The 62,114-nt window shown below is 46.7% G+C and overlaps 2 protein-coding genes across 5 annotated transcripts; both read left to right on the top strand.

The window, feature by feature from the left end:
• The first annotated feature begins 5,424 nt into the window (after positions 1-5,424).
• CADM3 (cell adhesion molecule 3) lies at positions 5,425-38,342 on the top strand. Of its 4 annotated transcripts, XM_022559436.2 has the most exons (10): positions 5,425-5,728; positions 23,250-23,351; positions 25,400-25,540; positions 25,996-26,148; positions 26,833-26,970; positions 27,335-27,505; positions 29,985-30,075; positions 30,512-30,681; positions 33,318-33,443; positions 34,316-38,342. In XM_022559436.2, the coding sequence occupies exons 1-10, from the start codon at positions 5,647-5,649 to the stop codon at positions 34,432-34,434; spliced, it is 1,293 nt and encodes a 430-aa protein (XP_022415144.1). In that variant the 5' UTR covers positions 5,425-5,646; the 3' UTR covers positions 34,435-38,342. The 4 variants fall into 4 exon arrangements, with proteins under 4 accessions (XP_022415144.1, XP_022415145.1, XP_089769257.1 ...); XM_022559437.3 differs by lacking the exon at positions 23,250-23,351 and having other exon boundaries at positions 5,430-5,728; XM_089913131.1 differs by lacking the exons at positions 5,425-5,728; positions 33,318-33,443; positions 34,316-38,342 and adding an exon at positions 32,182-32,466 and having other exon boundaries at positions 23,212-23,351.
• On the top strand, positions 38,299-40,848 carry ACKR1 (atypical chemokine receptor 1 (Duffy blood group)). The gene is made up of 2 exons (XM_022559433.3): positions 38,299-38,396; positions 39,004-40,848. Exons 1-2 carry the CDS (start codon positions 38,376-38,378, stop codon positions 39,985-39,987), a joined length of 1,005 nt encoding a protein of 334 aa, XP_022415141.2. The 5' UTR covers positions 38,299-38,375; the 3' UTR covers positions 39,988-40,848.
• The last annotated feature ends 21,266 nt before the right edge of the window (positions 40,849-62,114 follow it).

The following is a 62,114-nucleotide window of genomic DNA, read 5'->3' as shown; positions in this document are numbered from 1 at the left end:
TACTATTTTTCTGTTTCTACACTAAGCACCGGGAATAACAACATTCATAAAATATTATTCCTGCCCTCAACGAGCTCACAGTTAGAAGAGAAAAACATGTAGACACACTATCGTAACACAGTGAAAAAAGTGTAACAGTGGAAGGATATATACAATATCATGGTAGCACCTAGCAAGGAGTGATTAACTGTGCCGAAGGCTTCACAGAGGCAACGACCCCTAATCAAAGTTTGGATGAATGAACACAAACACAAGTTTCATCAGGCTTAATGAGATGGGCAATCCAGGTATAGACAATAGTATGTGCAAAGACACTGAGGCATGAAACGACATACTGTGTTTGGGAAATTACAAGCCATTTGATGTCGGTGGAACACGGAATGTAAGGGGAGGGACGCGGAGATATTTTGTTGGAGAGGCTACAGATACCCATGTAACTGAAATGTGTATTTTTGTTTGCAGATAATTATGTGTGTCTGCTGTCTTTCCAAAATACATCAATCAGCCTGTAGCTGAAACAACAGTGGCACACATATTTATTACATGATTTTATTTTTGCCTGAATGCGTCACAAAAAATCCCCCAGGTCTCTGCTCATATTCGTTCTATTTCCCTGTTATGCTCTCACCTTTTACTCACTTCCCTCCATTTGCTATCTTGCTCCTTTCCCCCTTGTATTGTCTCCTCCCATATCGATCTGAGTCTATCTACAGTCTCATAGGTCATCCTCCTTTCTAATGTCAAGCAACTTCCCTTCTCTCCTTTAGAACAAAGCTCAAATGGCCTCTTCTCTAACATGCCTCCCTGGCTAAGTCTAGTGGTTAAACATTGAGGCTGTGTAGGAAGACAAATCTGCCTTTGAAACCTGTGTCTCTCATTCACCATCTTTGTGAATTTGTGCCAGTCATTTGGCTTCTCCAGGCCTTGCTGTCCTCACCTGTAAAATAGGGATGAGGCATACTCTGCACCAGGAGCTAGTGAATATTAAAAGGGATAATAAATGTAAAGAGCTTAGCATAGAACCTGGCACACCCTTAGCCTTTAACAGTCATTGTTAATCGTAAATTCAAATTGTCTAGAGGGCCTCAAGCCTAAGTCATGCATATATACGGCGATTTCATTGGTAGGTATTTATTTTGACTCTAAGTGTGTTCCTGATACACAGTGGGAGGCAGGGCAGCTGTGCTGCAAAACTCCAATGGGAACAATGCCCCCAGGGGTAGCGCAAGCCTGGGGAGGAGAAGGAGGCTTTTCCTTTTGGTCTGTTTCTTTCCGAGGTTTGATTAGTTTAACTCTATAAATACATTACTTTAATGTTTTAAAGTGGCAGTGGGGTTTCTGGGCAGGGAGAATTTGGGCCTTTTTGTTGGTCTGTTTGGTTTCTATCTTGTACCACTATATTTTTTTTAAACATAACTAATAATATACTTTCAAGAAACTCAGTATTTTAGAAGTTATTCTAGTCAGAATTCGGATTTTAGGAAAAGATGGATCAGAAAGTATTTGTTAGCAGAAAGAGAGAGGAGCATCAACAGTGGATTTGGATCCACTATTTACAAATCACATAATCTCATCAAACCTTTATTTCCTCATATCTGTAAGGCAGCTGGTAATTCCAGCCACATTAGAGTACTTTCTGGTACCTGAATGACATACTGTGCATGTAAAGCACCCAGTGCAAAGTCTGGCATACAACGGATTCCCAAAAAATGGTACCCGTGATCATTTTTATTATGTGCAAGTTGCTGTCCTAAATTGGTGGCTTATAACAGGTTAGAATTAAGATGTGGCTTAAAATTAACAAATTGGGGTTGGTATTAGGATTAGTAGTTAGAGTCTGTAACAGATTAGGGCTAGGGTTGAAATTAGAATTCAATTAAGGTTAGAATTAAAACACGTACAAAGGTTATTATTAAGGATAGGGTTAATTAAAACTATATAATAGAAACAAGAAGCAGTATGAGGGATCCTGGTTTAGTTGGGTGGAAAATTAAAGGGGAAAGCAAATACGGAAACCTGTGTAGAATTTACTGATAAAGAAGAAGTCATACAGAGGCGAAGGGTTAGAGGGCAAAGCAGAACCGAGGCAGGCTTCTGAGATTTTTCCTTCAGGTGCTGTCATCCCCCTCCTAGATGAATATGTAGTATTCACCCTACTCAGGCCGAGTTCCTGCCCTCTCCGCTCCCTGAGAGGAGGCCCGTGGGGAAAGGAATGCCCAGGGCCCACACAGCTGCATCCAGCCCAGCACGGGTGCCAGCGCCACATTCCTCAACCCTAGCCACCCAGGCTGCTGCTGAGTGGATAGGGGCACCCAGGAGCCAGAACTCGCCTTCTCTCCACTCCCCTTCACTGTTCCCCCCAGTTTTCACTGTGGTGACCAGTTCTTTAATCCCACAGACAGCCTACTCCAGACTTTGTGCAAGTCTCTGGGAAACACAGACTGTATGTCATAGCATTTTAGAGTGCAAAGTAACCATAGAGATCACAATGCAACATGGATACTTTTATTTTACCTGTTTTCAGGATGAGGATAATCCTTGCAGGTCAGGCTTTCTTTGTAAAATTCTATTCCTAGTGAAAAGCGTGCCTGTCAGATGCTGGGTGCACAGGGACAAAGGGCATTAGAGTGATTATAGGTAATGAGTTATTCCAAATGGAGACATCTGCCTCTGTAGGAGACACTACCCTTTCACTCTGAGATACGCAGAAGTGGAAATTCCTCAAAGAGGACAATGCTGGAGAGTAATGATTCTCCTTATTCCTCCTGCCCCCAAGAGTATATCTGCCTCCTTTATCCAATACCTTAACCCCTCTACCACATACCGGTGTGAACACAGAAAGTCACCTAACTTCTCTGAGTTTCATTTTCCTCATCTGTTCAACAAGGGGTATTAATTAGGTAATCCTGAAGGTCCCTTACAATTCTAATACTCTTTTATCCTATAATTCCAAAAGCCAATGACTGCTTCCTATTCCCAGGGCCTAAAGTGCTGCCAAACTGATGCTAATGGTGCAGAAAAGAGAAGGAGCCAGTAGGAAAAGAGCATTCCAGAGTCTCATTTGCTTGCTCTTAATAATCTCTCTCCACAAAAGCTCTCGCCCTCTCCTCCCACCCTTGGTTCTCATCCCAGTGCAGTTACAGTAGAGGGTGGGGACAGACCAGCAGAGTCGTTAGAGAATTAAAGGACAGGCAGAAGGGGATCACGGCAGAGTAGCAGATGGAAAAGGTGATTAGTTACAGGAGCTTGGGACCTAATCCCACATCCTGCCATCCCAATCCCACCCATCCCCACTCTCATTCCCCCCAACACTAACCTGTCCTCTCTTAATCCCACTTAGATGATCTCTAAAACTTCTTCTAGCTCCAAAGATAATACTCTTTATCCATCAAGACTCTTTAACTAGGATAGCCTGATCCTTCTTCTCCAAAGCCGTATTCTCTCTTTGAAAACACACCCATTCGTTCCTTTTCTCTGAAGGACTAAACTCATGCCAGCCTAATCCCACCTCTGTCAGAAGGTCCAGTTTTCCCCTTATCTCCCCTCCTGCCCCACCCCATAGTCCAGTCTCACCTCTCTCTTACATCCAGGTGTCTGTATCCCTCAACCACACTCCTCCCGCTAGCTTTGCCTCACAGATTTCAAGGTGTCAGAGAACCCCCAGGGAGGCAGAGAACCCCAGGGCAGTAGAACGGTTTGGAGTCACTAAGATGTGTCAAGGTAGGCAAGTCAGTCAACCCAAGGTGGTCAAAAACTCTTACAAATAATTCTTAATAAACACCCAGACATTCAGTAAGTGTTCAAGAGGTAGGCAGAGCTCTTCTCCCAGAAACCATAGATAAACTCCACAAACAGCGAGAAGAAAAACAGAGGGGCAGCTTTCTGGCTATCCTCAAGGGTCTTCCTGGAGAATATTCTCTCTCATCCTCGCCACCAGTGACTAACATTCATACAGAGCTTTACTGATTACTAAGTGCTTTCCACATCCTTGTCATTGAGTTACTAGGTGACAGAGACATTAAGTCCATCACAAACAGCTGTGAAGCCTATCTGAGAGGAGGAAAGATTACCCAAACGTTGAAGCTTAGCAGTGAGGTACAGGCAGTTCAGAGAGGGGACTGGTCCAGGGCTTAGAAGACAGGCACCCAAATCCCTCATCTAGGGACAAAATTGGCCTCCCAAGATTGGATGGCCCTTTAAAAATCGTATGATTCCATGCCCTAGCCAACACTTGTGTTTTCTACTATTAATTGTCAGTATAACCCTGGGTAGATCAATTCATACCCTTTGGATCTCAGTTGCACCTGTGTAATAAGGGATTGGACCAAATATTTTCTAAGAATCCTTATATACATAAAATTCTTTGATTCAGAGATTCTAAAATTTAGGAATGTATTCCCAAAAGCTAAGTTTGAGAAAAACTGACTCAGAAGGATCTCTTTCTGAGATGTACCAAGACTCTTCCAGAGAACTTCAATCACAAAAAAAACCCAAACCCCAGGGGGCTTGGCACTCATGAGCCAAGAGCAAGTACAGACACCCCGCCTCTCTCATTCATCTTATATCTGGCCTCAGGGGCAAGAACTGCATTAGCCACAGATGCACTGGCCCTTAAGAGGGCAGCTTCCTGAGGGTCTGTAGATCAGATCATTCACCCAGGAATCTTACTCACTAAAATTTGAGAAGGAAGGACAAACTCCTTTGAAATATTAAGAAGAAAAATATTGGGGGTAAGGGCTGGGAGTAAAGTGGGGGAATAGGAAGGATTAGGGGGGGAAACCACTGAGCTGCTTTGTAGGCAGCTTGGTTGGGCAGAGTCTGAAGGGAAGTCACTGTTTTCAGATGGGGAGTAATTTCTTTGAGGAGGGATTGAGGGAAGTGTTGATTCCCATGGCCTGGGGGCTTGCTGGAAGATGCCTGTCAAAGGAAATTGCCTGGGGCTACAAGTTGTTACTGGGCGTAGAACTAGGGGCTCATTTGGTCAGAGGAACTAGGGATGTTAGTGCCTTGGAGATTGACCAGGGTAACTGGTTACCCATGGAAGAGATGTCCCTGGGCATACTGTTGATAGGGGAACCCCAGGGCTCCTGGGGATCCCGGGTTGCCAAAGGAGGGAGGGCGGGGCTGGAGGATCTCGGGTTAGTGGGCACACCCTTGCCCAGGCGGGCAGTGGCCGATCCCGCCAGTTGGCCCAGGGCCCTGCCCGACCCCCCCCTCCCTCCACCCCAAGCCTAAGAGGGGTGGGCGCCAGGTCCCACTGCTGACCCAGCTCTCTCCCTCTGCTCCACGCCCGAGCAGGGCTGGTGGAGCTCCCGAGGGAGAAGGTGGAAGGCACCACGACTGCGCGCAGGGGGTGCGTGAGGCGGGGGGGGCGTGGGGAATGCGGCAACCTGTCCCCCCCGCGACCAGCCCAGCCCCCGTCACCCCCCCCTCCACCTCCAACCGAATGGTTTGCTCCGAGCGCCCTATTTAATCCCCGCGACTGCAGCAGCGCCGGCTCCCTCCCGGTCCCCGCCTCGGACCCGGGCTCCGAAGCGGCTCGGGGGCGCCCTTTCGGTCAGTGTCGTCGTCTACCCCCTCCCCAGACCCAGCCCCTGGGGACCCAGGCTCGCCAGCGCCCAGCCAGGGAGCCGGCCGGGAAGCGAGATGGGGGCCCCTTCCGCCCTGCCCCTGCTCCTGCTTTTCGCCAGCTGCTGGGCGCCCGGCGGGGCCAACCTCTCCCAGGACGGTGAGTGAGGGAGGGGGCGGCGCCAGGGGAGGGGGGGTGGGACCGGGGCGGGGGTTCCGACCGGCTGCGGGGGCGGAGGGAGCCTGTTGGCTTTGTTTGGAAGCGGGGGTTAAAGTCGCCAGCCGCTGCTGATACCCCTGTGTCTGTCTCTGAGCGTCCGTGTCTCTGTGGATCGTGGGGTGTGCCGGGTATGCCCCCTCCTTGTACACCGTCGAGTGTGTCTGCGTGTGCAGTCGGGGTTTGGGTCTGTTATAAGCATCCCGGGGTATGGATGTGTTGATGTCCGTGTGTGTGTCTGGGTGTGCGCGTCTGTGTTGGTGTCTGGTTCTGCGTTTCTGTGTCAGTATCTGTGTGTATGTCTGTGTCAGTGTGTGTTGGGGGCGGAGTGAGATTTGTCGCTGTTTCAGTCAGGGCGTGTGTCGGGTGTTTGTGTATGTATGTCTGGAGAGGTTGGGTAGCCAGTGCAATTCCCCCAACTGCTGTATGCAAACATTTCTGCTCCCCAGCCCGTCCGCACCACCCGCGGCAGAGCTCCGAGTGGGCAGGGAAGGGAGCCTGAGTGAGGCTCTTGAGGGGGGCGTGGGCAAGGAAGTGGGGGGCTTCTTCTTGGAGCAAAACAACAACACTGGGCGGAGAGGGCCCCGGGATGGCAACATCCCTAGCGGTGGCAGAAGCTGGTAAAAGAAACCCAGACGAGAGCGGAGGAGGGGGATGGGGGAGGGCAGTGGGGAGAGGCTGGGCAAAGGGAAGGATGAAGGTATTTGGGGAGGAGGATGCATAGAAAACCCAAAGCTTTCCTGGGCTAAGGATTGATTTTCCAAATTTGGGGTGGGGTGTCTTGCCTAGCCCCCTCTGCTTCAGTCAGGAACTCAAACCTTCTTGGGTTTGTCACGGTAGAAAGATGAAGGAAGGGGGGGGAGAAAGGAGGCGGGGCCAGGGGTGAGGGGACTTGGGGCCCCCTCCTGCCCTGGACCGGGCTATGTAGGTCAGCTCTGTCGGGGCACCTCAGCTTTCTTAAAGGCTGCTGACGATTAATGGGGTGGCAGGGGGCAGTTTGTAGGGAGACCAGGAAGGGAGCCACAGCTTCGAGCCTCAGGTTCCCGGAGGAGGGAGGGCAGGCTGTGAAGGGACCAAAGGAATGCATCCTTCGGTCTCCTCCGCCCCTGTGTGAGGCAGGCTGGGCTGGGGGAGGGGAAGAGGGACCGGGACCTCTGCAGAACCAAGGGATATGGGGACAGTGAAGGGGAGGGTGGTGGCTATGCCCGGCCAGATGCCAACGAAAAACAGAAAGAACCGCAGGGGAGGAGAAAGGGGAGGCGGCTCCTGGGTGATGGACCCAGTGGCCAGAAGGGATGGGCACAGGGCGGGGCGGGGGTGGAGAGGGGAGGGGTTGAAACTGGGGATGATGATGTAGAGAATTTCATCTGAAGGAAACAGGCGAAGAGCCAGGGAGCTGGAGGAATAATTGCTCCATCTCGCCTGACCTGCTCCCCCAGCCCTGTCTCCATCATGATAAAGGAGTTTCTGCTGGTATGAGGACACTGGGGATCTCCTACCTACAGCTGGCTGGCTGAGTCCTTCTACTCTGTACCCATTAACCCTCCCCAGGGGAGTTACTGCCCAAGTCACCATAGAGACAGCAGCCCCTCCTCTCCCCTGTGTGGAATCCCCCTTCCCCAGAGGACTGTCCTGATGACCCTACTCACTGAGGAGGTGAAGAGAGTCCTGAGGGAGGGCAGGCTAAGTGCAGGGCAAGGAGAGGCTGCTGGGTGTATGGACCACAATAACGAGTCTCTACTAAGCCTTGACTTTCAGCTGCAGCCCCTGGCCTTCCCATCCTGGTAGCTGGGTTTAAGAGACACAAGCATGACCCAAACTGCCCCTGTTCGGCCATGGGAACTGATGGGGCCAGGCTGAGACCTAAACAGAATGAAGTCATCCCAGAAAGCTGTTAGCTCAATCCTAGGATGTAAACATTGGAGAAGAGAGAAAATCCATACTCTGGCCAAGTCTTTCTTCACCAACTGCACTATTCTTTCTTGGTCTTCAATTTGGGCTCCAGCCCCCCCCCCACTCAGGCTTTAAGGTTTAGAGGAAGAGAAATGCTTTATCTATATATCTATATCTATATCTATATATATATATACATATATCAGAGCAGTGGCTTGAGGGAAGAGTGGAAGGCAGTAAATTTTGAATGGAGAATGTCCGGAGGAGGGGTTGAGAATTTGGGGATGGGGAGGGAGATCTGTTCCCAAGACAGAGTCAAATCAAGCATCATTTTCCTTGTAGAGCATCATCTGTGCAGACAGTGGACATATGTCTGGTTGTAATGTCTCAGGATGCACTGATGTACAAGAGGCACAACCACATGTGATCTTCTATCTAAATTAATTCTACTTCTTAGCTTCAGGATCAAAAAAGACCCACTCTGATGGGGGAGGTGGGTGCATAGTTTTAATGCTCATGGGTGGTGATCCTAAGGCCATTCTGCCCAGGATCATGAAGAAGGTGTGTCTAGTACCCCTGACTTGGCCTGAGGTCCCTGGGCAGGGAGCTAGGCAGTATATGGCTTACCTGGTAACATTTGACCAAAACAAGAAGAGACGTGGTGTGAAAGTTTAAGGACAAGATATCCTAATACACGGATGCTGGAGTGGTCAAGGGTGTATGGCAGAGAGGCTTTTTCCATTTAGAATGAGGAAAACAAACTTCATATGCTGCTGGGGTATACAGCTCCCTGAAGTACAGCATACACTTTTTTTTTTAGGTTTCATAAGGCTGAACAGGGATTGAGAGGTTGGAGAAGGGCAAACAATTGTTACCTGAACCCGGCCATGAGTGCTGTGGCTAGAAACTCAGGGATGGCTTAGATATTCAGAGCTTGCCACCTGCCCCTTCCTTCTCACGTTTCTCCACTAGTATTGGTAGAAGTTGGCAGTTCCAGCTTTGGGGGATACAAGGCCTGTGAACTTAATGTATTCTGTGGTTGTCTTTCTGGTGAGCAGCTCAACATTCAACATTGTAACCAGACTTCCTTGGATTCTTCCTTTTCAAGTTATTTCCAGCACTCTGTGAGTTGATCTAGTGCAGAGACAGACAGGTGGGCAGCCTCACTTTGCTTTATACCAGGATATAGCAGTTTAACTTTGGACTGCACTGCCTCACACATGAATATCTTTTCCTTCCCAATGACCTTCTGTCCACTGCCATCCATTCTGCAGCCCCCTGGCCAGGTGCCCAGTGCAGAGATCATGCCCAGTGTGCCGGAGAAATCCAGCAGGCATTCACTCTAGAGCTGCCCACAGATCTGCTTGGCAGACCTACTCCATCCAGTTTCTGTTCCTAGCTGCAGCTGTAGCTGTTCTGTTTCTGTTCCTGTTCTCTTCCCAGTTGCAGCTGGGAACCCCTGGGAAGGAGATGCTCTCCCTTCAGACATGTGCATTTTCTGGCACAAAGAAGTTGAAACCATCAGAGAGACACTGGTATCATACAGTCTGTCTGATGTGGGGTCCAAGCTGTGGCATATCAGCTGCCTATCCAGCAGTTACCCCAAAGATTCTGTCCTAAGCTCTCCCTAGGGCTAGGCAGCACTGTTGGTTTTAGTAGTTTCTTTTAGTACAGTGGTTTTCTCACTTTTATCTTTAAAGATGTGAAATTCCTTTATCAAATAAATAAAACAGATCCAAGGAGAATTACTCTTATTGAAAACAGATAAGACCTGGAGCCCTCTCACCCTTCTTCTTGGCTTCCCCTACACTCCCCCTAATCCTTAAGGCATAGACAGAGGTTCTGCCACATACAGTTTGAAATCCTCTGCCCTAGACTAACAGTAAATGAGACAGCTCACTACCCTTAGGTGTCTTCTCTCTCTCTCTCTCTCTCTCTCTCTCTCTCTCTCTCTCTCTCTCTTCTTCCAACTGAGGAGAAAAGGAGGGCCAAATCTAATTTCAAGAGCGCCTTGTTGGAGACATTCACTATTCACTTGAAGAATGACTCATAGTTCTGCAGCCATAAAATTCCACAGATGGCATCTTTTTGGTGCTCTGGTCACTTTGAAACAGCAGACTAAGTAGTTGTGCCATTGCTCTGAAAATCCTTAGGTCTGATTTTGGTACCCCTTGGTATTAACTACTACTTCCTTGCAGTCCAAATAATATATACAATAGAATCAAAAGCTGCTTGTCCTTAGGTCACAAAAAAATAACCTAGGAAAAGATCCTCACAGTTCTCATCAGAGAAATAATAAAACCCCTGGGGCTGTGGCTAGTCACATTCTTTGTTGCTTCCTACTCCAACAGAACCAGCCCAACAATCCCTTTTTTGTCATCTATTTCTCAGTAATGGAATTTCACTGAAGGGTGGTAATCTAGCCTCCAGGTCCTCCATGAAAGCAAGCTGTGGACTGGACCAGCTCCTTACTGACTACTGAATGAAAAAGCCAGGGTATTAGATAGTTTTGTTAATTATATCTTCTCCTTTCATGTTTCATGCTAAAAGTTAATATTTCCTGTTTAATCATTGGCCATAGGTCAACGTACTGGAACAGTTTGTTTCCTGGATAAGGTCATGTCCTAGAAGTCCATCCATAAATTCCGAGAATAGCCATCCTCATGGGAATGCTTATAAGAAATAGAGAGAAACAAACCACCAGAAAAGCAAGCCATCAGAAAAAGATTCAGGGTCTCTAAGAACTCAGTCAAATTAAGAACAAACACTCCACGTAATTGTAAAATAGAGGAGAACAAGTCTCTGAGGCCAAAGATCTGCTTCTTCCTCTAGGATCAGCAGCAGAGATGATTCTTTACAAGGTCAGAACCAGCTGATGCTCAGAGGTTTTATAACCCAAGTAAAAACCCAATCCAATGCTATCATAACAAGGAGATCCATCCATTCTAGCACTGAGAAGTCAAGTTGTCAAGAGTCTTGAACACATGAAGCTGCTGAGATTTTTTACAAAATATAAGCGCATTAAAGCTACATATTCTTCACGGAAGCAACAAGTACTGAAAGAGAGAACTATCTGTCCCTTTACTGAAATTCCCCTACGTCTAAAGAGAGTGGCCAAATTTCCCAGCTAACACAGAGGCCTCTAAGTCCTGAGGACAATACCCTTTTTAAGAGTCATAATCCATTCCATTTTTCTGTGTATGATCAAGACTGGACGATTCACAGCAATTTGGGGTGCCTTAGAGCACCCGGACTCTGATACATCTCATACCCTATCTGACTGTAATACACATTTTGGTTTCCTCATGCCTAGCGTGTCTCTGAGGGGACACAGGCTTTGTGGTGCTCTTTTTCCCACACTGAAAGATACTATTAATTTCATGCATAATTGGTTGTAGCAAGTCAAAACCTCTTCCACCACCACTGATACTAATGTAATTTTCATAATTACTGAGGCTAATGTTGACAAACTCAGTCTGGTGGCGGTCCTCACTTTTTAGCACAATCTCTTGGCTGTATGTGTGGCAGGTTCAAACAGAGTACTTCAGGAGGCCTTTGAGAGCAAGTGATGTGTGTGGTGTGATCCTAGCAGAAGCCCTGATGTCTGGCTTGAGAGCTGGCTGCCTTAACCTATGATCCTGGTCGCCCTGTTCTTTGTGGAACAAACCACAGGTGCTTTGAGCTCTCCATGGTGCTAGCCCCTGACAGGGATGCTCCAGGCTCTTCTTGCTGCTCTCCGTGGTCCTGCTCCCATCCAAGCTCCTAATCTCTTTACTCTCTACACTGCAGCCCTCAGAACAGGGCTGGAACTTCCTCCCCCTACCACAAACACACACATGATCTTGGTTATGATCCCTGACCTGCTCCACCAGAAAGAGGTAAACAAGACCTGTAGATATAGATCTGGAGAGTCTTCATAACCACCTAATCCCCTGTAGGAAGGGGACAGAAAGAGCAAATAATAACTGAGGTTGAAAAGAAGTGTGGTTTGCAGTGTTCAGGAGACTAGGACATAGAGTGACCTCAAATGGCCTCAAAAGAACTGAATGTTTTGCCATATATGGACTCATAGATTTAAAACAGAACTACAAATAGTCGTGGTTTAGATTGAGACAGCATTGCTCATATACTATAACCACATAGACACTATAAATGTGGAATGCAAAATGAGTCCTACTCAGTTTATGAGCATGTACCTCTTAACACCACTCTGAGCCTGACAACCAACTCTAATTGTCCTGTCATGGTACCCATTGTTCCTGTCCCCTCAGCCTTAGCAGTAAACGTAAAGACAACATATAGGATAGGTTATCAGAATAGATAATAGAGGAATTCAATATATGAGAGGCATAGAAGATAAATATCAAATCCCTGACTCATGTCCCTCGTCATTATAACCATCTAGTACAGACTACATGGCCTTAAATATAACCATCCTATCCCAGAGTCCAAGTTCTTGGCCAGATCTCAGGAGCTGAATCTTTAAACTGGACTCTGCCACTCTTTTGGGGTATCTGCCAATGATCCCAATGAGAATGCTCAGCCCCTGCCAGTCTGAGACTAGACAGCCAACATGTTCCTCCCGTCACATCAAAGCTACACAAGCTTCTCTTCCCCTAAATGCTGATTTCCCCATGTCAATTTTGCATAATAGTTCATATAATAGTTAACACTTATGAATGACCTACACCAGAGTGAGGCTGGGGAAACAGGTTTCCAGAATTAATTTCCAGGACCCCTCTTCCATTTCCTTATTTGATACAAGGAGAAACTTCATTCCTCAAGGACAGGTAATGGAAGTGATTTATCTCCATGAGCGAGCCTTCAAGAAGACAGAATTAGGGTTATGGTAACAGCTGGAGTTTCTCCCATCTACTCATCTCCCTGAGACCCCGTTCTCATAAAGAGCAGACATGTTTCTGAAAGGATCCTAATGCAGAGACTCCAACATTTTTTTCAATATGTGTATCATTCTTCTATGTGAGCTCTTACCTCTGGGATTCTTTAGCCCTCTCATCTCTCTCCATCTTTCTCCTGGACATCTCCAGGAGAATAAGAAAGCTAAATAATATAAAGAACTAAAATGTTGTTTTCTCTAAGGATTTATTTTTCCTTACCCCAGCTAGACCTACACTAATTGTGTATTGATTGCTAATTATAAGCACCTTTGGCTCATTTACTTCCAGTTCAGGGTCAGAAAGGTCAGATGCATCGCCTCACCCTAGGGAAAGAAAGAAAAAGAAATGATGGCTGACATCTCAGCCATTCATCTCTAAGCTAGCCATTACTTAGTTCTCCATTTCCTTCATATAGTCCCAGGTGTTAGCAAAATAGAATGGAGAACTATACTTCCAATAGCAGATTTCATTGGGAAGATGCAGATCCTTGTTTCTTGTGTTCATTTTTCTTCTGGGACCTGGCTCTTTGCTTCCAATTTGGATTCTAGAATTCCAGCCAAAGCCTCAGACAGAGTAAAAAGCTCCAGAAGGGGAACTGGTTCATTGAGTCTCTGACTTAAATACCCGATACTCCTTGGAAACCTCTAATAAATACATCGATGACAAGTAACTTAAGACTTAGCCTAGCCTAGGTCAGTCCTTGAAGAGCCTAGAGTCAAGTTCTCTCATTATCATAAAATGAGGGGCCCGCTTTACTGTCTGCTCCTAATCATTTGTCCCTCAGCAAATGTAAACTTAACAGTGAGACAATTATACTCACTTGTTCTTACTAGTTCTTACTCTAGTTCTTAAGGATGAGATATTTCCAAACACATATTATATATTCCCTCCTCTAATCTCCATCCTATAATCTCAAACGAATATAAAAACCACCATCACTAAGCCCATGGGCCTCACACATTCTCATTTATCCTCAACTGCTGCTTAATGCCAACTCCCTTCTGGTTTCCAAGCCCCGGAGTCCAGTGTCAGTGACAGATGGACTGAGCCTCAGCCCTGGGGAGGAGAGGATCCTGGCCCTCTCCTGGGGAGTTTGAGCAGGAGAGAGAGCCTGAATTCTGCTTTGGGGAGGATCTCTGAGTTTAAACCATATGGTTTGCTGGACATTAGGGGTTTTGATTAATAACGGGCTTGTGAAAAGGGCTCTGTATCTGGGTCATAAGAAAATGCTATGTTTATGACCAAAAAAAAAAAAAAATGAAAACAGAGATACAAATAGTGAAAATTGTAGTTGTCATGTGTGTAGTGAGGGACACATACTGAAGGAGAAAAAGAGAGTCACCAGGTTGGAATATATGTGCATCTTGGGGAACAAAATCGAATGTATATCCACACTGAAGAAGAGACTCTCAAGAAGATTTAAGGAGAGGAGCTCTTTGGGTCAGAACAGAATTATTTGCCATATCGTGAACTGTGAGGTCTGCAGACTTGGAAGAATGTGTCTATCTCACAGAGGGTTAAATTCCCAGGAAGGCCCAAAGTAAGGCTAATTGAAGAACAACCTGCCGAAAAATACATCTTTGGGTGAGAAAAGTGAAGGGCAGAGACTACCTCTCAGCTAGGACTGGCAGAAGAGGGGAGTCCAGAGTAGTGTAGGTGTGTAGACCAGACCACCTTTATCGCCATGTGGTCTTCCTGATCACTGCCCTGAACCTGTCATCCACACCCTGATTCTGATGACCCAGTGAAGGGAAACGAGTCCGTAAAATGAGAGCCGGCCGAGACGAATGCTTTCTTGCCTGACTTCTAACAAATTAAACTTTTTCACAGCCTTGTTATCCCGCCACACCAAGCCATCAGCCTGAAATATCTAAAGTGCCACATTAAAGAGCAAAGAATAAGATAGAGCTTGTTGAGAAGGGAATGCATCCATGCACTCGAACAGGTATGGAGGCTCTGGAGGGTTAGGAGCAAGGCTTTGGCACCTGGTTGGAGATTCCTCAGGGAATCTGCTCTTTACTTCTCCCCAGGGTCCCTGGGCTTTCCTTCCCATTCTCAGTCCCTATTTTCTCATAGCTAAACATATTTTCCAACAAGTTAAACTGAATTATGCTTTCATTTACTCCATGCTGACTCTGTTATGTATCCTTTCCTAAGTACTTTCCTAAGATGGGGTGATTTTTTTCCCCAGTTCTATTACATACGTGTGAAAGCAGCTAGATACATTTAAAGAAAGGGTATAAAAGTGCCTGCACTTGGTTCAAGGGACAACTGAGAGTTCAAAGTCTAGACTCCTGACTCTCTATTGCATTAGAATACAGACTCCAGGTCATACCTGTTGTGATTTCTGAGTATGTGAGCATGGTGGGAAGGGAATGAGGAGATAGGGGTAAAAGGACACTTCTAAAATGGCTCAAGTCTGTCTTCAACTGGAGTGATTTCATGCTCTACCTTAGGGACTTGCTTGAGAAATAACTGATGAAAGTCAAAGCCCTGCACAGAACCCATGCTCCTAGCAGCCCTTACTGAGCCAATCCGTTCTGCTCTGTCTCATCACCTCCCCCCAGCCTCTTAGTACAGAACACTAGACACTTGTCTGGAGCACAGAGCCCAGTCCTAGAAGGTAGGTGCTAAGGCGAGGAAGGGGCTCTTTCGGGATTAGATCCCCTTCCTTTCTGTCTCCCAACTGCAGTTCTTACTACAACACAGTATTGGCTCCAGAGGGGCTTGTTTTTGTTGGGGGCCAGCCCAGGGCTCCCTCCCAGTGCTAATGCACCGAGAACACTGACTCAATAGCAAATCAAAGCAACAGCTGTCCCCACCTCCTTCTCTGCCACCCACTTCCCAGTCTCTGCTCCTCAGAATCTTAACTAAGTCTCCGAGAGCCCCCCCTCAGCCTACTGCAAGCCCACTTCTGCCTCCAGATTTTTTCTCTCACTAGCTCAAGAATAGGAAAAGCTCCTCTGCGTTTTTCTCTCTTCGAGTCTCTGTCTCCCACATCACAATCAGGGTAGCATCCTCCAGCTCTCCACCACACAGATGCTAGCACGCACACGTACACACGGCCTGTCCTTCTCATCACCCTTTTAACTCCTAAAGGGCATGGAAGTGGCTTCTGCCCCATGGCCTGCTCTTTTGTGAGAACCGGAATCTGCCATGAAGACCCTGACATTTGTGACGATGCCATTCTTCGCACCTTCAGGGACTCCTTCCTCATCTCACCCTAACTTCTGTAACCTGCCCGGCATTTAGTAGAGTTACTTCCCTTGAGATCTGGGGTCTTGGGGTTCCACACTACAATGCACAGGGAGATGGGAAGCAGGAAGAGTGGCAACTTAACTTCCAAATTAGCTAGTTCACAGGACTGCTATCAAATGGCAACGAGAACGGAAGACTGGGGTTATAACCACAGCTCCCACTAGCTGCCTGTGTGACCATGCTTAAGTTTCTAAGCCTCTCTGAGCCTTGGTTCTTCATCTTTTAAATGGGAAGTTTGCACTAGATGCTACTTAAGATTCTTGTCAACTCTAAAAGTCTATGCTTCTAAGAATCATAGACGTGAAAATATTTTAGGAAGAATGAGGTGCAGAAAGAGAAGGCAAGGAATTACTGAACTTTGGTAATAGGGAGTCAGAAAGGACATCAGTTCCATCCTCTGTCTAGAAGACTCAGAAAGATCTTAGGAATAACCACCTCTGGCCATTAGGGGTCAGTAGAAAATGACTAGAACATGCAAATTGACTGCAGGGTTTTAGCAAACATAGTTACTCACGGCATCTTAAACTTGTATACTTTTTTAACATTTGGATATAGGAAAACATTTGGAATAACTGTTTTTTTTTTTCAGTGAAAAGAGGGTTAACATCAAGATGTGCTTTTTGTTTTAACCCCACCCTCACGCCCACCATAGGCAAGCTAGCCAAACTAGCCAAGTACCCTAAAGATTCCCTCCTCTTCATTCAGCCTAGAAAAGCTAAGCCCCACACCATTCCAAACCCAGGAAACAAAAGCCTTTCACTTTCAACAACTGCTTAGGATGGAACCAAAAGGTATCTGCCTTCATGCAGTAATAAACCTGTTTGAGCCCAGATCTGTCCTTTCCAAACCTAAATCTCTTGGATCATCTAACAGAATAAGATCCCTGGTTCTATAAATCTGTACCTCTTGGCCACACTTTACCAAGCTATGAGGCTAATCAGTATAGTAGGAACTTCTTACAGGGAAGGTTCTCTTCCCCACCCTATTCACCTTCCAGTTTCACTTATATCGTGTACGCCTCCTGGGAGAGTAAAGCTACACCCAGAGAGTAGTGACTTCGGACCCAAGAGGCTGTTGGGAGCCAGAGAGAAAGTAGATAAACAAGACTCCAGGAGGGAAAACCAGACAGCAACAGAAATAATGGAGGGAGGGAACACAAAGGAGCAAGGCCTCAGCAGCTCAAGCCAGAAAGGGTGGAGGCGCCAGCGAGCTGGAGAGGCCTAGATCAGGGAGGCAGGCAGCTGAAGCATGACTGAGCTGTGAGGCTCTGAAGTGGATGTGAGCCGGAGCATATCTGAGCTGAGCAAGGAGATCCTTTAGGGGATCCTACTGCCTGTGAGGGGACAGGGGCCTGCCCTGAAGAGCAACAGGAAAGGAAGGAAGTACACCTGAAAAGACAGACAAGCCCCCATGACAGAATAACTCTTACCTCTATGGCCCCAGCTTTCTTTCGTCTGACCGCACTATAACATTGGGAATGGAAGCGAATTGGGAGCTTGGGGAGGACAAAGTTAGAAAGGAACGTAGAGCAGGAAGTGAGAGAATATTTTGACACTCTGCCCTCAGTGTCTTAGACTAGGAAACTACACAGTAACTTCCGCAGAAGTAGCATAATTCCTGGCAACCTAAGAGCGAATGTAGAAAATTGAGTTTAAAGAGAGTCCTTTGTGATCGGGGTGTTGTGCTCTAAAGTTACTCAGGTCAAAGTAACTCCCCTCCCAAATCTTGGAATTATCTATTAAATAAGGCCTCAGATGAGACTGGTCCACTTTCCTCCAAATGCGGAAGCAGACGTTCACTGCTAAAGAAAAATGTGGCTCTGCGCGTAAAGAAAAGATTAAGGCGCTGAGTTCTAATTCCGATTTCATGGCCGTTCTCTTCAGTGTGTGATCGAAATACATACGAGAATTCACTGCATAGCTAGTGTTAGGGAAGAATCAGGGTGAGATCACCTGGTCAGGGGGCCCAGTGACGGGGGTGGGTAAACCATTCTAAAAGTGGGTCCCTTCAGCACTCTGGGCCACAGCCCCCAGTGTGTTTTTCCCTTGGAGATAACACTCCTCCACCCACCTGTCATGGTAGTCGTGAGGAATAACAAGTAGGCTGGGATGAAGAGTATTTTTAACTCTGGAGTTAGAGAAATGCTGAATCATCACCATCACCATCACCATCACCATCACCATCACCATCAACTCCTACTCGGGGAGTTGGTGTTTTCTATAGTCTGGGAAGTGGAGTTCTGGACCCAAGCACTGGCAAGGCCAGCAGCAGTTATGCAGGGGAGCTCTGTCCCCTTGTCCCATCATCCCAAATGTGCACCCGTGACCCTGTACATGGCCCTAAGGCCCATGCAATGTAGATTCCCGAAACAGACAGGGCAGGGAAGATACATAAACCAAGCAATAAGGGGTTATACTGACATATAAACTTCCTTACTAGCATCACTTAAATTGGAAGCATAATACATTTTTATTCATTTGAGTTACTCATTTATTTATCCAATAAATATTGAGCACTTACTATGTGTGAGGTCCTGTACTATGGATGAAAAATGAAATCAGAGGTGCCAATGTATGCTTTAAAAGGCACATTAGTAAGTCCCTGGTTCCCACCTCTGCTACTCTTAATATGAACAATTAATCAGAAGGAAATCAGTGGGTGAAAGGGCTACTTTGTCCTTTAAAATGCTGGGAGTCTTAAAGCTACTGGAACCCATGAGTAAATCGACCAAGAATTAAGAAACCCTCCAGACAACTGAGAGCAAATAAGAAGACAATCTTAGTTCGTAGCCTAGGTGCTAGAGTGCTATGAAAACGTGAGGGCATTCTGTTAGTTTTAACCAGACACGTCTATTGCTGGGTTAACTGAAGAATCATCCCAAATTATAAGGCCTTTGGGGTGAGCCCCCAAAGATAAAGATGAAGACACACCAAGAAATGCAATTAAAAATGCAATTCAGTGGATACAAATCACACCACCACCACAAGCACCCATTTCCAACTCGCTACACTGTTATTTTTACCATATTGCAGGTAAGCGTTGTGAATTTTGTTTAGGTGAGCACCCCCAGGCCAGCAATGCAAGAAGGAATCTTTCCACCTATAACCTCTGCCCTCCCCCACCCCACACACACACACACACACACACACACACACACGAAGCACATGTTCCTGCAAAGGGAGGCAGTATACTGAAGATATGCAGAAAGTCTGGGCTTTGTGGTCAGAGAGATCCAAGTTTATCCCAACACTTATTGGATGCATCATATGGACAAGTTACGTAACTTTTCTGAGTCTTAGTTAGTCTCTGAGTCTTAGTTAACTCATCCTTAGCATGTGCATAATAATGCCTATTAAAGGGTTACTCTGGAATAATGAATATAGAGCACCTTGCTTGGATCATGACACACAGAAGGTAATCAATAAATAGAGATTTCCACCCATCTTGTAAACTTATAGAGCTTCAGCTTCTAGATGATCTACCCTCTTCCTTGGCCCATTTCTTCCTAGCCTTTTTGGTTTGCTATTTCCTCTTCACTGGCAGATTTTGAACCTAGTTCTCACAGTTGAAGATGTTAAGCATCTTTGATTCATTTATTAAATAAATACTCATTAAGCACCTTCTAAGTGCAATATGCTGTGTTAGGGCCAGTACCGGATACAGAGACGAATCAGATATCAACCCTACCTGCAGAATCTTTAAAATTTAGGAAGAAAGCGAAACTTGCAGTACGAAAAGTAAAGAGTGATGCATAATTTAAGAAAAGTAGATAAAGTGTTGTGACTCAAAAAAAATCAGAAAGTATTTCCGTCTGAGGCAATCAGGGAATCAGGGGAGCCTTCCTGAAGGAAGTGCCACAGAAAATAGGCTTTTTAGGGCTTAGATGTGTGAAGATGGGTGAAGAGCATTATCAACAGAATGACTGTGGGAAAGGGAACGTATGCAGGAAAGGAAAGGGTTTATAGAAAGAATTCCAAATAGTGTCATATGTCTGGGATATGGGGTAAGTGAAGTAAAGAAAAGACAAAGCTGAAAGACATATTGGCATCAGACCGTGCAGGATGTTAGAAGCCAGGCTAACAAATCTGGATATCATCTTCAGACAATGGGAAGTCAGTGAGGGCTTCTAAGCAGGGAAACAATATGACCCATATGACTGGAGCTCTCTCTATCTGTTTTTCAATGTGACTAACCTGGGCCTCCCCTTACTAATGGTCTTGTGGACTCAAAGTCTGCATTTCCTTCCAATGACCCTGCCTGAGCAGAACTGTCATTATTTCCACTTCAAAGTGCGTGCCACCTTTTCAGAGCGCTCTTAAGTTTCCCTTTCGAGTCTGAATCCATTGAGGGAATTTATGCTGATGTCACAAACAATTGGCAAGCTCTAAATCCAAAGAACAAGGCTTTCACATTCCATTCCAGGTTATAATTTCTGCCATTTATCCATGTTTCTGTGAATAACATTATAATCACTCATCTGCACCCAGGGGAGTGGCTCTTCGGAATTTATCATTACAGGTATACAATTTTATAAAACCAGCAAGATAACTTTCAGGCATATTAACAGACAGTTCTCAAGAGAAGACATGAGATCATAAGTACTTTGGAGAATTACAAGGTAAAGTATCACACCCAGGAGGAAAAAAAAACCCAGCTACTTCTTAATCAGTTTCTTAAAACACAGCAAACCAGAGTGAGTTCCTTGTAAACCTACAGACACAATACTGTGTATCAAGCATATCCCCAATATGCCGTTTACTGGAGATTATTTGTTTAGTTATCAGACCCCTCATCTAAACAATTCAGTTTAGTTTGAATGACCGACATCATCATTTCACTTATTCATCCTATTCAGAAAAAAAAAAAAATGCCAGCAAAATGCAGGAGGAGGGGAGGGATGAAAGGAATATAAGCAAGGAGAAAAGCAACTGAGAAGAAGGCAGAAAACAGCACAAATGAAATAAGGAGCAAGAGAATGAAGACTAAACCTATGCTATCTGGACAGAAGACATGCTCTGCCTGAATAAGAATGGACACAGCAGAGCGCCAGTCGTGACTGAATGAATTTTACCAGAGCCAATTAAATGTACTGAGAGACCACTCTGGGCTAAGTGCTGAAAATACAAAGATGAATAAGGGAAGGCTCCTTCTCTTCACCAACTCTGAGTTTAGATGAGGCTGATAACTAAACAAGTAAATTGCAATACAATGGACTGAAATGCTACAAGAAACAGAAGCTGTTGAAAAAGCTTTGAGTGCACCACCAGCAGGAGAAAGAGGATCCTTGAGAGGGTGTTACTTGTGTGCCTTTAGGTAAGTCACTGAACCTCTCTAAATCTCATCTCTAAAAAGTGATTCTGTCTGGCTGCCTCTCCCTCAAGGTTGTTTTGACATGAAATGAATTCATGATTGAAAATCCACTCTGCAAACTGAAAGCCCTATGCCAGCGTAGGAGATGGCTATTTTATCCATTTGAGCAAAGGTCTATTTAGTGCTTACTTTGCGCACTAGGTACCAATACTGTGGTGTGGGGCACTGACCCCTCTCTGGCTTCTCCCTGTACCTCCACCATTCCAAGCTTCAGCACAACCAGTTTGGCTTCCCACTGTGTGTGGAAGTGCCCACAAACAGACGACCTGCAAAATACCGTGAAACACTCACCATCTTCCGGTTGCCTCCATTCTTGATGTCCACAGAAGGCAGCAGGGCGAGGGCACCCAGGGGGACTCTCTGTTGGATCTGAGCGCCCTTGGCCTCTTCCTGGCCGCCTTTCCTTCTCCCATCCTCTTGCCTCTTTCACCAACACTTTCCTTGTTCGCTTTCTTGCCTACTTCTACCTGTTACAGATACTTTTTTTTTTTTTTTTCACTGCTTTACTCCCCCTCCCCATTTGGGCATTAGCGCTTCTCCTGTTCGGGAACAGAGTCATTTCTCAAACCTCCTGGAGCATGTCTGAGGAACAGTGGAGAGGGGAGGCGTCTCCTTGAAGGCCAGTGAACCTCTGAAGCTATCTTAGAGCCCTATCCCGAGGCTAGGACTCTTTCTAACACCCTCTCCCTTCCCCCATCCCTCTCCCTTCCCCGGTACTCCTTTCCCTCCCTCCCCCACTCTCTCCTTTCCCTCACCCTTCTTTCCCTTTGATTCTGCTACTCTCTTCCTCGTCCCCTTTCTTCTCGTGGACCCTAAGACCACGTCCCACTTACCTTTTTAGTCTCACACCCCTGCCACCCCGTACCCTCCCCACCTCCCCTACCCATCCTCCTCGGTCCCATCGACCCCTTCTCGTCCTGTCCTCTCCCACTCCCCTCCCCCGCTGCCTCTGGAGCTGGCGCGCTGGGACAATTGGCGAAGTTCTGCCCGACTCCAGGCCCGGGACAAGGAGCAGTTCCGGACTCTGCTCAGCAGCCGATGACGTTACTGAATTTTGCGCGTGTGATTGGCTACTGGCTTTGCAATGGGAGATCCTGTAAAGATTCTCAGGGCCGGTTTCTTTGTCCCTCCGTCTCTCAGGTTGAGTTGGGGAAAATAGGCCATGGAAACTATACAGTGCTTCACAAAAGGGTTTAGGGGCTATCTACTAGGAAGAGAGCCGGTGACTCAAGTCTTGGGCGTGTGTTGTGCCAGATGAGGGAGCAGAGTCAGTGATATAAAATGGTGAGTGGGACTGAAAGTGGAGGAGGAAAGCTTGACAGCCGTAGCACCGGATAGAAGGTAACAATCTAGGAAGGCGTGGGGTAACTTTCAACCCCAGCTGTGGTCTCTGTTTTCAGTGCTAAGGGTGTCACCTTGAAACAGAGCTTTGGATTTGGAATCAGGCATTTAATTTCCAGTCTTTTTTCTTCTGTTTGTAGGACCTTGGGCAAGTCACTTCATTGTTTCCTCTCTTCAAGATAGAAGTGATAATACCAACGTACTTATTTAACTGGTTTATTAAAAGGATTAAATGGAAACGTACTTTTTAATTATTAAACCTGTCATTATTTTAGTAGATAATTTGGTGTAGCAGAGAGAATCCCGGATCAGGAATGAAAAGTCTTTGGTTATCTTTACTGTTTCTGTATGACCTTCGCCAAGTCACTTTTAACCCTAGTGGGCATCAGTGTCCTCACCTGTGAACTGGGAGAACTGGACCAGATGACCTCTAAGATCTCTGTTGGCTCTAACATTATGTGATTGACTGCCAAAGTTTAGCATCCTCCTTTAATTCACCCCTTCGGAGGAAGACTTCACTTCCTTTTTCAGGACTTGAGTTAATCTCCCCCTTTTGTGAGAAAGCCACCTTCTCTTAGGTACCCTGGCGAACCTGCTTTTCACAGGGGCCAGCCCTCTCCCCCATCCTCAACAATGAAAGTACAGATCCCAGACGGTAGCAGCTTACATGTAGGGCTCATCCTTCATGGAGACTCTCTCCCCAGGCTACTGGCAAGAGCAGAATTTGGAGCTGGGGACTCTGGCTCCACTCGAAGAGGCCATGAGCTCCACAGTCTGGAGCAGCCCTGACATGCTGGCCAGTCAAGGTGAGAATCCAGGCCCCCTCATCTCAACGTCCCACAGTTCCCTCCGCCATCCTCACATCCTGCCCCACTCATGTTGCTTCCACCCTGTGTTCTCAACTCCACTCATTACCACACAACTCTTCCCCATCTCCATTTGACATTTTAGGACTTAGTTCTACACCACCGACTCCTTTGGCACCTACTCCTCCTTCCCTCACTAAGGTACAGGGACCTCTGTATCCCTTACACCTTTTTCCAAAAATAAAATGATTCCAGGAGGAGTGTATTACTCAGAATAAAGAGGTTCTGGAAAGACGCAATCAAGATAGAATTCTTCAAAAGGAACCAGGGACAATGGGATTACCAGTCAAAAATCGGCATATGGCTAGCAGTAAATGATAGGTTTCCCAAACCTTTCGTTGAGATATTTAAGGAAGATATCACTTCCACCTTTATTCAGCCGGCTCAGTCTCTGGCTTGCTAACACTGAAGTCGTAGTTTTGATTCTCCAGTTAGATGATTATCTGAGGCGCATTCCAGTGAAAAGAGCACTGCCTTGAGAGTCAGGATTCTAGTCCTAACTAGAATCACTGATGGGTAGAATGATCTTTAGCAATCACTTCGCCTCCATTGCCTCATTGTGTACATCTGTAAAATGAGGGAATTGGATTCCATGATCCCTAAGATCCCTGTCAGTTCTAATTTTTATGATTCTAAACACTAAAACTAGCAGCAAGGCTTTGGGCTCCAATTTGGAGACAGCCACTCAGAAGCATTGGTGTTTGGTGTCAGCTCTGGCAGGTGCCACCTTCACTCTTCAGGGCCCCTTCTCTGCTAGCAATGCTCATTGAATATTCCTTGGAAATGGAGCTCTGGTGACCAGGAAAGACAGGAATAGGCAGATAGGGCAGGGGTAAGGTTGGTGCCATAGGGAGCATGGGGATTGTTTTAAATTGCTCAATCGGGGAGTGTCGGAAGTACGTTTCTTGGTTTCTGATTCAGAGGCGACAACGCTGGTTAAGTAATTTAGTACCATAGAAGAAATTGTGTGGATGTTTCAGGAATCAGAGCTAGAACGCGTTATTTTAGCTCTGCAGAGGTCTGTGCCATCGGGTCACAGGAAGTCAGACCTGAAGATGAGGGAATCAATATTAGGAATCAGAATCCATGCTTTGGTGAACATGGGACAACACTGCGTGGAGGAAGCAAGTGTCACACAGACTGAGGGGCTCACGGCTAGGCCTGATTAGAAGGCACATTTGGGATTCAAATGAGTCATCCTCACGCTATCTTACTAGTCCTTCTTTTATTTAACTTGACTAAGTAGAGAGGGATTAGAAACCATATTTCTATCACATCGAAGGGAAAACCATAACCCATTATTCTTTAAAATAGCGTCAGGATAGTGATTTGGGCTGTGTGTTGACTTGGGAGGCGGGTAGTACTGATACTGAAAGGAATATGTTAAGGGAGCTGATGACTGAAGGGAAGTTATTGTTGGAGGAATTGAAAAGCCTGTGTCAAAACGCTTTAGGTTTTTTTAAAAGTCTTTTTTGTTTATTTTGCAGTTTTATCAGCTACCTCTTGTGTAAATGAATGTGCAACCCACATTCTTGGGGGTTGGCCTTTTCTTCGCTTTTAGTTTGGGCATTATCACAACCACTTCTGTTCTTGCCCTTATATGCAGGTGGTGGCAGGAAGGTAAAACAGAATGACAGACTCGTATGTGTGTTTTCAAAGGTGAATGGTAGAACTCTATCAGAAAAGATACATGGGGAGTGGTATGTGTAGATTTGGGGTGCCTTTATCCCTCTAAATGTTTGTGGCCCTGTCAGTTCATTCAGCAAATAGTCAACAAGTGACTGTTTTTCTGTGCATTCAAAGCAAGAGGAAGTAAGGTCTGTCTTCCCCCGCCTCACCCCACCTCTATTCCTTCCCCCATGATGCGTTAAGAGAATACAGAGACATGGGCCCTGGACGGTCTGAATTAGATGAGGTGGACTGTGGCCCAGAAATGGGTGGAGGGGCTAGTGCTGCCTTAGGAAACTAACCCAATTCTACTCCTGCAGACAGTCAGCCCTGGACATCTGATGAGACAGTGGTGGCTGGTGGCACCGTGGTGCTCAAGTGCCAAGTCAAAGATCATGAGGATTCATCCCTGCAATGGTCTAACCCTGCCCAGCAGACTCTCTACTTTGGGGAGAAGAGAGGTAGTGTCCCACGAGTTATCTGCCTCCATGGGAAACGTGGGCTGGGGAAGGGGGCTGCAGAGCTGAGAGGAAATGTCCCTGTAGTCCAGAGGCTGAGAAACGTGAAGGAATGCTATTTGGGGAAGCAACAGGCCATGGGCTCCTCAGCTGGTTCCAGGGAAACTTCAGAATTACGGCTCTGACCTAGGCCATGCATGGTCTTATAGGGTCCTGGAGTGACTCACCCACCTACTTTTCTGAGTATCTCTGAGGCTACTGAGCCCAGTGGCCCAGGAAAGTAACTGAATAAACTAAAGACTACTCAAACTCAGGAGCAGTTTTTTTGTTTTTTTTTTTTCCCCTGCCCCAAAACCACACTAGACCCTTTCTTGAAAAAAAGGCTGGCCTGGGATTGGAGGATAAAGATGAAAGTCACCAGTTAAAGCCTTGCTTCCAATTCTCCCAATTTCCCCCAGCGCTTCGAGATAATCGGATTCAGCTGGTTAGATCGACGCCCCATGAGCTCAGCATCAGCATTAGCAACGTGGCCCTGGCCGACGAGGGTGAATACACTTGCTCCATCTTCACCATGCCCGTGAGAACTGCCAAGTCCCTCGTCACTGTGCTCGGTGAGGCTCCCAAACCCCAGTGTCTCCACAGCGTGATTCCTTGCAAACAAATCTCCCTGCGTGGGCGCCTGAAGCAGCCTAGAGCCAAGCAAGTCTCCAAGCATTTGGGGAAAGTTCAGCGTGTGTTTCCGTGGCAATGGAATGAAATGCAAAGAGTGCTGGGGTCTAATCTTTTCTCCTTTACTTACTGTTTGCTCTGGGACGAATCTCTGACTCTCCTTGAGCCTGACTTTCCTAACCTGTAACAAAAGGATGATGGTGTCTGTTCCACTTACCTCCCAAGATTGTGTAAGGGAAACATTAGAAGTATGTGCAGTGTATGATTATAATTTCCAAGATGAGTACCCCAGTGGTTTGCATGCTCTCATCGTGATCCTACATTTTAATTTCCTTCTTTGCTCCCCTGAGCCTCACATATATCTGTGGCCACCCAGCTGTGCTTTTGGGTCGTTGGGTCATGTATCATCTCAGGTATGGTAAATCTCCCACCACCATATCTCCTCCCCCTGGGGTGGTCTTTCTCTTATCAAAGAGAAAGATAATTTCTCTAGCCTTCTACCCAGCATAAACCAAACTAGAACTCAGATATCCTAACCCTCAGAGAGTCTACCTCGGCAGGGAGAGATGAGGTGTGACCTCAGCGTGCTTCTCTTTCCTATCCTGGCCATCCCCTATCCATGGCAGGAATCCCACAGAAGCCCATAATCACTGGCTACAAGTCATCGTTACGGGAAAAGGATACAACTACCCTAAACTGTCAGTCTTCTGGGAGCAAACCTGCAGCCCAGCTCACCTGGAGGAAGGGTGACCAAGAGCTTCATGGTAAGTTCTTCCTGCTTTGGGGGTGACAGGAGGAAGTGGTGCTGGGACAGTGGGGAGAAGAGAGGGAGTGAGGGGCACATGTCTATGCCTGTGTATGTGCACATAAGGCATGGTGTAGAAGAAGAAAGGGGAATGACAGATATCCTGTGTACAGTCGTGTGTGTGTGTGTGTGTGTGTGTGTGTGCGCACGCGTTGGGGACTCCATCCTCCTTGTGTGTACATATCCATTTCACAACTTCCTAAGTCTGCCTAAGTTGAGACGCACCATCTGTATGTCTACAGTGGGGCCCACACAATCTCTGCATGTTAGGGCTCACTCTGTGTCTATGTGTGTGTGAGTGTGTGTCTGTTTCTGCTCTCTAGGGGAACCAACCCGAATACAGGAAGATCCCAATGGCAAAACCTTCACCGTGAGCAGCTCAGTCACCTTCCAGGTCACCCGGGAGGACGATGGGGCAGACATTGTATGCTCTGTGAACCACGAATCTCTCAAGGGAGCTGACAGATCCACCGCTCAACGCATTGAAGTTTTATGTATGTCATGGGCTTGTGAGTGAAGAGGATCTGGTATGAGATGGGGAGTGGGGAAAAGAAACGTGCGGGTTACTGTATATGAAGCACCAGGCACAGATAAGTAAATAGGTTAAAAAAAATAAGACAAGAATTGCCGGGGTTAGGCCAAGGGTCAGCAAACTTTTTCTATGAATGGCCCAATAGTCAACATTTTAGGTTTTGAGGGCCATGTGGTCTCTGTCTCAACTACTTAACTCTGCTGTTGCTGCAGGAATGTAGCCATAGATCATATGTAAACAAACGAACGTAGCTGTGTTCCAATAAGACTTTATTTACAGAAACATGTAGCTGGCAGGACTTGGCCCGATAGGTAAATTTACCATCTCCTGGGCTAGGCCAGTGTTATGCATCTAGATTGTAAATTGTAGCAGTAACTGTAGCAAATCGAGAATTAGAAGACAGATTCTAGTCTGCCCTCCACCGCTTACTAGCTGAGTGATGTTAAGGAAATTACCCCACTGAGCTTGATTCTTTATTTGCTAAATGAGAAGATGGACATGGAATCACAAAGGCTTCTTCTTGGTCTAACATACTATGAATTCAAGAAAAGAGGTGGCAGGAAAACATGCTCTCTCTGGCATCATTATTCCCAGATTTCTCCCTACAGTACCCCCACTAGTCTGCCCCAGGTTTATGATTTTTCTTGGGATTCTGACCTGAAATGGCCACTGTCAAAATCACTACTCCCAACCTTTCCAAGGATCCTCATCCCTCTATGGAATCTGCCTTGAATATGAGTGGGAAACGATCCACTCACCTGAGGAAATTTACAAGTTTTCAAAAAGAACTTTTCTGAGTAGAAAAGTCAAGGGGAGGGCTTCCCTGGTGGCGCAGTGGTTGAGGGTCCGCCTGCCGATGCAGAGGACGCGGGTTCGTGCCCCGGTCCGGGAAGATACCACATGCCGTGGAGCGCCTGGGCCCGTGAGCCATGGCGACTGAGCCTGCGCGTCCGGAGCCTGTGCTCCGCAATGGGAGAGGCCACAACAGTGAGAGGCCCGCGTACCGCAAAAAAAAAAAAAAAAAAAAAAAAAAAAAAAAAAAAGTCAAGGGGAAAAAAATAAAGTAGAAAGGGAGAAGATAATGAGTTATAAAAGAATGTACTTCTTGTCCTAACTTATCTAAAGGCTGGGTGTTTTTCTAAAATAACTCAAACCTTTCATCTCTTCCTTATGGAAGATCCAGTTCTGACTTCAGTGTTCTTTAAATCAATTGCTAGACCCATTGCTGAAACTTGACCATGAGGTAGGTTTGGGTTGGTGTCACTGTCCGTTTAGCAGACTCTCAATCTGGAAACAGACAACCTGGATTCTAGCCGCAGAGCCACTGCTTACTAGCTATGTCACTTTCACCAAAGCACTCAATCTCGTAGCGGCCCCTTCTTACTTCAGTGAATTTTCATGAGGATAAATGAAACACTATATAATGAAAGAACTTTGTAAACTTCAAAGTTCTGTATTGCTAGAAGGTGTTTCTCTGATAACTAGTTCTGAATGTAAAGCCCCTGGCCTTGGTCTCCTTGTCCAGGGCCTGGTCCCTGGCCAGGGCTAAAGAAGGCCCTCCCCTGTCTGAGCCCCAAAGACTCCTCCGTTAGGCACTGGACCATCTGGCAGTTACTCTCCAGGGATCATTCTGGCTCAACTGTGATCAGCTGTCAGTCAACAAATGCTATACTACAGGTGCTGCACTAGAGGCTTCTCTGGCTGTGAGGCCTTGGAACACCCGTTCTCTCACCTGGCCTGATTCTCTTCGTCCCGTTTGATTGGACTGAAACACGTTCATTAACCGGATGTTAAGGTTGGCTCTTTCCTTAGGGGAAGCTCGGCCTCTTTATCTGTTGTTCTAAACCGGCATCTGGTTGTATTGTTCTATGCGGCCATCTGCACCCAGCCTCCTAAGCAACCCTTCGGCATCGGTGGCAGATGCCGTCCTTCCTTCCCAGAACCCATCTACATTGTGTCAGGGCCTTTTTGCAGCCAAAATATGACCTCCATCTCTTGCTGTTTCAAAGCTCTCACTTCATTTTTGGACCAGCTACTAAAAATGATGTTCTGCATTAAAGCATTGCTTCCCATTTAAGCTCTCTTGCAGAGAGGATGGAGAGGTTGTGAACTCAATCAGTGATCAAATTCAAGTTTATTTGTCCCGTCAGAAATATGTATTAAGTTCCATTTATGTGCTAGGCACAGATGATCCAGTGATCTCCCTTCTCAGCTCTCTGTTAAGACATCCCTTGGGTCCCCAGCAAGGACAGACCTTCCATAATCCTACCTCTGCAAGGTTGCCATATGACTCCCTCACACATCCAACAGCAATGGTGGTCTTTGTTCACAGCCTCTAGGGCTCCTAGGCCTTTAGGGGTGGCGGCTGAAATGCATAACTGGATGATTCTGAGATCGAGGTGACCCTGAGTTTCACGTTGACTCCATTTCTTTCTCCACAGACACACCAACAGCGAAGATTAGGCCAGACCCTCCGCACCCCCGCGAGGGCCAGAAGCTGTTGCTCCACTGCGAGGGGCGTGGCAATCCCGCGTAAGGAGATCCACTTCCTGGGTTGTAATGCACCTCTACAGACTAAGACTTTGCCTAAAGTCTTCCCATCTCCTTCGTACTGTCTGAGCCGCTCATTTTCCCTGACACTGTCTAACAACACCCATCCTCTGACTGCTTCTCCTGCAAAGCAGCAGAAGTGGGGAGGGGCCGCCCCCTGGCTGAGCCCCTGAGGTTCCTGTAAGGAACCAAGTCACAGTTAGATACAAGCTAGGCGATCTTCCTCGTCCCCAGGCTGAACCCCAAGGAGTCCCTCTCCGCCTGCCTCTGAGCAGCTCAGTGTCTCTGGCCCCTATAACTGCTCAAGCCTTCATCAAACTGTCCTTGACTTCCTTGCTCCCAGTTTTGTTTTGTTTTGTCCTTCTTTAGCTCCTTGCCCTACTCTTTTCTGAACCATTCGATTTCTCTGCCTCAACAGCCCCCAGCAGTACCTATGGGAGAAGGAGGGCAGTGTGCCGCCGCTAAAGATGACCCAGGAGAGCGCCCTGATCTTCCCCTTCCTCAACAAGAGTGACAGCGGCACCTATGGCTGCACAGCCACCAGCAACATGGGCAGCTACAAGGCTTACTACACTCTCAACGTGAACGGTGAGCCCTCCGCAGCTCTCCTCCAGCAAACCCCTTCTCTTCTCCTCTAACATCTGGTACCCCGGTCTTTCCATCTCCTGATAGCATCCCCAGACCATAGTTGGGAGTGGGCTAGTAGGGCAACAGCCCACCACCAGAGGGCCTGGGGACTTAGGCTCTAGGTCCATTCTAGAATGTGGAATAAGGAAAAACCAGTGGAATGGTGGACTTTCATCTGCCTTTGTTTAGCAGTGGTGACCCAGGCAACACCATCCTCCAGCCCCTGCACTCACCTGGCAACAAGAATAAGAATTCTGTGTGTAGAGGCCCCCGAGCTGCTCAAGTGTGAGTGTAGATGCGTCTCCCTTTGCAACAGGCTGTCCTCAGAGTTGCTTCTCCTGTGACTAGTACAGGATGCATGCTGCTGCTGTCATCTCCTTTTCTGCAGACCTTGGACACATTATACAGAATCGAGGTGGAAAATAGAGCTAAGTTCGTACTGTGCTGAGAGACAGTCAGAATCTTTTCTCAGATGCCATATTTTCTAGAGAGACTAGATGATGCTCCTTCTCTGAAGTTCTTCCCAAAGGTGTGACCACACAATCCAGCTTCAGGAGAAGTGATAGGCTAGGACAGAGGCCTCTTTATGCAGAGTTGGCAGGAGGTTTTTTGAAGACCCCAACAGCAGTGGGGTCCTGCCAGAAAGCCTTAATAAGCCTTTCCTCAGAACAGGGGAAATGCATTGTCAGGGGAACATCAGAGACTCCCTTATGTGAAATGCCCATTAAAGCAGTGTAGGGATAGCAGCCAGGCCTCCCAGGAATAAGAGATCGGAGATCTTGGGACCAAAGTGTCTAGATGGGGTGAATCCAACTCCAGGAGCAGACCTCAGCATGTGGGAGCTGCCTCAGCACAACAAACAAAGCTATTGTAGGGTGCCAGGAGCGAGGACAATGCACTGAGGTCCTGTGTCTGCCCCCAGATCTCTGACGATGATTGGCAGTGAGAGAAAATTCCTGTGCCCTTGTTGGTTTCTTGCTGATCCCCCGCCACCCTGTGCTAGAAAGCGCGGTCCTGTTTGACTGCATCTTCTGCCAGTGCTGACGCCTGGTGGTAGAATGAGTTACTGCATCTCCTTCCAGAAATCATCCTAAACCGAGCTGACGCCCAATTACCTGGAGTGAAATTAAACGGAGCTCTACCTGGAGACAGTGACATGTAATTGATGACCCCAGAGTTCATTTTGGTCGTGCAGACCTATGCTCTTCTAGGGAATTTACATTCCCATAGCCTCTGGGATAATTATCCAGGACTGATTTTTAATGTGGATTGTGTCTCACATTCTCCCGGGGGTGGGTGGAGAGGGGAGAGAAGAGGAAGAACAGTGGATAACCTCACTGTGCTCCCTCCAGATTACAACATCACACCCACCCCTCCTATCATAGAGCCCCGCGGACCCTCTTCTCCCTCCCAAGCAGAGCATAAAAACCAGAGCATAAGTTTGTTTTTTTTCCAAATAAGGCGGAGACAGGCAAGGAACTAAAAAGCTGGTCCAGTCAAGCCTGAGGAGACATAAGGTAGGAGAGACAAAATGTATGAGGAGTCAATGAGGCATCAAGGCTCAAGCTGAGTCTATAAAACAACAGTAGCTCTCCCAGGGGTGGGAGAGCCGCGACTAGAGCTCATGTAATTTGGGACACATCAGAACTGTGCCCTGGGCCCGTGCACTGTCTCCTGAGATCTGCGGAACCCTGACTAAGGCTGCGGCTCTCCTTCACATGCCTGGCCAAGCCTGTGCTTGGGAATCTATCCTCTATCGATGCTGCTATGGAGGACAGATTCTCTATATTCAGTGACCGAGACCTTGCCATCATGGGAGGAAGCAGTTCAGTCTTTGTCCTTCCCACAAACCTCTGGTTGGTGGGGAAGTGAAGATGGAGTCCCAGACCTCTCTGATGAGACCTGCTGGAGGATTGCGTCTTGCTGGAACTCTAAGCTCCCCTGCCAAGAAGGAACACTGTTCTTTATATAGGGAGTCACAGCCCATCGTCTTTTGTAAGGTGCTCTCAAAGTGCCTATTCCTGGCTCCATCAGTTTTTCACTTCTCCTTCCCTATCTGATATCAGGACAATGGGTGAATATGGTGAGAAGCCCCCCTAGAAAGGCCAGCTCAGAATATAAATCAGATGGGAGGGTAAGAGGGCATGGGGGATAGGGAAGAAATACTCTGCTAACCCAGAAATTGAAAGAAAGACACACAGACACACCACACACACAGACACACCACACACACACACACACACACACATACACACACACACACACACACACACAGAACAAGAGATGATTTAGACATTAAAGTGATGATCTTTGACCAAGGTCAAGCTTCAGGTTCACGAACTCAAAAGGTTAAGTGTGAGCAGATGTATCTATTTATTCATGATTACATTCTTTTAAAACAATTACTATGTTCCAGATAGTCTGTAAGAAACTAGGTACAAAAGAAGACATATCCCTTTTTGCTGGAAGATGCCACTCCATTCTCCTGATGTTAGTCCATGTTGTCAGCTGTGTAAGATGATCCATGGCCAGGTCAGAAATGCTGTGAGATAGAAGTTCTTCCCACATCTGACTGTGTGCATCCCACCTCCCTCCAGATCCCAGTCCGGTGCCCTCATCCTCCAGCACCTACCACGCCATCATTGGTGGGATCGTAGCTTTCATCGTCTTCCTGCTGCTCGTCCTGCTTATCTTCCTTGGCCACTACTTGATCCGGCACAAAGGTCAGAGGCATGAGGGAAGCATCAGGAGGGATTGGGAGTGGGTAGGGAGATCAGTGAAGGGCAGGCTGCAGGAAGGGCCTTTGGAGACTCAGTCGGCCCCTTGGAGAGTTTGAGGAAGAAAGAACACAGCCAACCCTGTGATAACTGAGCATCTCCAACCCCACAGTAGGGCCTGATCCCTTGGTGGCCATCCAAGTAAAATCAGTCAGCTGCTGCTCCCATGCTGCTCTGCCTCCGGGGTCTCCTGCCATAAGACAGAAAACTGCCGAAACTCTGCCTCTTCTTCCCATTCCTTCCTGCACTTTCCTCCTTTCTGTTCAGCCTCATGTTTTTTTGTCCTTTGGTCTCCCTGTGCCTTGTCCTCGCACCACCCCTTTACTTTTCTCTCCTCTCCTGTATCCCTGCCATCTCTCCCTCCCCTCTTCTCACATGCCTTCCTCTCAGACCTCCCCCTCTGTTATTCCTTCTAGCCAGCAGCTGGACTTACGTGGACTGGGCAAATGCTAGCCAGATCTCAGGTTCGTTGTCATGGAGCTGACCTAGCAGTTTCCCTATCACCACCTTACATGCACACACGCATATATACACACATATACACACACGTATACACATACACACACCATTTTTTTTTGGCCTGTATTATAGATCAGACTCTAATTAAAGGCAGGATTCATTAATTCTTGGAGGTGTGGTCAGGTGACAGATGGTGGCAGCAAGATGCAAATTAGGGCAGGTAGAGAGGAAGAATAAAGCTCTAGGCAGGAGAAAAATTACAGAAGCAAGGTGTGGGTGGGTGGTGGGAAAGTGGACAGAGGGGCTTCAGAGGTTTGGAAACTGCTCCTAAAAGAAGGAGCCTCTCTCTCTCTCCCCAGGAACCTACCTGACACACGAGGCGAAAGGCTCTGACGACGCCCCAGATGCGGACACAGCCATCATCAACGCAGAAGGCGGGCAGTCAGGCGGGGACGACAAGAAGGAATATTTCATCTAGGGGCAGCCCCCCAGGGACCCCGTGGGGACTGCTGGGGTCATCACCAACCTGGACTTGTACAGAGCGACCCCAGGGCCGCCCCTCCCGCTTGCTCCCCAGCCCCCCCCACCCCCCTGTACAGAATGTCTGCTTTGGGTGCGGTTTTGTACTCGGTTTGGAATGGGGAGGGAGGAGGGCGGGGGGAGGGAGGGTTGCCCTCAGCCCTTTCCGTGGCTTCTCTGCGTTTGGGTTATTATTATTTTTGTAACAATCCCAAATCAAATCCGTCTCCAGGCTGGAGGGGCAGGGGTCCTGGGGTGAGGAAAGCCAACAACAAAAAAACAAAAACAAAATAAAAAAAAACCCAGAGTGTTAGGAGGAGAATGAGGAAAGGGTAAGGGCAGGAAAGAAGCGGGGTCAGTTTGGTGGGGGGCTCTCACCAGCCCTCCATCTTCTGCAGCAGGGGCTCTTCCCGGACTTCTCCAGGGACGGGGAGGTTGTGACCAGGAGCTGGAGGTGGCTTTTCCTCTGTTAGTCGCACACCTTGAGCTCTGGACACAGGAGCAGGTACCATCTGACACCCCTTCTCCACCCCAACAGGAAAGGAGTGAATGGCGGTCCCCGAGGGGATGTGACCTGCAGGTGGCATGCAGCCACGCGTGCGGGGGGGGGCCCAGGGCTTCCCCAAGGGGGAGGACACAGATCCTTGCAGGAGGGGCAGATTTGGAGAGGAAGGATGGCAGAGATGGCTCCCCACGATGAACGAAGCCAGGCCCTTTTCCCAGGAACCGCCCTTGGGGGGGGGAATAGCAGAGCAAGGCTGCCCCTCCTTGCTCCAGCAGCTGTGGGAGAGGCACTGCTCTGGGCCCTAAACAGCATCCGCTTCCCCGCCGAGGGGCCCTTCACTGTCACCCGAGCCCCTGGCCTGTTGCACGGCAACCACTCATCTTATGGCATTGCTCAGCAACTTCTCCCCGTCTTGTGCTGCCCTGTGGCCCTTCCTGTTCCCGAAGCTGTCCCTAGTCCTCCCTCCCTCCCTCAGCAGCCAGGCAGACATAACAACAAAAATACTAAAAGGAGCTTCACTGCACTGAGCTGTTTCCTGCCCAAACGAAGGGAATAATGTGAGTGCGTGTCTGTGTGTGTGTCTGTGCACATATGTGTGTGAGTGAGAGGCAGAGGGGCTCTTGGGCATGTGGGCGGGCTGTGGGAGGACGGCTCCTGTAAAGGAGGGCTTTGGGAGCTGACGGTCCCTAGGCAGGCTGTGTACCTCACCTGGGATGTTGCTCCATCCTGGTGTTTTCCATGCCATCCCCGGCGCCCATCTGTTATGGAGAAAACAGTCCCAGCGTGTGTTTTTGCTCAGTCGTCCACCTCATCTTTCCCTAAAACACAGGGCATTCAACCCCCGCCTCCATTTCCCCTCTCACAGCCAAGGAGTCAGTGCCACAGCCTTTGCTATGCATCCCCCAGGCCTCTCCCTGGCGCTGACTCTGGAATGACCACTGTCACTTCTTGTTCCCATAGTCTGTACCCGGCGCGTTGAGGGCTGGGAGTGATGCTGCCTGTCTCCTTCCCACCTCCACCCCTGCTTTTGATTTTCTGTCTTCCTTGTGGCCGAGCCGGTTGCCGTGGAGACGAGACTGCTCGCCCTCCCCGCCAGCCGGCCGCCCTGCCTCAGACCCAGGGTGCCCCTGGGCACTGCTCTGCCCCTCCTCCAGCATGTCCTCCTGCCCTGACAACCCAGGGGCGTGCAAAGTGGGGGCAGCTGCAGCCAGTAGATCTGCCACCCCTTTCCGTTCAGGTAATACCGTTGTGAATCTTCCAGCCGCTGGTTAGAGCCCGGGGTCCCCTCCTCTTACAGCAGCAAGGCAGCCTAGGGCCCCAGGCCTGTGGGCTCCCAGCCTCCCAGCACCCGCTTTTGGGAAAATGACTTTTCCTCTTCGAGCTGAACCACTCTGTCCATATTACACAGAAGCCATATTTGTACGGGGGGGAGGGGGAGGGGCCGTTGTGCTGTGTGTGTGTCTGTCGGTGGGGGGGGCGGGGCAGGGAGCAGGGAGGGCATCGTGTATCTTTATAATCTTTCTAACTCTCCTGTGCTAATCTCAGAGGGGCCACCCTCAATATATCTGGATTACCCGTGTCCTTCGGTTGCCTCCTTCTTGCCGCCCTTGCTCCTGTTGGGATGCGTGTGTGTAAGGGCTGTTCTGCTGGTCCCCCCGCACGTGGCGCCTCCAGGGTTGGTGTGTGCCTTGCCGTGCTGCTCGCCCCAGGGCATCTTGTATGGAATGGATATAATTCTCCAAGGGAGAGAAGTGTGTTCATCCCCTTTGGCCAGGTCCTTTCATTCCACAGCAACTGACTGCTCCCCATGTCCTGTGCCAGGCTGTGCTGGAGAAGAAGACCCCCCCAACACCATTCCGGGACCACTTCAGCAGACCCTCCAAACTCCCTTTCTAGCCCACCTCATGTTGAACCTGAAACTGAAGCTAGAGTCCTGGGAGAAAGGGGACCGTCTTAGCAAGATGGCCATCCCTCTGCACCTTTGCTTCCACCTCCAGGCGGCGCTGTGTGAGTGGGAAAGACCACTGGTCAGAACGGACTACCACATGGCGTGCTTTCTTGGACAAATGAAACAGTGTCGCCTAACCAACCCTGTTTATCTCATCGTTCCAGCTCGGACACTCCATGACTCACCCCTCCCAATGTCCAGGCTAAGTGTCCCCAAGTGAGGAAATAAAATGCATGGTGGGGTGGAGGGAACAAAAGAGCAGAGATCACGTGAAAGCAGTGGGATGGTGGGGAGAGGGGGTACCAAGGAGCAGAGGTGTCGGTTTAGGGGCATCCTCCTGCAGGGTACACGCCTTTTCTCCCCATGCCAACTGGAGAGAAATAGCTCTCCCCCACCACAAGAAACGTTACATCTTGCTAAGATGCCAGGCCAGTGTAGCATTTCCAGAGCTTTTATGTCCCCCAACAGAAATATGAATAGAGATTACCCCATAGGCAACAGTCCCATTTTAAAATATGCCGTCCCATTGTCCCCCAGAGCCTGCTTTAACTTGTCACGTCATGTGTTCTGCTTGGTATGGAAGATGCATTCGCTGTGCCCATAGGTGGCTGGGCAAGTGCCCAATTGCTCCCTGAAGTAGCTTCATTATGCAACCTTGACAGCTGCCCCCAAGCCCTCCCTCCTCTCACACTGAAACACCCAGACCTGGAGATAGCAGTACACACACCAAGACACCTGCCTAAAACCTAGCACTAAGATATGATATACAGGATACACAGCCACACACACACAGACAAGAACAGATAAGTAAGTACATTCCTACACCCAGACTGATACACAAAGAGCCCCTGCTCGCACACATGTGGCTCAGGCTGCCAGCATCACATGGATCCAGCCACAAACACCACTAACACCCCCTCCCACAAACACGTCCCTTTTGAACTATCTTTCCTTGGATCAAGTTCAAGGGGACAGAGAAGAAGTGAGAGCCATCAGCTGCCCTTTCCCTCCAACTTCCCAGCACATCTCTTATCTCTGTCTCACACTTCACCTCTGGCCCCCTCTTCCTTCCTTGTGCTTGAAGAATCCCTTTATGCTGGGAACCCCCTGGCTTCTCCACCTTCAGAAAGTCTCCCTTTCCATCTTCGGGAAAATACCCACCTTCTGGTCCCCACCTTTTTCCTTTCCTGAGCGCAGGTCCCCACCAGCGGAATCCACCCTCAAAACAGGAAGCCCTGGGCCAGGGCCCCAAGTGGTCCTGAGGTTCAGGAAGGCAGTGGGCGTGGGGTAAAGACTTCCTGAATGCATCCCCATCCTGCACTGCCCGCCCCATAGCCCTGCCCAGAGCCAATGGCCTTCATTAGTCCCTGGCACTTATCTGGGAACCACAGCCACTGACAGAACTATCCCAGCCCATCTCTCTGCCTGCCCTGAGCCCAGCAGTGTCATGGGGAACTGTCTGCACCCGGTGAGTGTGGGTCTGAGCCCACAGCCCCTCCCTCTCTGGCCCCCCACCACTCCTTCTGTCTGCCCCTTGGGTCTGTATACCTCTATCCTTCTCTCATCTCTTGTCCCTTCCCTTGTTTTCCTTCTCCCCTTTTTACCTCAGTGTCCTAGGTCCTCCTCATTCATCTTTGTCAGTTCCATCCAGACCTCCCCCCTCCCCGCTCTCCCAGTCCTGTCCACTCCCCTTCCCTTGCTTTTCTTTTCTTTTTTTTAAAAAAAATTTTTTTTTGACACAGACCATCTTTTAAAGTCTTTATTGAATTTGTTACAATATTGCTTCTGTTTTATGTTTTGGTATTTTGGCCGCGAGGCATGTGGGATTTTAGCTCCCCGACCAGGGATCGAACCCTCACCCCCTGCACTGGACCACCAGGGGAGGCCCTTCCCTTGCTTTTCTACGACTCTTTGCTCCTCCTGAGTCGCCCTGCCTTGTCCTCTCCCACCATCCCCACTCCATCCAGCTCTTCCAGCCCCCACTTCCCCACTGTCTTTCTCTCCCCACCTCTTGCCCTCGGTTCCCAGGATACCCTCCAGTGAGGTAACTAGATGTTCTGATTGCCCCTTCTGAGAATGTCCTCCAGGTGGCTGATGACAACTCTACTAAACTGGCCATTGAAGACAAGATTTGGAGTGAATTTCTTGAGACGTACGATGCAGACTATAACTTCACCGATGTGGAAGCAGCTGCGCCCTGCCACTCCTGTATCCTGCTCGACGACTCCTCACTGCCCTTCTTCATCCTCGCCAGTGTCCTGGGCATCCTGATTAGTGGAGCTGTCCTCTACGCATTTCTCAGACCTCTGTTCCCCCGTCAGGTCTACCAGAACTGGTCTATCCTGGTGCAGTTGGCTGTGGGAAGTGCTCTCTTTAGCATTATGGTGCCCATCCTGGCACGGGGGCTAAGTGGGGCCCTCATCACCTCCCTCTGCCACCTAGCTCACTTGGTCTCGTATGGCTCAGCCTTTGCCCAAGCTCTGCTGATAGGGTGCCATGCCTGCCTGGGCCCCAAACTGGGTATAGGTCACGTCCCAGGTCTCAGGCTGGGGATCAGTGTGGGACTTTGGGGAGTGGCTGCCCTATTGTCACTGCCAATCACGCTGGGCAGTGACACTTCCCATGGACTCTGCACAGTGACCTTCAGCGGGGAATGGGAAATTTTGCGGTACATACATGCTGCAGCCTGTTTTGCCATCTTCATCTTGTTGCCACTGGGTTTGTTGGGAGCCAAGGGGCTGAAGAAGGCATTGGGCAGGGGGCCATGTCCCTGGGTTAATATCCTATATGTCTGGTTCATTTTCTGGTGGCCTCAGGGCATGGTTCTGGGATTGGACTCCCTGGTGAGGTCCAGGGCCATGGTGGTGTCAACATGTCTGGCCCAGCAGACCCTGGACATGCTGCTGGACCTGGCAGAAGCCCTGGCAATATTGCACTGTGTGGCTACACCCCTGCTCCTCGCCCAGTTCTGCTACCAGGCCATTCAAACTTCTCTGCCCTCCCTGCCCCTCTCGGCAACACAATCTTCCCACCTGGACATCCTTGGATGCAAATCCTAGCTCTCTTCCCACCTGTCAACTTGAATTAAAGTGTACGCTGTTTTTATGAAGCTGGTGGTTTCTTGTTTTGTCTGGGGATGTAGAAGAGAGGGAGGAGAATGGAGAGAGAGCGAGAGAGAGAGAGAGAGAGAGAGAGAGATTTCACAGCAGACTTCCCTGGCAGTGTCTGCTTCTCTGACTGGCCTGGGGAGAAAATGAATGATGTGCAAACATCCTCGGGGCACACAGATGTTCTCTTGAAGTGTGGGGTTACTGCCATCTCAAGGGGGAAGAGCAGGGGGATCAGAATATGAGGAGAGCAGCTAAACCTAAACTAGAAGAGATGGCTTAGCTAGTAAAGAAAGAAGAGAAGCTGTTGCAGAAAGCAAATGAAATCGGAGTAGAAGCCAGAGAGAGAAAAACAGAGAAGACTGAAGATGAGGCCAGAGCATGACTCCTCCTCCCGGCTCAGCCTGTCCAGCCTTCCTCCCTGTCTTCTGTCTCCCTGTTGGCTTTGCTTAGAGATCAGGGTGGTGGTAGGCAAGGTGGAGAGAAGCATCCTGAGGGACCTTACTTAGTCCAGGGAACAAATCAAGATAATTCTAAAGCCACTTCCCAGGAGTCATCTCTCCGAGGTTTATTCCTCAGCATAATCCTAATCCCTGTGTGTGTGTGTGCATGTGTGCATCTGTCTGTCCTCAATCTGTTAGAACCCATATCCACGTTAGATGAATGCATGTAATAACAGATGTCTACGTGTATACTTGCCTCTCCATCAGTGTCTGATTTGCATTTGTGTATGCTCCGATCTCTCTCAGGCCTCTCCCTTCACCTCATTCTGTTCTCCTTCCTTGTTCTCAGGATATGGAATCAGGATTTGTAATTCACTCCTTACCAAATGAGTTTTCCTTACTCCGGTTTCTGTATCTAGTCTTCTCCGTGAAGGATGTGTAGAGGGAACTAAACAAACCAAGGAGTTGTGAAGCCTGAGATACTTAATGGGGAAGGGCCTGATCTGGCTGGGTCATCTTCTTGGATGCCAAGAATTTGGATCCCAAATTTCCCTTTCAAACACCTTTCAGCTCTCAAAATAAACCTTTTTTTGTTTGCCACACAAATATACCCTTCCGCTTTCCACGCTGTACCCTTTCACTCTGGGCGCCCCCCCGCCCCCCCTTTCTCTGGATGCTTAGTCATGATCCTGAGGGCTTTTTCTCAGCCAAGTTCAGGTGATGATGGGAAGGATCATGAATAAGCCCCACTTCATAAGGGGAACAACTTCTACTTGCACCAACAAATTCTCCGTCTACCCAAGATGCCACACACACACAAATGAGTTTCTCCCTCCAACCCAGTTAAAAAGCTGGGGAGACTTGAGAGGTACCTTATATCTGTCTGAATCTAGGTATGGTCTTTCGTTTTTCAAAGATGTGCTATAGGGCTTCCCTGGTGGTGCAGTGGTTGAGAGTCCGCCTGCCGATGCAGGGGACACGGGTTCGTGCCCCGGTCCGGGAAGATCCCACATGCCGCGGAGCGGCTGGGCCCGTGAGCCATGGCCGCTGAGCCTGCGCGACCGGAGCCTGTGCTCCATAACGGGAGAGGTCACAGCAGTGAGAGGCCCGCGTACCGCAAAAAAAAAAAAAAAAAAAAAAGATATGCTATAACTGGTTTCTCCCCTAAACCGTTTCTGCTTGACTCTGGACTTTGGAGCTAAGTAGGAGAGTGCAGGAGAGGAGCAGAGGTGAGTTAGAGCATCCTAGGCTCGGGGAATTTTCCTGGGTGGGTGCAGTGACAAATCCTCTGAATCCCCCACCTCCTGTCTCTTAGCAACCACCAGATTAGCTGCCGATTGGTGTATCCTAAATTGAAAGGCGGGATTTAGGGACCTATTGAGAGGCGGGAGACATTCTGAAACAGAAAGGAAGGCAGAGAAAATGAAGAAAAAAGACATAATTTACAAACCTAAATTATGCTAAGGTCTCCAACCATAGTTTATGCATGTGTCCCAGTGTTCTCTTTTTTCTTACTCCCTTTCCCGCCTATTCTTGTAGTTTGCCCCCTCCAGCACCTGACCACCCTCAATCCTTCAGACATTGGCCAACTCCTTTACAAGCTATTGGATTCGGAGGCTGACCTAGTTAAGGGGGAGGAGAGGGCGTTTTCGACTTGCTGAATCTTCCAGTGTCAACCTGATGCAAGGGAGGCTTAATTTAAGACCACTGGGGTTGTCTTATCTACACCCCAAGCCATGCCTCCAGATAGAAATCCCTCTTTGCTCAGTCCTGTCAGAGAGACCCTCAGATAGCTCTGCAGCTCTCACATCTTTCACAAAAGAAAGGCAGAGGCAGAAGCCTGCAGCTGATAAGAGGTCAGGATGGGTTGGAGACGCCTCCCCATGGCTATCTCCTCCCCATCCCATCTCCACAGCTTTGCCCCAGTCCCCTAGGGGGCTGGCCTTTCCCTGTGTTATCTACACTGCATTTGGAGAGTTCTTCTGTCAGTCTAACCCCAGCCTCAGTCATTTCTTTAAGGTTTTCCTGGGGTCCTGTCACACCAGTCCATTTAACCCACTGAATGCCACCAACCACTTCCAAACTAGTCTAACTCTGGCATGTTTTCTGAAACCCTTTGGGAATACAAATCCTATTTCCTTTGAACCCTTCAGAATTTAATCTCAGGGAAGGCAGAGACTTTAGCTGTGTATGAGTTATTGGGCCTAAACAAAAATACCCTCTCAGAAAGATGACAGCCAGGGAGCAAGCTCTTGGGAACACTCCACGCCCTGGGTAGGGTCAGTCTGCACTGCTTCTTTATGGAGAGAGACTTATTTCCTAAGGGAAGGTGGAAGATCACATTGATGCCCATAGTTCATTGATTTCAAACTGCAGCCCCTCCCAAAGGATTTAGGAAGCAAATACCGGGTCCTCACACCCTTTTATCTACTCCTATTTGTGTAAACCCCCAGCTCCTTCATCACCTTCCTCCAGAAACCACCCTCAGAGAATTCTGATTGAAAACTTCACTGGGGTTTCAAACCCAATTCACTGCCAACTCTAATTGCCAGGGATTTGCTTGAAAACCACTGTATGCTATCCAATTATTCTCTGGGCAAAAGAAGAATCGCAGTTTTAATTAACAATAGCGCACCTTGCAGACGAATATGACTGTTTAGGTTAATAAACAAGTCCAAGCCCTTCCAAATCATCTCTGCTCATCTTCTAATGATTTGGGCAGGAGGTGCGTGGGGCACGCGGGGTGTGCGGGGAGGTTAGAAGTCCATTCAGCCAAAATGTGTGTCAGCTTTCATCTTCCCTATAACTATCTGGTGAAGGGAAGAGGGAATCTCCAGGAGAAAGGGGTCCTTGAAAAAATTGACTTAGGGAAATTTAGGGGCATAGTATTAGGGGGACTTTAGGCATCTTTACATCACCCTTAGACTTTTAGAAACCTTTTAGACAAGTTGTAAAAACAAGAGAAAGAGGTCCTTGTAATGCTCAAATATCTGATTCATTGTCCAGTTGTTTGCAAATTTGATGTCTTCCATGAGATCCCCAAAATTCCTAACCCTGCCATTTCTCCCCATATTTTTGGGTATGTTCCTACCATATTTGGGGGACACTTAGATGTTGTTTACTCCCTAAGATGTCACGGATAATGTCTCAAGTTCCACCCTTGACCTCCTCAAGGATCATTCTTTGTACTTTTTCTCCTGGGTAATTCTCTGCATCCTGGAAGAATTCACTGCATGTGACTCCAAACTGGATGTTTCTGAAGGGCCTGGGCCTTCTCTTCTCCCTCTACATCAGGTATCATCAACGTATGGGGGAGGGGAGATCGCAGGTCTCTTGGAAAATCTGATGAACGTTGTGAAGCCTCTTTTCAGGAAAATATAATATTACAGCCCAAATTTGGTATTTAGTTCTCCCCTGCTGTACCCAGAGCTAAACTCATATGCTTTCACACTGCCTGTTGGGACTTCCATAAGTCTCCTCCCTGCTCACTAAGCCAGAGGCCCAGTGACCCAGGGGACTTTCTGTTCTTTGAATGGGCAAGTCCTGTTTCCACTCTAAGAGTCTTTGCCCTTGACATCTCTTCTGCCCAGAATGCTCTTTCCTGTGCTTTTTGTGACTGACACCTTCCCATACTTGAGATCTCAATGCGAATCTCGCCTCCTCCAAGAATGACCTTCCCTGACATCCAATGGACTATAGCCCCCGGCCACCTCACGCACCCACCGATTCCCCACCAATTCACCTGAGATGTTTCCAGTGTACCGTGTATCACACATTGAAATCGTCTCTTTCTTCATTTGTCTGCTTACCAGCTTATTTCTAATCTACCCTTCCTCCCACCACTAGAAAACTAGCACCAAGAGCGTGAGAACTTTTCCCCTTTTGTGACTGGAGCATAGTCAGAGCTCAGTAAACATGTGCTAAATATGGGAATTAGTTAATTTTATATGAATAAAGCATGGTCCCCACCCTGGAGGGTTTACAGTCCCATGGGGAAGAGGAACAAGTAAGCAAAGAATTAGCACAGAAGAACTGCCAGAAAACAGAGCTCCTCTCCCTAAGTCCTATAGGCCATCTCTCCCACACCATGCAAGCATCTGGGGGCTGAAGAGACTGGAGGGCTGTCAGCACACGATTTCTGGGAACCTGATTTCTGGATCAACTTTCAGGTGGCTGAAGCTGGGGGACTTCACCACTTCAGTTCCTCAGCCATGTCGGAGGAATAATGCGTGCTTTCCTTTGGGACAAAGCTGTGAGCTTTGGACAGCAGGGGAGAGCTGGGAAGGGCTGTCATTCTTCGTCTTTATTTGCGGAAAAGTGAGTCCCAGGAGACTCACCAGAGTTCTGGGAGACAGTTTTCCATTGGCTCAGAACCAAATTTGGAGCCTAGCCACCTCCTCACATTTCATCACACTCAGCGGGAGAGCCCACACCCTCCTTGGATCTAAAAGTCATTTCCGTCTCCTTGATGATTTTTTTCTTCTCTGTTCTCCCTCCTCCTCTTCTTTAGTTCCAGCTTAGTTCCCCTGCCCCCTAGCCCTTCCCAACCTCTGAACTCTGGTTCCTTCTTTCCCATTCTGACCCCTGTAGCCAGAATATGGCATTCATCTCTCTGCATTTCTAGGTACTTGGTCGGGTTAACCCTTTAAGGCACTTAAGGGTGTATAATTCATTTCATTTAAAGGATGTATTGAGTGCCTTCTAAGTTCAAGACACTGTGAGAGGTCCCAGAAGACACAGAAGTGAATCAGACACAATTCTGGACATCAGCATCTCTCTGGACTCATCTGGTCCCCTCCTGTCCCCTTCCTTCCTTGGTTCGCAGGCTTTCCCAGCCCTCTCCCTAATAACCCTGGACATATCCAGATCCCAGGACACACTGGAAATCTACAAGGCCCTCCGTCACATAGACTGCTCTGTCCAGGCCTCTGTTTCACAGCTACAGACCCTTAGCAAACCATAAAGCCCCTGGCCAATGGGTAGTTCTGTCTCTCTGTCACATCCAGAATGTTCTTTATGTACAGATACAGAGAAGATACAAGAATAAAGGACATTTTTCCTTTCACACTCTTATAAGGTAGATGTGGTAGATTCTGGAAGCCAGTGCAGTGAAGGCCAATTACTCAGAAAAGAGGGGATGGGTGTGGAGCATTGGAAAAGAAAGCTGTTTACAAATCAGTTGGCCCTTTTCTGTCTGTGACCTCAGAAAGAGGTGAGGAAGAAGTGGACTCTCTTGACTATCAGCCTGGAAGCTTCCAAAAATATGACCATGTTTCTCCTCCTCTACACCTACTCCTTCAGGCCCCAGAAGAGGGCTGCTCACTTCACATTCTTGATTGATTGACAGAGGGAGATCTATGGAAACTCTGGAAGTGTGAAAGGAGTAAGTTGGAGGGAAGGTCACTGAGATAGAAAAAACTTTTGCAGAAATTAAATAAAGTTTGAGAAATTAATACAAAACCTGTGTTTTAAAAAATCAGTTGCATATGGACTTCCCTGGTGGCGCAGTGGTTGAGAGTCCGCCTGCCGATGCAGGGGACGCAGGTTCGTGCCCCGGTCCGGGAGGATCCCACATGCCGCGGAGCGGCTGGGCCCCTGAGCCATGGCCGCTGAGCCTGCACGTCCGGAGCCTGTGCTCCGCAATGGGAGAGGCCCCAACAGTGAGAGGCCCGCGTACTGCAAGAAAAAAAAAAAAATCAGTTGCTTAAAAGCAGGATGGAAGAGGCCTGGCTCAACAAAAGTTCTTATGAAAAACAAAAAATTTAGAGGTTTCGCTTGGGCACAGGCTAAAGATGATTCAATAGTGTGTGTAGCAGCCAAAAAAGCTAATGCAGACTCCAGCTGCATTAAGAGATGTGGTGTACAGGACAAGGGAGGGCACTACACCATCCTCTCCTGCCCAGGACAGGCCATTTGGGGAATAAACGGCTCAGCTCTGGGTACCAAATGTTGGACACTAACAAATCAGAGCTCTTCCAAGGGGGGTTGCCAAAATGATGCCACTCCAGAGACCATGCCTCTTCTATAAGCAGGGGCTGGAAGAGCAGGGTTGAGTGTGGGTGGGGCATTGACACTGGAAAAATGTAGAAAAATACATAGCTATCTTTGTATAACTGAAGAGTTGTCCTTGAAAGAAGCATTAAACATATATGTAGCTGGAGCTTTAGAACTAGAAACACGGGGTGCGGAGAAATAACAGAGATTGATTTTGACTGAATGTTAGGAAAGGCTTTCCTCAACAAGATTGCAGATTACAGGGATGGGCTGTGGCATTCTTTTTTTTTTTGATAATGTAAAAAAATAATACACACACACATGCACATACACATACACACACACACACACACTATGTGCTCTATACTGCTCTGTGTTCTTGTTTCACAGTGATGGGCATAGACGATGAGGGCCTTGCTTTTGTCAATTTTAGAGACAATAAGAAAGGCAGAGATTAGACACTAAACACACAGATAAATTACAAATGCTGTTATAAGAGAAAAGAACTGGTGCCATGGAAAAGAATAAGAGGATAGAACTGATTTGAGTCAGGATTTCACAGTAACAGAAAGGACTCAAGCTGAGGCTGGACAGTAACAAATCATCAAAATATAGTCGAGGGATATCCCATGCTTTGGGATAGAGCCAGGACCAGTCCAGCAGCTTTTTCCCAAATTGGCAGTGCGTCAGAATCTCCCGGGGAGCGATTTTTTTCAACAGCCCTTGACTCAAGTCAGGATATTCTGAACCCGAATAGTTGGGACTAGAAGACTCTGAAAACCCTAAGGTGATATGTTAAATGAAAGAGCTATAGACTAAAATGCATATTCTTTGATTCTGGTGTCTGGGTCTCACTTGTGACCATTTTAATCTCTTTGCTTGGATCCTCGAATTAAAATCCTCTGGCTCAGAGCTGGGATGCTTTGGTCTCTTCCAGACCTGGTTTGTAGAACAATAAAGGGATTCTTAGCCAGATATGCACCTGACCTGAATTTTTCCAGGCGGTGGGTACCATTCCAGGCACCAGCTGCTGTAGAAAAATTGTAGCTAGTGCCTGGGGTCCCCCTAGTGGTCAGAAATTATCACTTCGGCTCCACTTCTCCAGACCCCCGTTTAGCCAGAGAATTATTTTCTGACACAGGCTCTATGAAGTTGAGGAACCTTATGAAAATAAAGCAGAGAAGCCTAAACACATATTTTAGAAAGTTATTCACTAGAATTAACGTTAATAAATAGAAGTGGTAAAACTAAGAAATCGCTTACCAAATTCCTCCTGCCCTTTGCCATGTCTTAGATGATCTCAATTTAGGTAACTTCTAAAAACCAGAGTTGACAACTCCGCAGGACACCAGGCCATCAATTAGGGACTCCACGGGTCATTTCAATTCCTGGGAAAATACAGAATATGAGAAATGGGTATTTGGATAGAGCATTGGGTTGAGTTGGGAGACAGGGATCATGGCATTCTGAAACGTGTCATTTACCAGCTTTTCGAGGTTTAGTTTTCCCACCTGAGAAAAGGCAGGTAATGACATTGGCCTGCCTAGCTTACAGATCTGACAGAAAGATTAAATGAACTGGCAGATGTGGAAGCTGTGAAATGAGTTACAGCTAGGAGGAAATACAATGCAATTAGTATTAAAGTTTGCCAGGCAGGCAATTGGTTAAATTGTCCATTGCCTTCTGGGCAATTCCCCTGAAACGTTTTTACAAAGGCAATAGTACATAGAACGAGCTGGACTGCTGAGACTCACCTCCACCTCTGTCCTTGTGTCTCCACTTAACCCTGTGACCAAAGGGCTAACAGAATCTGTCTGAGGCAGTTTAATAGGAAGCTCCCAGGAAGTGTGCCTTTAAAAGAGAGGCTGAGCGGGGGGCGGGGGGGGGGGGTGATGGGGGTGGTAATAATAGGGACTGTTGCAGGCATCTTGCTGGCATTTGGGCTGGCTTTTGCTGCATTACAGTATTATTTAGGGCAGAGCACAAAGTGTTCCTGGACTGCCAAAAAGTGATATCACCTAAATGCTGTTTATGATACCCAACCTTTCCCCAGGGACCCTAAAATGGCCACATTCCAGCTCTTCTCACATGTTCTCTCCTATAGTTTCTGTCCCTTGGAATATGGCATCTTTTGGAGGCTCCTAATTGTGGGAGAACTTGCCTGCTCAGCAGCCCACGATGAGCTTCCCCCCAACTCTTTGAGAAAGATTAATGCTACATATTCTACACCCTTGCCACTCAAAGTGTGGGTCATGGATCACAATATTGGCAAGACCTGGGAGCTTGTAGTAAATGCAGACTCTCAGGCTCCACCCCAGACCCACGGCTGAATCAGAATCTGCACTTTAACAAGATCCCAGGTGATTTGTTGGCTCATGGAAGTTTGGGGAGCACCGCACAATTTGTTGGATATTCAACCTGGGCTGTTTTCATCCAGCATCCCCCATCTACCACCCCACCCCCAGCAGGTAGGAGACCTGGTTCCCTGAACCTTTCACTTCTCCAGTCTCCCTGCCTTCCAGACTCCACTCCAAAATTCAGGAATTATCATGCAGGGCGGGGTGAGGGGGGGAGGTCCTGCACAGACTGTTTCCATGCTTTAGACAAAGTGAGATAACAACCACACCCAGGTTCCTTCCCAGACTCCCTCTGCCCCAGAAGGAAAGATCTTCCTCAAGTCTTGCCCCAAATGGCACAGGTTTGAGGGCTGTGGGGCAATGGGGAATACAGTCTTTCTACCTTTATTTTCTCCTCTTACTCTGGGTGAGCGGGATCTCTAGGAAGGGCAACAGTGGGAAACTGTCAGTAAGTCAGATATGAGGTAAGAGAGGATAAGAAGTGACCACGTGTTGAGGGGTTGCCAGCCACAGAATGGAAAAGGATCACTCCCTCTAGGTAGTGAGGGGACCGCACAGGGTCACACCATACACAGAGGCAGGCAGGCACACTCACACTTGCCTGTGGCCACAGCCACACATCACATTCCCCTTCCAGATGCTGTCTGGGCACCATGCCATTTAGGCAAAGGCCGTGCTGCCCCATCCTCACTGGCCAGGGCTTGTCTGCCTTTGGTGGCACAGACGTAACTCCAGCAGGCTGTCTCGGATCTACTGTGTGGTCTGAGAGTGTCGGGGATGGGAAGGGGATGGGACGGGATGGTGTGGGGAAGGCCTCATAGTCTAATCCCTGCCACCCATGTCCACTCTGCTGATTCCCGAAATGACTGCTGTTAGAAAGCTCTCTCTCATTGGTAAACATTGTCCTCAACCGGGTTCCTCTTTTAACATATATATTCCCTTAAGAGGGGCAATGAGTTAAGAAACAGACACTAAGTGCAAGTTAATTGATCAGAAATGTTGCTGCAAGGAGGGTCGAGGGCAACAGCAGAAAATCAGGCAGTTTAGGAGGAACAAAGAACCAAATGGAAGGATGAGCAGAGGTGGGGGAGCCCAGATAGACTCTCCCAGCCTCACAATTGTGCCAAGGAGTAGCTCTGGTCCACGGTGTAGGATGTGGGCTGGGATTACACAGATCCAGCTCCTTGGAGCAAGTGGAGGAACTAGCATTTCCAGCCTTCTGACGGGCCCACCATCCTAGAGGAAAGCCAAGCTTTAGCATGGCACTTACAGTCCCCTCTAAGCTTCCCCTAACCCACCTCTCCAGCCTCGCCAAGCATCCTGAGTTCCAGACATGATGCACGACTCCCCAAAATCAAATCATCTTCTCTCGGGGCCCCATGCCTTTGCATGGGGATGCTCCATTGGACTGAAAAGCTCTCTACATCTCCCCTTTGTCTGGTCAATGCCTAAACTTGTCTTTCAAGATTTGACTCAAGTGTCCCCTAACCTGTAACTATCCTCTGTACCCTCATAGGGTTGGTGAATTAGGTGCACCTATTCTGTGCTCCCAAAGCATCTTGGGCACAATAGTTACTTTACCCTGTGTTATTTAGTCTCTGTCCCTGTGTGTTGCTCCCACTAGACTAGGTGTCTTAAGAACAGAGTCTATGGCTTCCTTATCTTTCAATTTCTATAACCCAGCCCAGTACTGGACACAAAGTATGCATTTTATTTTATTTATTTATTTATTTTTAATTTTTTTTTTTTTTTTGTGGTATGCGGGCCTCTCACCGTTGTGGCCTCTCCCGTTGCGGAGCACAGGCTCCGGACGCGCAGGCTCAGCGGCCATGGCCCACGGGCCCAGCCGCTCCGCGCCACGTGGGATCTTCCCAGACCGGGGCCCGAACCCGTGTCCCCTGCATTGGCAGGCGGACTCTCAACCACTGCGCCACCAGGGAAGCCCCAAAGTATGCATTTTAAATGTTAAATGTCTGTTGTGTGTATTAACGCATGTACGGAGGACAGAGGTTAAGTACCAAAAGGGAATATCTAATCAGAAATTATGCAACTTGTTCAAGCATAAATGGTTAGGAACCAGAAAAATCTAAGATTTGAACCCGGGTCTGTGTTCCAGAATGACTTCAACTTTAAAGCCCTTGCTTCTTCCTCTCTTGCATCCAGCTGGTGATGAGTCATCACAGCACAGCCCTGTAGCTATATTTTCCATCAGCGATTCCAGACATTCAGATCTGACCTTCTGGGAGGGACCTTAAAGTGAGTCAGGTTCTGCCTTCTTGTTTTCTAGCTGATGGTTGAGGCTTAGGGGTATAGAATGTTTCCTTTTTATTCTGGTACTGAGAGCAACATGATAATGTTGTCATATTATCACATAATGGTCTGGGCCAGGTTGGGATGGGAGGGGCTGAGGAATGAGGAAGGGGCCAGAGAACACAAAGCCCATCTTCTCCAGATCAGATCACACTGAAGCAAAGCAATATATATTGATTGATCAAGAGCTACGTGCCCAAATCTCAAATCCCAAATCCCAGCTATGGGAAAAAGGTGGCCTAGAGAACAAAGAATATGTTTATCCAGCCACCCCTGCCCCCCAGCCCAAAGGGAGAACTGGGCAGAATATATCACTTAGAGCCCACTTCCTTCTGGCCTCACCACAAGTGTCACATCCAGATGTAGAAACTAGTTAAGAGGGTTTCTCATTTGGGTTCATTTGCATACATTTGCATACCCACCCAAGAATGCACAGTTCATTCTTAGGCAATTTTCAAGTAAATATGATTATTGCCACCTTCAGGTTGTCATGGATAGATTTTACTCTTCTCACTTTCCTTCTCATCTGTTCACAATCCCTGAGCCTTGACACTGGGTGACTGTGTACAGGTGTTGTGGGAAGGGCAGTGCTGACAGGGGGAGAGGAACATCCAGCTCCAGCTTGGTGGCAGAGAGAGGGGCAGCAAGGGCAGCTCCAGCAGCCTCTCCTGAGTCCCTTGTCCTCAGGACAAGCTGAGGGAGGCTGCTCAGTCACATCTGCTGTGCTCAGACTAAGATAACAGCTATGCTGATTGGACGTTCTTGGCCAAGTTACATGGTTTCTCACTGTTCTGGTGGCAGTGCAATACAATAAAACCCCTTCTGTACACAGGACAGTGGGCACATCATGAACATTATATGAATATAAACTGTGAAGTCAACCATCGGGCTCTTGGTCCCTTTAGAATCTTTCCTCTACACCATATTATCCCAAGTCCTCTCCCCTTTTCTCAGAGAACCAGCTTTTCCCACTATTTGGTTCACAGTGGGTTCTTCCCAACAGCCTTTTAACAGTGCAGAGGCTCAAAAAAACCCAGAGGGGAGTCTATTTGGTCTTTCAGGCTGCAAGGCAGGCAGCTGGTGCTGCTTGGAGAACACAGGAAATAAAGGACAGGGTCCTTGCTGTTCTCCTTGGCATGGGAGGAGAGTTTGAGAAGCAATAGAACATCAGGACTTTCCTCCTTTGAGTTGATAAGTCAGAGAAAAGACTCTCCTTGCTGGTGATTTCTGTGAAACTGAATACTCAGACAGCATATAAGTGAAATGAGAGAACTGTTTCACCAATTTCATAGATTCAACATTCTCCTATACTAATTTGCTGATCAGCTAATCAACAAATATCTTCTGTGCACCTCAGGAAGGTATTTATTAAATACCTACAGTAGGTATTTAATAAATACTTCTAATTTTTTTTGAATGCAGTAGAGGTACTATGCTAACATCAATCATGGGATTTGGTGGAAGCTAAAATGTACACACCCTGCCATCTAGTAACTCAGAGTGTAGGAAGATATTTGAAATACTTTGTTTGTATTTAATAATAAGACATGTAATATTGTTGTTGAGAGCAGAGGCATTGAAGGCAGAGACCAAAGTTCAATTCACAGCTGTGTGACCTGGGATAAGTCATAGAACTTCTCTGAGTCGGTCTCCATTGAAAGTGGACCAGCAACTACCGATGACATAGGGTTATTTAGAGGATTAAGTTGCCTGACATGTAAAGAACTTAACACATTTCTTGGCACTGAGAATGCTTTCAGGATGTTAGCTAAACTATAAGAAAGGCATAATTAGGTAACAAAATGTATGATTTGGAGGTGTACAATTTTTGGAATTAGAAAGAACCTTAAAAACCCTCTAATCCAATGTTTCCCAAATAATGGGCTGTGGACTGTTGCCAATTTGTGACAAATTTTTTACCAGCCTACAGCAAAATGTGAAAACAAAAAAAGCAATGTAGCAGTAGACTATTCTCTCTGTGTTCAGTTTCCTTTTTTTAACCAGCTGATAAAAGGCAGATGGTGAGAGTGTTAATCCTGTGTCGGTCCTCCATTTATTATCACTGTTGTTGTTGTTGCTGTTTTGTTCATGAAATTTAAATCTGAGGACCACTATGGTATCAGACCAAACTCCAATCAGTAGCATAACCTTATAAGCTAATCTCTGGGTTCCACTTGAACACTTCAGGGATCAGGGTGCCACCCTGCTGGGAAATTCCTTTCCCTTTGGATCCCAGATAGAGATAAGAGAACAAATATAACCCCTGTTCTACACAACTGCCCTTCAGATGATTGAAGACAGCAACCACGAAGGCGTCTGGGATAGTGGGCAGAGCTTTTGGTGTAAACTGATTTCCAATTCTACAAGAGTGTTGGGTTCCTCCCCTAACCTTCTTATCAAATAGGCCAGGAGCATCTACTGGGGAAGAATATTGTGCGGATCAAGGAAGATAATGCACCTGAAAGCACTTTCCGAATGGTGAGGTACCATGCAAACGTTACATCTATAGTCACAGGGAGCCCCATTTCCATCAGGAGATCTTCGTACAGCACAGCATCTACTCTTTACCATCAGCTTTTCCTCCTCTGGACATGGATGGAATGGTTGATGAATGCTTCCCACAGAATAGTCTGCCCAGAATGAGCAAAATCTAGTCAACTATATGGAGTGAAATGAGACAAAGAGCTGAATTGGGTGGTCTTTAGGGTCCTGGGTTCCATGCCTATCACCCCTTTACCCCTCCTGACAGGGGAACCCTGTATGCCATCACAGCACAAATGGGTCTTGTTTCCTTTCTGGCCAGCTAAAATCCCCAGAATCCAGGACAGCTATTATTTTGGAGCAACGAGAAACTTTTTCCTTTTTATTTTGGCTTCCATTATTACAACCATGTTTAATCTACCTTTTCCGACTTAAAAAATTCTCGCTTCAAATTAAATGGCAACAAAAGAAGAGTTTAATAAGATTGCTTTTCCTCTGACATCTGTTCCCATTTTGTCTCCTCCATTAAGTCTATATTTCCTTCTTCTTCCTGTTATAGGAGTATCCCCTTTAAAAGCCATATCAAATTATTATTTTGCCAAAGACCTATGCATTCTGCTCTTGAACCTGCCTACAATGGCCTGAGAAGAGTTGTGAAGTAGATAAAAGTAGAGCATAGGGGTGAAGAGTGCCGACTCTGGAGCCAGCTTGCTTGGATTCAAATCCCAACTTTTTGGTTTTCTGACCCTGGGTCAGTAATTTAATCACTTTGTTTTCTTAGAACCTTCCTCTGTAAAAGCAAGATAAATTTTACACCTACTTCATAATGTTCTTCCAAGGAATCCATGAGTTAATATATGTAAAGTGCTTAGAACAATACTTGGCACAACAGCAAATCCTCAGTAAATATTGGGCATTAATATTATTACCGTCTTTATAGGACCACGTGAACTTTTGGATTTGTTATGAGTTACACATTCTTCCTTATATCTTTTGTGCAGGGCTTTATTCAATCTGAGCTCATCAAAGAACTCTTTATGAAGCCCCATGGGTTTTGTTAGCTGCCTTCTCCTTTTTTTATCAGGATGACTCATGGTTATATTATTTGAATTTCATTTCTTAGAAGTGCCCATCCCATTAGAGAGTGGAGCTCCATTCTTATTTTGCATCATGGGTCATAAGATTATAATCCTTTGCTCTGAACTTTCAAAAATCTGCTCTCCTGGTGTCTGGGGTACACTGATCTGAATATTTGAACTAATGTATTCATATAATGCTTTCCAAAAGGTATTGAGATGGTTGCCATATTTTATTATAATAAGAGGATACCCTATCATTTATTATTAGTTTTCAGAAATGCCATAGTCACTTTCCCCCAGTTTCCTACAACATATACATCATGATCCAGGTCTTTCTTACTGGTCATAATTAAGTCCTGAGTAGCAGCTCCCCCTCATTGCTTTTTCTACCTACCGAGAGATTAAGTTGTCAGCAAGGCAAGGGAAGAATTCACCAGCTGTTCTGCATGAGACCTCCAGCAGATGTCCTGCTAGCTGAAGTCCCTCATCACCACTAGATCTTGCTTCTCTGCCAATTTTTGCCATTCGGAGAAAAGAGGTTAGAAAGATATCTATATGCCAATTGCACAAGGACCTGCCTCATCTCCTCTGTAAGAATGAAAGTTCCCATAAGACTTCCTATTTTAAGCGCCCTTCATGCATTCCTAAGACTCTGCTAGATTTATTTATTTTTTTTCATCAGCTCTTCTCCAGACTTTAGGATTTTTCCTCGACATGGAGCTGCTTTGGAAGAAGTATCTGTTAAATACCCCTTTGGTGTCTGACTCTGTGCTCTGTGGGCCAAAGCCCCCGCCACTCCTCCACAAAGTGTATATCTCATCCAGAACCCTGCAGAGAATGTAAGATACCTGGGCTCCTGGTGGACTTCTTATCATAGGCCTCTGACTGATGCTGAATCATCACAGCTAGCCATTCAGCTGATCTGATAGTTGTTGGTTAGCTAAATGTATTTCTATGTGTCTCCCATCTTCATAGTAATTCTTGGTGTCTCAGCTACCCCTCTTATCAGAAAGAGATCATCATTCATAGCAGTAATAATCAATGTTAAATGGGAGGTAAGTTCCTTGAGGGCAGGGGCCAGCTCTCTGATTTACTCCAATTAGCAAAGGAGGTCAGTGAAACAACAACAATCATTTATTGAGCATCTACTATGTGTCAGACACGTGTTGGGATAAAGAATACAAATAAGACATGTTCGTCTTATCTCAGAAACTCATAGGCATTGTGGAGATAGGCATATAAACAGATTATTGCAACACAGTGCAATAAGTGCAACGAGAGAGATATTGTTCTGCCTATTAAGGGACACAGAGGAGAGGCACCCAGCCCAGCGGGAGGGGAGGGGAGAAAATACTGCTTGTTAGAGTGACTTCTGGTCAGTGGTGATGTTGAACTAAGTCTCAAAACTTAGCAAAATGCCCTGTTGTAAATAAATGTCACAAATTTCTTTCTAACTAGAGAGATAATGTTGTGGCACAAAATAAACACCTTCTTGCCCTCATTGGGAAAATGATCAACCTTTGGGTTTAAAGACTGGACAGGAAAAATTGCCAGATGGCACAGATCATAACCTGCTAAATAGGCTTTTAAGAAATATGTATGGGCCCTGATGGGCCAACACCCCTATTATGTAAAGATGGTGGAATCACCCCTTGTTGGAGAAGATCTGAGAGAAATGGTGAGAGGACCTGGGGGAGACACAGGAGAGAAAAGTGTCAGGGTCCTAAGTCCCTGAGAGAGCAGTTTATAGAGGCGAGATACTGGGCCAGGAAAGGCCAGGGTTGGTGGACAAGAGAGCAGGCTGCCTGGATGTAGCACCTACATAGAGGACCACTCCAGCAGTGGCTGCTGGGGACAATCCTCCTGCAAGGGTAGCTGGCCATCTACATCTAGAACCCTGACTATTCTTGCTCTCTGGGTACTCAGAGTCACTGCATGCAATCTGTCTCTGCCTCAGAGAGGCCATCCACAGTTCTTCAGTCAATGCAGCGCATCCAGCAATACTGAGGATTCTCACCCAAGCAAAGCTCTTGGACACTTCAAATCTTTAGAAACTCTCTGATCACTTAAGGAGGGGGTGAAAGGATTGCTTTGAATTTTCCTCTGTCACAGTCCATTGGGTAAGGAGTTCAAGAACCTGTACTCAGTTGATGGTTGGAAGCAACCTGGAGAGAGCGAAATGGATACCTCTGTTACCTAAGGGCAGATAAAGACTAGCTAGGTGAGAAGAGTGGGGAGGTGAGGATCCAGGCGGAAGGGAGGAGGACTGAGCTGGCACAGGGAGGAATGACATCATGGTCTGAGCAGAGAATGGCAAGCAGGTGTGTGTTACTGTAGCACCCAGTGGGAGGCAGGGAGTGACAGGGAGGTAGGGAGGGCTAGACTATGGGGAACTTTGTAGAACAAGTTAGGGAGCATACATTTTATCCTATTGACAGTGTGGACTCATGAAAAGATTTTGAGCAGAGAAATGAGATGATATGGTTTGTTTTTAAGATATCAGAGACAAATCACTTTGGAGATTGTATAGGAAGCTGCTATAATCGGCCGGATAAGAGTTAAGATGACCTGAACTAAGAAAGTGATGGTAGGGGTGGGGGGAAGGGGATAGATCTGAGGAATATCTAGGCAGTAAAATCAGCAGGACCAGGTAGGAGAGAAGGTAGAGAAAGGAGATGGAGTAGTCAAGGATGATGCCTGGGTCTGCAGTAGTTTGGGTGAAAAAACATTTGCAGTGTCTGTCACATAATGGGTGTTTGATAAATATTGATATAAATACAGTGCACTGTCAGGATGATGGCTTTTTCTGTCATTAGTACTGAGTGTTACTAAAATGAACACAATAGGAAGTCAAGAGATTCAGATTCTAGTCTCAGTTCACCCACTGTGTGATCCTGAGAAAGTCACACTGTATTTTCTATAAAATGAAAGGTTTTCACCAGATAAATTCTGAACTCCTTTCCATCTTTGACTTTTCTGGCAAAATATTGTGGACCAATATTGAAAACAGATCACAATTTATGACAATGTTTTCATACGTAAATGTGCTCCAAATTTCCAACAACTAACAAAAAATGAAATTTTGGAGAAGCCTTCTAATTTAAGCACTGCCAGGACTCTCTTATATCATTTCCTTTTTTCTCCCTCAGGTATAATTTCTTCATGAAGATAAGTCTTTGCCCATCCAAAAAATTTTAAGAGACTATGACATATGTTTTGGATCCCCTATAAGATCTGGTAAAGTGCCAGGGATATTTTCACCACTCAAAATTGACTAGAGCTGAATTAAATTGTGTCTTTCTGCAGGGGTTTGATTCTGATCCCAAATACTTCAATCGCTCAAGTATACCTTCATTCATTCATGCATCCATCCATTCAATCAACAGATACTGATAGAGTACGCAATCAGGTATAAAAAGAATAAGGCAGCAACAGTTTACTCAACGAGTGAGCAGTGTAGCAGAGCAGATAAGACATGTGTGCAGGATTCCATAACATGTGCTGGGAAGTGAATGATGCCAAATGGAAGAGGTGCAGATAAAGTGATGTGGCTATTAAAAGAAGAGATTAATTACTTCCAGTGAGAAGGAAGTAAAGGCAGCAGTCTTTGGGAGGTTCTATATGTACAGGTTTGTGCCCCACACAGAAAGCTTTATAGTTACTAGCCTTGTTTGAAGGTTCTCAAGCTGAGAACTTTGAGATGGCTGGTGGAGCACTGTGGGGTACTGTCTGACCTACCAGGCAGATTCTGCTGGAGTAAAGCTCATCAGACCAGTGAATGGTCAAACTCCAGCCCTTAGTTTCACAGGGAAGCAGTGTGTAGAGAGATCACTGGATTGGAAACTAGAGTGCTTCGGGTCTGCTCTCATCTCTAGACACTTCTGAATTGGGTGACCTTTGGCAATCAGTCAAGCTTGTCTTGACCTCCAGCTGCTTCTTCTGAAGGGTCCCTGGGAATGCCTCTTCAGCCTTGTGAAGAACAAGGGACATGATAATAATAATAACATTGTAGCTAATGGTCACTGGGTGTTTGCTATGGGCTGTGCAACTGTCTGAAGCACTTTAAAGTATTAATTTATTTAATCTTTACAGTAACCCTACAAAGTAGGTATTTTTGTATTCCTTTTGTATAGCTGACATCACTGAGGCACCAGGAACTGTTCCAAGGTCATGCAATTAGGAAGTAGTAGAGAAGGTATCAAGACCAGGCAGTGTGGCTCCTGAGCCACCACTCTTTTATGATTATGCCCTATTGCCTGTCTTCTAGCCTGACAGCACTTTGTAAACTATAATATGATATTCAATGTGAACAATAATATTGTTCACAAGAAGTAGGCTAATCAGCCCAGACTAAAGATAAAGGTAGCAACATAAACAGAAGAAGATGCACATTACATACATGCATATCTCAGAGATATTATAGGCTCCGGACCACCACAATAGAGGAAACACCGCAATAAAGAGAGTCACAATTTTTTGGTTTCCCGGTGCATATAAAAGTTATTTTTATACCATATTGTAGTCTATTAAATGTGCAATAACCTTATGTCTTTTTAAAATGTATATACCTTAATTTAAAACTACTTTATTGCTAAAAAATGTTAACCATCATCTGACTCTTCAGAGTCATAAACTTTTTGCAATAGTAACATCAGAGATCACTGATTGCAGATCACCATAACAAATAAAAGAATAATGGAATGGACATATATACACTACCAAATATAAAATAGATAGCTAGTGGGAAACAGCCGCATAGCACAAGGAGATCAGCTAGGTGTTTTGTGACCACCTAGAGGGATGGGATAGGAAGGGTGGGAGGGAGACAAAAGAGAGAGGAGATATGGGGGTATATGTATAGGTGTAGCTGATTCACTTTGTTATAAAGCAGAAACTAACACACCATTGTAAAGCAATTATACTCCAATAAAGATGTTAAAAAAAAAAGAAGAATGAAAACGTTTGAAATATTGCAAGAATTACCAAAATGTGATACAGAGACACAGAGTAAGCAAATACTATTGGAAAAATGGGGCCAATAGACTTGCTCGACACAGGGTTGCCACAAAGCTTTGGTTTGTAAAAAATGCAGTATTTGAGAAGCACAATAAAGCAAAACGCCATAAAACGAGGTTTGCATATAAATATTAAGAAGTGGAACTAGGACTTCTCTGGTGGCACAGTGGTTAAGAATCCACCTGCCAATGCAGGGGACATGGGTTCTATCCCTGGTCCGGGAAGATCCCACATGCTGTGGAGCAACTAAGCCTGTGTGCCACAACTACTGAGCCTGTGCTCTAGAACCCACGAGCCACAACTACTGAAGCTCACGCACCTAGAGCCTGTGCTCTGCAATTAGAGAAGCCACCGCAATGAGAAGCCCGCACACCACAACGAAGAGTAGCCCCCACTCACTGCAACTGGAGAAAAACCCACACACAGCAATGAAGATGCACCGAAGTCAAAAATAAATAAATAAATTAATTAATTAAAAAAAAAAGAAGTGGGACTAGCACTTTTATACTAGATTTGTGGTAGGTTGCTCTACTCAGCAGATAAAATTATAAATGATTATAATTTACACAATCTCTTAGCCCTTGAAAGTCATGCAGTGATTATCTAGCCCAGCCTTTTCATTGAATGTTTAAAGATATGCTCAGAAATTTAAGTGCCTTGACTAAGGTCACACAGTTGGCAAAGCAGAGAACATAAAGCTATTTAGCAATTGTAGAATTCAGAATTTAAGCAGTGGAATGTTCTTAAAAGCTAACTTTAAAAAAATAAATTTTTAAACAACAGCTGTATTAAAATAGAATTCACATACCATACAGTTCACCCATTTAAAGTCTATAATTCAGTGGGTTTTGGTATATTCACAGAGTTGTGAAACAATCACCACAATCAATTTTAAAACACTTTCACCACTTCAGAAAGAAGCTCCATACCCTTTAGGTGTCATCTTCCAGCACTGCCTGTGCCCCTAGTCTTAAACAATCATGAATCTACTTTTTGTCCCTATATATTTGTCCATTCCATGCATTACATATAAATAGCATCTTACAATAGGTAGCATTTGTGACTGGTTTCTTTCACTAGCATGCTTTTAAGATTCCTCCCCATTGTAGCATGAATTATTACTTCCTTCTTTTTTATGGCCAAGTAATATTCCATTGTATGGATATACCCACAATTTGTTTGTCTGTTTGTTTGTTTTGTTGTTGTTGTTTGTGACGACTTAGAGGGGTAGGGTAGGGAGGGTGGGAGCGAGATGCAAGAGGGAGGGGACATGGGGATATATGTATACAAATAGCTGATTCACTTTGTTATACAGCAGAAACTAACATGACATTGTAAAGCAATTATACTCCAATAAAGATGTTTTTAAAAAAAAGTTAACGCTTTAAAAGTTTCTGTTGATTGGTAAATTGACCTTCTCTTGTTATGGTATATTTCTCAATAATTGACCAATCGAACTGCATCTTTAAGTCAATGCTAGAGACATACACTCTTCATTTCAGTGCTTCTTGTAGAAGGTAACAAAGTAGAACCTTACTGCTCCATTTGTATTGTATCACTTGCCTTATGACATAGAAAGTCTGCAAATTCATCTTCTTTCACATTCACAGCATTTAGAGGTGGCTACTTTCTCCAAGTGTATAAGAAGCAATTCCATCTACTATGGGTGGATTATTGTTTTTCTGTCATAGTCATTCAAAGGGTTTGTTTTTTGTTTAGACTAGGAAATTTGAGCCTCTTACCAGTGCCACTTTGAATGCTCTTCACTTTGGGAGCAAGGACACTTCTTTTTTATTCACTGGGTTCCATGGTTCTGCTACTTTGGTCTCTGGCAAATGGTTGAAGCCAATCTGATAAAATGTAAGCTATGGTCCTGGCTGATAATGACTCTCTGTGTGATTCATATAAGATGTGTGTTTCAACAAGAGCTTTCACAAAAGGAATTTAGGGTTCCAGGACAGAGCCCCAGTAGAGGTGAAACCCTGGGGAGGGGTTTGTAAAACAGAACAACAATAAATGAAAACTAGTAATAAAAACATAAGCAAAACTGCTGTTTATGGAATGCTTGATCTGTGCCAGAAATGTGGATTCTGAATGGGATTTCCTTAAATGTTCTTTGAGAGAATCAAATAGAGATCAGACAATTTTCTTTCTGACTTTAATTATTTTCTGTTTATAAAGTGTCTTTATATGCAACCCAGAAGAAAAAACTGGTCCCATAAGAACCAATCTGGGACTGGGTCCCATAAGGCATTTTCTCAAGGAGTTTTGAGTTTGAGAGAAAGGGGACTTTTATCTTTGGGTGGATCAGAGGAAACAGATGCTTAAATGTTTCTTACAGAAGCCAAAAATTAAGTTGAGAAGCAACATTTTATTCATTAATCAATGAATCAACCCCA

The sequence above is a fragment of the Delphinapterus leucas genome, chromosome 1 (genome assembly GCF_059928025.1).
Source record: "Delphinapterus leucas isolate spDelLeu-1000000601 "Yukka" chromosome 1, BTC_Dleu_Yukka2, whole genome shotgun sequence".
Classification (NCBI taxonomy): Eukaryota; Metazoa; Chordata; class Mammalia; order Artiodactyla; family Monodontidae; genus Delphinapterus; species Delphinapterus leucas.
The sequence above is the reverse complement of the archived record's forward strand: the minus strand, read 5'-3'. Positions and strand labels throughout refer to the sequence as shown.

Excerpts from the sequence above, each read along its gene's own strand:
- CADM3 (XM_022559436.2), top strand. The coding sequence starts at position 5,647 with ATGGGGGCCCCTTCCGCCCTGCCCCTGCTCCTGCTTTTCGCCAGCTGC. Across the intron at positions 5,729-23,249 it reads GGCCAACCTCTCCCAGGACG|GCTACTGGCAAGAGCAGAAT; the intron begins GTGAGTGAGGGA and ends CTCTCTCCCCAG. Across the intron at positions 30,682-33,317 it reads CTACACTCTCAACGTGAACG|ATCCCAGTCCGGTGCCCTCA; the intron begins GTGAGCCCTCCG and ends ACCTCCCTCCAG.
- ACKR1 (XM_022559433.3), top strand. The coding sequence starts at position 38,376 with ATGGGGAACTGTCTGCACCCG. Across the intron at positions 38,397-39,003 it reads TGGGGAACTGTCTGCACCCG|AATGTCCTCCAGGTGGCTGA; the intron begins GTGAGTGTGGGT and ends GCCCCTTCTGAG.